The 58,464-nt window shown below is 43.1% G+C and overlaps 2 protein-coding genes across 2 annotated transcripts; one reads left to right on the forward strand and one right to left on the reverse strand.

Annotated features, from left to right (window-relative positions):
* The first annotated feature begins 11,120 nt into the window (after positions 1–11,120).
* LOC140065809 (C-X-C chemokine receptor type 3-2-like) lies at positions 11,121–16,109 on the forward strand. The gene is made up of 2 exons (XM_072113372.1): positions 11,121–11,236; positions 13,619–16,109. Exons 1-2 carry the CDS (start codon positions 11,186–11,188, stop codon positions 14,624–14,626), a joined length of 1,059 nt encoding a protein of 352 aa, XP_071969473.1. The 5' UTR covers positions 11,121–11,185; the 3' UTR covers positions 14,627–16,109.
* Positions 16,110–32,380: 16,271 nt separating this feature from the next.
* LOC140064009 (trypsin-like) lies at positions 32,381–42,599 on the reverse strand. Its single transcript, XM_072110389.1, has 5 exons — positions 42,488–42,599; positions 40,258–40,420; positions 39,093–39,352; positions 35,065–35,201; positions 32,381–32,583 (listed from the first exon to the last, which is right to left on the reverse strand). Exons 1-5 carry the CDS (start codon positions 42,525–42,527, stop codon positions 32,434–32,436), a joined length of 750 nt encoding a protein of 249 aa, XP_071966490.1. The 5' UTR covers positions 42,528–42,599; the 3' UTR covers positions 32,381–32,433.
* Between the last annotated feature and the right edge of the window lie 15,865 nt (positions 42,600–58,464).

A 58,464-nucleotide genomic window follows, 5' to 3' on the forward strand; every position in this document is an offset into this window, starting at 1 on the left:
ACAACCCAAAATTCTGCCCGACACAGCTCGTTTGATAAGGGGACCATGTATGCCTACAGTTCATGCCAGTCGCTGCACTGGCTGCCAGTCTCCTTTCGAATACAGTTTAAAATAATAACCCTCATCCATAAAGCTCTGTATAATGCTGCACCCCCCTACCTCTCCTCTCTTATCTCAGTCTATCGCCCAACCCGTGCTCTTAGATCCGCCAGTGATCTTAGATTAACCTCTACCCTAGTGCGGACCTCCCACTCGCGTCTCCAAGACTTCTCTAGAGCTGCACCAATTCTATGGAATGCTCTGCCCCGGACTATCAGACTAATACCTAACCTCCAAAGTTTCAAACGTGCTCTTAAAACCCATTTCTTTAGGCAAGCCTATAACACTCATTAACTGCATGAAGTTTTAACTCTTCTACTAACCCGTCCTGTGTCGTCCTCCCATCTGTTATCCAGCAACCAACAGGCACCAGACTTCTCTGCAGTCCCATTCACCCTGGACCTGGTATATAAGATGACGGCTGAGTGGTTCAAGCGACAGCAATTCCATTTATTATATTTTGTTCTATTCCCTAAGAAGAATGGCTTGACCATTAAATATTCTTTTACCTCGTGTTACCCCATCATCTTCATAAACCGTAAGCTCTGGCGAGCAGGGACCTCACTCCTGTTGTTCCATACAAATGTTGTGCTCTGTTACATTACATTTGTATTTGTTTCCTATGATTTGTAAAGCGCTATGGAATATGATGGCGCTATATAAATAAAGATTATTATTATTATTATGGAGGCAGTGAACTAGTAGTAGATTAAAGGTGCTGCAGTTAAAACTATGTTAGTTGGATCTTGGGATGGAGCTGGCGCTCCGCTTCCAGGCGAGCTTTCGCCAATCCAAGCCCCTGTCTCTAGGCTACTCCCCAAACAGCACTTCTAAGAACCTTTTGTATAAGATCAAGTGTAGTAGCGTTCTTATAAGTTTGGGATATGGCGGGTGAGGGGAATGTAAACAGATGCGCAAGAAGCGCTGAAATAATATCGGTTAATCATTAAAGTTTGCCAGTATATTTTGTGGATAACACAGCAGGGTGGCGACAAAGTTAACAACTTTGATGTGGAATCCATGAAAACAACCCAAATTTCTGCCTGACACACCTCGTTTGATAAGGGGACGATGTATGGAGGCAGCTATATGGACGACTTTTGGAAGTAGCAATGGAGATAACGTGTGGAGGCTGCTATGGAGACAATTTAATTTGGATAGTGCCTGTATGTGGCAGTCCAAAAAAGTTTTCAAACCAGAGGAGCAGGTAGGTGGCCCTCCAGAAAAATGAAATAGATTGAGTGCCTGTATGTGGCAGTCCAAAAAAGTTTTCAAACCAGAGGAGCAGGTAGGTGGCCCTCCAGAAAAATTGAATAGATTGAGTGCCTGTATGTGGCAGTCCAAAAAAGTTTTCAAACCAGAGGAGCAGGTAGGTGGCCCTCCAGAAAAATGAAATAGATTGAGTGCCTGTATGTGGCAGTCCAAAAAAGTTTTCAAACCAGAGGAGCAGGTAGGTGGCCCTCCAGAAAAATGAAATAGATTGAGTGCCTGTATGTGGCAGTCCAAAAAAGTTTTCAAACCAGAGGAGCAGGTAGGTGGCCCTCCAGAAAAATTGAATAGATTGAGTGCCTGTATGTGGCAGTCCAAAAAAGTTTTCAAACCAGAGGAGCAGGTAGGTGGCCCTCCAGAAAAATGAAATAGATTGAGTGCCTGTATGTGGCAGTCCAAAAAAGTTTTCAAACCAGAGGAGCAGGTAGGTGGCCCTCCAGAAAAATGAATAGATTGAGTGCCTGTATGTGGTAGTCCAAAAAAGTTTTCAAACCAGAGAAGCAGGTAGGTGGCCCTCCAGAAAAATGAAACAGATTGAGTGCCTGTATGTGGCAGTCCAAAAAAGTTTTCAAACCAGAGGAGCAGGTAGGTGGCCCTCCAGAAAAATTGAGATTAGATTGAGTGCCTGTATGTGGCACTCCCCTGACACTATAGGGGACGGCATGCAGAGGCAGCGGCAGCAGAGGCAGGCTAGAGAGTGTCTTGGCAACATACCCCAAATGGACTCAGGCTTAAAACCAATGGGTGGCAGAGAGGAACCAAAGGAGGTGAGCAAGAAGCGCTCAAATAATATCGGTAAATGATAAAAGTTTGCCAGTATATTTTGTGGATTACACAGCAGGGTGGCGACAAAGTTAACAAGTTTGATGTGGAAGCCATGAAAACAACCCAAAATTCTGCCTGACACAGCTCGTTTGATAAGGGGACCATGTATGGAGGCAGTGAACTAGTAGTAGATTAAAGGTGCTGCAGTTAAAACTATGTTAGTTGGATCTTGGGATGGAGCTGGCGCTCCGCTTCCAGGCGAGCTTTCGCCAATCCAAGCCCCTGTCTCTAGGCTACTCCCCAAACAGCACTTCTAAGAACCTTTTGTATAAGATCAAGTGTAGTAGCGTTCTTATAAGTTTAGGATATGGCGGGTGAGGGGAATGTAAACAGATGCGCAAGAAGCGCTGAAATAATATTGGTAAATGATAAAAGTTTGCCAGTATATTTTGTGGATTACACAGCAGGGTGGCGACAAAGTTATCAAGTTTGATGTGGAATGCCCTGTAATAGCTCTTGGGCGGTGTGCCTTTTATCGCCTAGGCTCAGCAGTTTGAGCACCGCCTGCTGTCGCTTAGCGACGGCACTGCTGCTGTGCCTAGAGCTACCGACTGATGGCGCCATGCCCACGGATGGTAATTCGGAGGAGGAGGAGGTGGAGGAGGGGTGGGAGGAGGAGGAGGTATAGTAGGCCTTTGAGACCTGGACCGAGGTAGGCCCCGCAATCCTCGGCGTCGGCAGTATATGACCAGTAGCGTTCTTATAAGTTTAGGATATGGCGGGTGAGGGGAATGTAAACAGATGCGCAAGAAGCGCTGAAATAATATTGGTAAATGATAAAAGTTTGCCAGTATATTTTGTGGATTACACAGCAGGGTGGCGACAAAGTTAACAAGTTTGTTGTGGAAGCCATGAAAACAACCCAAAATTCTGCCTGACACAGCTCGTTTGATAAGGGGACCATGTATGCCTACAGTTCATGCCAGTCGCTGCACTGGCTGCCAGTCTCCTTTCGAATACAGTTTAAAATAATAACCCTCAGGAGGAGCAGGTAGGTGGCCCTCCAGAAAAATGAAATAGATTGAGTGCCTGTATGTGGCAGTCCAAAAAAGTTTTCAAACCAGAGGAGCAGGTAGGTGGCCCTCCAGAAAAATGAAATAGATTGAGTGCCTGTATGTGGCAGTCCAAAAAAGTTTTCAAACCAGAGGAGCAGGTAGGTGGCCCTCCAGAAAAATTTAATAGATTGAGTGCCTGTATGTGGCAGTCCAAAAAAGTTTTCAAACCAGAGGAGCAGGTAGGTGGCCCTCCAGAAAAATTGAATAGATTGAGTGCCTGTATGTGGGACTCCCAAAAATTGTTTAAAACAGAGGACCAGGTAGGTGGCCCTCTAGAAAAATTAAATGCATAAAGTACTATAGCTAGAGCCAGTGGGCCCTGTCAAAAAATAGCCAGTTTCCTCTGCTTTAGTGTACAAAGAGGAGGAGAAGGAGGAAAATGAGGAGGAGGAGTGCATAAATTATTCAGGTTGAGCTTCCTTCACCTGGTGGAGATTGGAAATTATGAGAAATCCAGGCTTTATTCATCTTAATAAGCGTCAGCCTGTCAGCGCTGTCAGTCGACAGGCATGTACGCTTATCGGTGATGATGCCACCAGCTGCACTGAAAACCCGCTCGGACAACACGCTAGCGGCAGGGCAGGCAAGAACCTCCAAGGCGTACAGCGCCAGTTCGTGCCACATGTCCAGCTTTGAAACCCAGTAGTTGTAGGGAGCTGTGTGATCATTTAGGACGATGGTATGGTCAGCTACGTACTCCCTCACCATCTTTCTGTAAAGATCAGCCTTACTCTGCCGAGACTGGGGACAGGTGACAGTGTCTTGCTGGGGTGACATAAAGCTGGCAAAAGCCTTGTAAAGCGTACCCTTGCCAGTGCTGGACAAGCTGCCTGCTCGCCTACTCTCCCTCTCTACTTGTCCCGCAGAACTACGCACTCTGCCGCTAGCGCTGTCAGAAGGGAAATACTGTTTCAGCTTGTGCACCAGGGCCTGCTGGTATTCATGCATTCTCACACTCCTTTCCTCTCCAGGGATGAGAGTGGAAAGATTTTGCTTGTACCGTGGGTCCAGGAGAGTGAATACCCAGTAATCAGTGCTGGAATAAATTCTTTGAACGCGAGGGTCATGGGATAGGCAGCCTATCATGAAATCTGCCATATGCGCCAGAGTCCCAACGCGCAAGAATTCACTCCCCTCACTGGCCTGACTCTCCATTTCCTCCTCCTCCAACTCCTCCAACTCCTCTTCTTCTGCCCATACACGCTGAACAGTGAAGGACTGAACAATGGTCCCCTCTTGTGTCTCGCCAACATTCTCCTCCTCTTCCTCCTCATCCTCCTCCACCTCCTTCGATATGCGCTGAGAAACAGACCTGAGGGTGCTTTGGCTATCAACAAGGGAATCTTCTTCCCCCGTCTCTTGTGACGAGCGCAAAGCTTCCGACTTCATGCTGATCAGAGAGTTTTTCAACAGGCCAAGCAGCGGGATGGTGAGGCTGATGATGGCGGCATCGCCACTGACCATCCGTGTTGACTCCTCGAAGTTACTCAGCACCTGACAGATATCAGACATCCACGTCCAGTCCTCATTGTAGACTTGAGGAAGCTGACTGACCTGACTACCAGTTCTGGTGGAAGTTGACATCTGGCAGTCTACAATCGCTCTGCGCTGCTGGTAATGTTGGTTAATGGTTAATGTTGAATTCCACCTCGTGGGCACGTCGCACAACAGTCGGTGAGCGGGCAGTTGGAGGCGGCGCTGCGCTGCCCTGAGAGTGGCAGCATCTGTGCTGGACTTCCTGAAATGCGCACAGATGCGGCGCACCTTCGTGAGCAAATCAGACAGATTGGGGTATGTCTTGAGGAAACGCTGAACTATCAGATTTAACACATGGGCCAGGCATGGCACATGTGTCAGTCTGCCGAGTTGCAGAGCGGCCACCAGGTTACGGCCGTTGTCACACACAACCATGCCTGGCTTCAGGTTCAGCGGTGCCAGCCACAGATCAGTCTGCGCCGTGATGCCCTGTAATAGTTCTTGGGCGGTGTGCCTTTTATCGCCTAGGCTCAGCAGTTTCAGCACCGCCTGCTGTCGCTTAGCGACGGCACTGCTGCTGTGCCTAGAGCTAGCGACTGATGGCGCCATGCCCACGGATGGTAGTTCGGAGGAGGAGGTGGAGGAGGGGTGGGAGGAGGAGGAGGCATAGTAGGCCTGAAAGACCTGGACCGAGGTAGGCCCCGCAATCCTCGGCGTCGGCAGTATATGACCAGCCGCAGGGTCAGACTCGGTCCCAGCCTCCACCAAGTTAACCCAATGTGCCGTCAGCGATATATAGTGGCCCTGCCCGGCAGCACTCGTCCACGTGTCCGTGGTCAGGTGGACCTTGTCAGAAACGGCGTTGGTCAGGGCACGGATGATGTTGTCTGACACGTGCTGGTGCAGGGCTGGGACGGCACATCGGGAAAAGTAGTGGCGGCTGGGGACCGAATACCGAGGGGCGTCCGCCATGAGGTTGCGAAAGGCCTCGGTCTCTACTAGCCTTTAGGGCAGCATCTCCAGGCTAAGCAATCTGGAGATGTGGACATTAAGGGCTTGGGCGTGCGGGTGGGTTGCACTATATTTCCTTTTCCGCTCCAGCGTCTGGGGTATGGAGAGCTGAACGCTGGTGGATGCTGTGGAGGATCATGGAGGCGACGATGGGGTTTTTTTGCCAGGGTCCTGGGCAGGGGGCTGACTATCAGCTGACACAGGGGAAGGAGCAGTGGTGTGCACGGCCGGAGGTGAACGGGCTTGGTGCCACTGAGTGGGGTGTTTAGCATTCATATGCCTGCGCATACTGGTGGTAGTTAAGCTAGTAGTGGTGGAACCCCTGCAGATCCTGGTTTGGCAAAGGTTGCACACCACAGTCCGTCAGTCATCCGGTGTTCCTCAGAGTATGCCGGTTCAAATGCCAAATTTTCCTGGGAGGGGGCAGACTGGGGGGGAGGAGGCTGAGGTGCAGGAGCTGGAGGAGTGCCGATTTCGGTGACATGGGTGGACTGCGTGGAAGACTGACTGGTGGACAAATTGCTCGAAGCATTGTCGGCAATCCACGACATCACCTGTTCGCACTGTTCTGGCCTCAACAGTGCTCTACCACGAGTCCCAGTAACTTCAGACATGAACCTAGGGAGTGTAGCTCTGCGGCGTTCCCCTGCTCCCTCATCAGCAGGTGGTGTCTCACCCCGCCCAGGACCACGGCCTCTGACCCCTGCAGTAGTTGGACGCCCACGTCCCCGCCCTCGTCCTCTACCCCTAGCCCTCGGGTTAAACATTTTGAAAATGAAAGTTATAACTTTAATTTTTTTTTTACTTTTTTTTTGTTTTTTTGTGTTTTTTTGTGTTTTTTTGTGTTTTTTAGTTTTTAAAACCAAACGATGCTATCCTATTGCTATGGCTATTTTCTAGCCAAGTATGAAAGCACACTGCTATGCCAGATGAGATGACGCTGAGTTATTAAAAAAATAATTGTAAAATAAAAAGAAACTGGCAGACTGTGCCTAATTGAAATCTAACCCCTAATAAATTTTCCCACTTCGGTCTTTGCGATGGATATGTGCGTCACTAAGCGCTAAACACAACGGTCGCAAGTCTCACTACAGATTCCTCACAATATGGTAGTAGATGCACTACAGCAAGGACAGCCACCAGCAGATCAACCAGAAATAAAATATATAACGCTATTGTAGGCCTAAGTAAGCCGTTTGGATTCTCCTATGGCTATTTTCTAGCCAAGTATGAAAGCACACTGCTATGCCAGATGAGATGACCCTGAGTTATGAAAAAATAAACGTAAAATAAAAAGAAACTGGCAGACTGTGCCTAATTGAAATCAAACCCCTAATAAATTGTCCCACTTCGGTCTTTTCGATGGATATGTGCGTCACTAAGCGCTAAACACAACGGTCGCAAGTCTCACTACAAATTCCTCACAATATGGTAGTAGATGCACTACAGCAAGGACAGCCACCAGCAGATCAACCAGAAATAAAATATATAACGCTATTGTAGGCCTAAGTAAGCCGTTTGGATTCTCCTATGGCTATTTTCTAGCCAAGTATGAAAGCACACTGCTATGCCAGATGAGATGACGCTGAGTTATGAAAAAATAAACGTAAAATAAAAAGAAACTGGCAGACTGTGCCTAATTGAAATCCAACCCCTAATAAATTGTCCCACTTTGGTGTTTGAGGTGGATATGTGTGTCACTAAGAGCTAAACACAACGGTAGCAAGTCCCCCTGCAAATTCCTCACAATATGGTACTAGCTGCAAATAAAAAAAAAAATGTATAACGTTATTGTAGCCCTAAGAAGGGCTGTTGGGTTCTTGTAGAATCACTCCTGCCTAACACTATTCTAATAGAACAGCCTAACGCTTTCCCTGACCAGCAGCAGCTCTCTCCCTAGCGGCATCCAGACACAGAATGATCCGAGCAGCGCAGGCAGGGGCTAGTCTATTCCAGGGTCACCTGATCTGGCCAGCCAACCACTGCTATCGACGTGTAAGGGTACCACGTCATGCTGGGTGGAGTGCAGAGTCTCCTGGCTTGTGATTGGCTCTGTTTCTGGCCGCCAAAAAGCAAAACAGCGGGAGATGCCATTTTCTCGAGCGGGCGAAGTATTCGTCCGAGCAACGAGCAGTTTCGAGTACGCTAATGCTCAAACGAGCATCAAGCTCGGACGAATATGTTCGCTCATCTCTAGTTATAACACACAATTATATTGTAATGCAAATTCTTAGAAAATGCAGAAAGGCATATTTGCACTGCAGGTGTCATGGGCTTTTACAATCTGTCTTTAGTGAAAAATGAGGTCCCTGGTGACAGGTTCCCTTTAAGTCTGGAAGTCTTTCATGTAAACTGTATGTTGGCCTTTATATGTGTTGAGTTCACATAGGTTCATTGAGATCCGTTGCCACATCCCAATGTACATGTACATCTAAGCGATCACCCAGGTTCAGAAGCAGAGCCCGAGCAATCGCTGTTGGAGCTCGGCTGTGTGTGACAGCTGGCTTCCCGCACTAAAAGCTATACTCTCAATCCTGGCTGTTTAACTTTCTAGATCAGTGGTGGCGAACCTATGGCACGGGTGCCAGAGGTGGCACTCGGAGCCCTTTCTGTGGGTACTCACGCCATCACCAGAGTGGACTCCAGGTATCTTCCTGCAGTCCCAGACAGCCCAGGACTTGCTGCGCACAGAGATATTTTAAAGTGACAGGACTACCTGGGACTACTGGAGGGGTGAGAAGGTGGGAACAGATCCAGATTATCATTGTAGCTCCTGCTCCAGCCCTGACAATTCTTCCTGTTTATGGGACCCTGGAGAGAAGCTACAATGATCATCCAAATTTCTTCTATTTTCTGCTTTATTGGTGTCCTCAGGCTGCTGGTATAAATGAAAGCTGTGACAGAGCAGGGAGTATAAATCACAAATTAAATTTCTGTGTTGGCACTTTGTGATAAATAAGTGGGTCTTGGTTGTAGTCTGGGCACTCGGTCTCTAAAAGGTTCGCCATCACTGCTCTAGATGCTGCGGTGTGTATGGAGCAGTACCGGGTACTCACCAAGCAAGTCTGCATCCTCTGTGCATGGCGGGTCAAATGATCACTTGTCCAAATAAAAAAGTTACCAAAAAGTAACATTTATCCCAACACGAAATTAATAAAAAGCTTATCCTTCAATAAACAAGCCCTAAAACAGCTCTGTATACAAAAAAATAAAAATGTTATGCCTCTTAGAACATGTTGATGCAAGTGAGTTTCTCAATAAAGGAGTTCTATATTCTGCTAAACAAATCAACCGTTAAAAAGCTATAGAAAAGGGGTATTGCCGTAAACATGGTGACCCACATATTATTTTGATGGTATGGTATACGGTCAACAACAAAAAAAAAACTGAAGTAATGATTTTCTTAGCTCCACCAAGAAAAAGTTAGTAAAATCTCATCAATTAGTTATTTAAACCCCTTAAATAATGTACCTGAAAAGTGGCTTTCATGCCAGAAAAAATAAGCACTCAATGAGGCAGATTTACTTACCCGGTCCGTTTGCGATCCAGCGGTGCGTTCTCTGTGGTGGATTCGGGTCCGGCCGGGATTCATCAAGGTAGTTCCTCCACCGTCCACCAGGTGGCGCTGCTGCGCTGAAAAGCATCTGAACGCACTCAACTTCACCGAGCCGGACCAAGTGAAGGTAAGCGCGTCCCAAGCGACTCTTTTATTGTTTTAAATACAGTGGTTTTTCCGAATCCGTCGGGTTTTCGCTCGGCCACGCCCCCTGATTTCCGTCGCGTGCATGCCGGCGCCGATGCGCCACAATCCGATCGCGTGCGCCAAAATCCCGGGGCAATACAGGGAAAATCGGCGCAAATCGGAAATATTCGGGTAACACGTCGGGAAAACGTGAATCGGGCCTTTAGTAAATGACCCCCAATGTGTCCACGTTACAAAAAATATAACCATTTTATAGCCTGTAAAATGTGACATTGCAAATCTCCTCCAAATGGCGCTCCTTACATTCTATTCCCGTACGGATGCCCATACAACAGTTTACCACCACATATGGGGTGTCAGGAAAAATTGGGTTTAAAACTTTGTCGAGTTTTTCATCATTTAATCCATTGTCAATTTTAGGCCAAGGTAAATGAATTGTCCACAAAAATTACAAATTGTAAATTCCACCTCCATTTTGTTTTAACCCCTGTAAAACACCTTAAAGGGGTCATTCCATTTCAGCAAGTAATTGTTATTGTTTGAATAATGAAAAGGTATACAAATTTCCAACACAGGTGCTCGTCTCATTATATCAAAGCGAGTAATCCAAGGTGTGTGATATAACAAGCTGTGCAACTGTGTGGCCATGGTAAGATTTCTGTCCACTGGAAATAAACAATGAAGCTTCCTATATAATGACATCAAGCAGAGATCTAGAAAACTGTGGGTAATCGATACAGAGAGAATATATTGGAAAATAGTATTATTTTTCATAATTCAAACAATAACATTAATTTGTCAAATTGGAGATACCCCTTTAAGGGTTTACAAACTTCTTAAATTTGGGTTCTCGTAGATTTTATGGATTTTTAACTTCTCCAAGTCATTTGAAGCCTGAGCAGGTGCCTGTAAACATAGGTTTTGGCTATTTCCATAAAGATTTTTAAAAATGCACACACAATTCTAAGCTCCATAACATCTTAGAAATATGAGAGGATGTAAAAAAACATAAAGAAGACATTTTGGGAAATGTTAGTTCTGAAGTTGTTTGGGTGCTATGACTATCTGCCTGAAAAGCAAAGAATTTAGTACTTTTAAAATTGAGAATTTTTCAAATTTTTGACAAATTTCCATTTTTTCATAATTAAATGCAAAAGATATGATCCAAATATGTCCGCTACTTTGAAGTACATTGTGTGACGGGGTGACAATCTCAAAATTACCTGGATATGTTAAATCATTCGAAGGTTATAACCAGTTATAGTGACACAGGGCAGATTTTAAGAAATCAGGCCTGGTCTGAAAATCCTAGAGTGGCTTGGTCCTTAAAGGATTAAGCATGACTGTCCCGAATAAAGGTGTCTTTACTATGCCCTAAAATTCTTTACATAAGCCCTAAAATATAAATAAAAATGATAACAAAACAGTATAATCATTTTGTGACACAGAATGATGTGACGCTCCAATAAATATAATCTAGTGGCAATTTATAATCCTCTAGTACTAATTCAGACGTCAGTATATTCTATTGTTTAATTGAGTTAATATGTAATAATGTACTATTTACAAACAGTAAGTAGGACTGACACTCATTATATTACACATTCTATGATTTTTTTTTTCCGGCCACTTCCTTTTTCTACATAAGGCATTGTTCTCTGTTCAGATATCTCACAATCTTTTCATAAGCAAGATCTTCTGCATATGAAATTCTTTAACCCTTTGGTCAGTTTAAAAGGTTGTAGTCATGGGGATAACTGAAGACTATGAAAATACAGCAATCACAGATTTCTACCCTGTAAGTATGTCTAATTATTGAACATTAGGGATTATTTCAAAATGTACAACAACATAGATACAACATAGGTAAGAAAAGTGCCAAAAGGATGCTATAGAAGTGGAGTTTTGGCTGCTAATGCTTTGAGACAAATATTTGTCTCAAATTTATAAAAATTGAAGGCAAATTAAACTCTGATATAAGCCAATGTATTTGCTATGACAGCTTATAACCATATGCTTTCCGATTTTTGTTAAAATAGTTCCTGTTGTGATACCACCAGGCTCAAATTATTTTCATCAACTGCTACGTAACCCAACGCTTTTTGTTTACTTTATTTTTTTAGAATAGTTTTTGTGTGTGTAAATCTGTGCAGATATTTATATATAATATTTTCAAACAAAAATAATACTACCCATGTATTATCATAAATAAATTTCAATTGGTCATTGCTCACACATGACAGTACCTATGTGTCTTAGATGTTGTGTGCAAACCAAAAAGAGAAAGAATTAAGGATGTTTTTTCTTAATTCTTTTCCACCAATTTGGGAATCAACTTTTGGCTTTTGCCACAAGGAGACAGGAAGTTGCTCATGAACTGCAAGGCAATCCAACTTCAGTTTTTTTCTATGCACAAAATAAGTACGCAGAGTATAACTCAAAAATGTCTGAATGTATTGCAAAGAAGCATGAAGTTGCTTGAAATTCTCGCACAACACTCGAGAAATATGCTCATCATGGTTTCAAGTTTAGGGGCATTCCATCTGAGTTATTTTTTCTATTCTTGAATGTACATTTTTTCACAGCGTTTCTGAAGTGTATTGGACTCTCATTTATTCTGAAAAATCCACATTAAGTTGAAACCACTTTCCAAATATGTATATTAAGATACATATATGACCTTTTAAAGGAAAGCATAAAACTTGTAAAGCTTATGATAATTTATCACTGTAAAAATATTATGGTATACAAAAACAATTCCATCTATTTTTCTGGGATTTTGGGGAACTATATAAAGAGCAAACACACGATCTGAGCAATGTTTACATAAACAACATCAAGTCAGGATTTAATATATAGAAATTTGTACTTATGTTCACTTATTACACTGTATTTTCACAATGACTGACTTCCTTTAATATAGCAGAGCTGTACATGAGTCTACAACATAGCTGCAGATTACGGCTGAAAGTTTACAGATTTTGTGATTCTTTACATTATGTTGAAAACTCAACTTCATTTAAGGACCAAGATTCTGTATATAACTTATTATATTTTATATGTATATATTCTATATTTAAACGTATTAAAAATGCTATCGGTGATATAGGAGGCACACTATACTTATATATCTGGGTATGTGCACAATGTTAACCCGGGTATCAATCGGCCAAAAAACGGAAAATGCTATAATCTTAAAATCTATCACTTGCGTATAAAGCACTTTAACCACTTAGTGTTAGGCACTGTTGTGCTGATAAGGTATCATATCTGGATGAGCTCCAAAACCTTTTTTAGTTTTGCCAAAAAACATCTTTTTAAATCAGTGTCCGGCGCTCTGGGATGCATCCTATAGTCTACTCGGTGCTCTGGCCATTGCCAATTATGCATGTCTCTGGCCTGCTCTCTGCCTGCTCTACAACCCACTTCCATTCTCCTTTGCCGAGAGCCAGTGACATCACCCGGCTCTTGGGAGTTCTCGCACATTCGGACACTGTATAAGGCGGCCGACTGCTCCTCAATTCAGCTGCACTAAATAGAGGCCGTCGGGGAGGTGGTCTTCCCGGGTGGTGGAGTGTATTACACACAATAGGTAAGAACTGGTAGCCTGATCCATAGGTTCCCTGGTATATCATACCCAGATCCCAGAGGCCACCTGTCCGCTATGTACACCAGTACAGATATAGGACAGGTTTCATAGGACACCTTCCCTTTGGCCACCAGCTTACCATACCCCACACATAGATATACTAGTTCCACCTTGCCCGGAGTTAGACCGCCCTTTTCTGTCTTTGTGTCCCACCACCCAATATTTTACTGCATTTTGTGGACATCCTCCACGTAGAGGCCACTCTGTTTGTCTTCATGGTTTTTTACTGTATCATACCCTGTATCATTAATAAAGGTTATTCTCATATTTTAATCCAATTGTGTATTGCAGTAGTGTCCTTTCTTTCCCTTCTTGATTGGAGGGTATCCTTGGTTTCTATTCAGTATTTGTTGTGGCACTATCTAGGTGCGGTGATGTGAAGTAGGGGGTTTAACCACAATAGCAATGACAGATCATATATATCACATGTAGCTGTCGTCAAGGCCTCCCTTAAATACCTGATCCTATTTGTAAGATTGTATTGATACTGTGAATTACAGTAGAGCAATAACAATTTAATTATGCTTTCAGGATTACACGACCACTATTCTGGATGTTTCGCCTTGTGAACCAGCTGGGACGTTTCTTGGATATTTTCTTCCAGCAGCCTTGACAATTGTATTTCTGTTGGATCTGATAGGAAATGGATTTGTGCTGATGATACTGATGAGCAGAAGGACCTCCTGGCAACTAGCAGATCATTATTTATTCCAGCTGGCCATGTCGGATCTTCTCCTTGGTCTCACATTACCATTTTGGGCTGTCCAGTATAGCTATGGTTGGTTATTTGGACAAATTCCATGCAAGATTTTGGGAGCTCTTTTTACCATTAATATGTATAGCAGTATTTTACTCCTGGTTTGCATTAGCATGAGTCGTTATTTTTCTATTGTTCATGCAGTCGGGCTCCACAAAAAGCAACGTCCAGTTCATACTATCATGATATGTATATTTGTCTGGGGGTTATCTTTCCTTCTGTCTTGGCACGACCTTTATTTCCGAGAGGTTGATCAACTAATATCTGATAAAAAAATTTGCTTCTATAAATTTGACCCAGAAAAATCTGACTCATTAAGGATTGCATTACAATTTACAGAACTTACTATTGCTTTCATTGTCCCATTGATTCTTATGTTGTTCTTCTACATCCGAATATTTTGTACTCTTCAAGGGTCTAAGTTAAACCACTCTAGAAGATCTCAGTTAGTAATTGTTGTTCTCCTACTTGTCTTCTTTTTCTGCATGGCACCATATAAATCCTTTCAGCTCATTGATACTCTTCAAAGAATGGGCTACATTGCCCGGGACTGCCATTTCGAAAAGATGTTGGACGTTAGCCTGGCAGTTACTGAGACATTGGGCCTTTCTCACGTCTGCTTTAACCCAATCATATATGCCTTTGTTGGGGTAAAATTTAGAAAAGAAATTTTTCTGATTCTAAGAAGATTTTCTGGTAAGATTCTCAATTCAAGTGTGGTTCTATCTAGGGAAGGAACAATCTTCACAGACTCCAACCCTTCATATTCAAAAATTATGTAGTCTCAGAGGCAAGTCTTTCTTAATGAAGCATTCTCTTTTAAGGAAGTCCCGTTTTGGAAACCAACCTTAAACTACTCATAAGGTGTCAAAAGTGCAATTACTGATGTAATAAACACGTTTATTATTTTAAAGTGGAAAGTTACTTTTAATATTTAATGCAAATTAGATGGTGGTTTAATCCGGAATGTGTCCACTATAAAAAGAAACCTTGGTTTGCAGGTTGTCCCCTCCTCATGCTGACCAGCATCTCCCCCTAGCTTAAAGGTTGATAACTGCCTTTTAAGTTTGCATTGCAGTTCTCATAACAAAGTCTAATGTTGGGACAGGCACATACTCTGCATGCACTTGTGAATAATGCTTTATTGAGCACAATGAGATTGGCTCAGGAGGAAGTATTCAATAATATGTCTTGGGGCCTTCAAGTGACATGAATACACCCTTTATGCTCCAAAAACAAAAGATTAAATAAATAGATATACTGGAAACCATTTTGGGCTGTAAAGCAATAGAGGAGATGTTTAATGTATTTGTCTTTAGAACAGTACATAGCAGAACTAGACCGTTCTCTGCCTGATTAATCATTGTGTTTGATGATGAATGATTATTCTGGTGTTGTATAAGACCAGCAAGTTGTACTTTGCACCTCCAATTAAGTTTTTTAGTTTGCTGCACCACAATGTTGAATTTGCTGGCGCACAGACTCCATTTTTATGTCCTGTCATGCCCCTTTTTTGGACAATTTGGGAAAACTGCTTAAATATTGTCTAAAATAGAAATTATGAATATTTCAAATGTTGCTGAGATGGAGGTGAACTCCATTTAACATAGCTACAGTATATGAAACTCATAAGCTATATTTAGTTCAATTTAGTTAAGTCAGAGCTGCAATGCCAGACATAGCCGATTGCAAGAGTTTTAATATTTATTGAAAAAAACAGACCTTTTAAAATCATATAAGGTACTTTAATGGTAAATATTTCTTAACTGAGAGGGGTTATCCACTTTTAAAATTTTATGTATGCAAAAACCCTCCATTTGTAAACTAAACAGGTAATACGGCTTATGAAACCATCCATACTAAAAGCTGTGACATATAGGAGAACCTAAGAGAATGCATTATAATTTTCTGTACTACCCAAGTAAAAATGAATTATTACTTAATGCTTATTTAAATTGAAATTATGTTCATCTTTACAAATGCTCTCAGCTATGTGTTCATAGCCAGACTACCGCTTAGATTTTCTCTATTTTATTATATGAAAAGATGTAGAATCCAATACTGCCTGAGTCTGCAAAAAATCATTGAAATGAATATGTGTAGGACTTGTTTTTTTCAACTGTCAACTGAAAGTGATATTTGGAATTCATTTACTGCAGTGCTCCAGGGGATCAGTGAACTTGACATAGGTCATGCAAATATTTTAATAAGGTTAATGTATAATGTTCAGCAATGCCTATGTTATTTTATCTGATCAGTATCCTATTATATGGTAGCTATCCTGTGCAATACAATTATAAATGATTAAAATGTATCCCTGCTGCCTTTTGTCCTTTACTTTTTTGCACCTAACAATCAAAAAACTGAAAGCATTATAAAGTCTAAAAAATGAAATTGGAGCACTTTATTATGGATTTTAAGTCATTGACAAATGCACCCAGAAATGTCAGATTGCAGTTATGTCTCAGACAGATCTCACTGTCTAAGTGTCTAATCTTAGTGTCTAAGATTACTGATTAGACACTAGATCTTGCCACAAGAGAGCTTAGAGTGAGTCTATGAGAAGTTTTGCCATACAAAGATGTAGACAATGTTAGGGCGCATTCACATGTGGCGCAAGCCGTACATTTACAAATGTAGTGCTAGCATCCAGGGCAGGCCGAAGTCTGATCAAATATGCATTTTAAGTGAAACAAGTGCGATTGGTAATCAGCACCTGACGTCTTCTATTGTATAAATGCAAGACACCGCATGCTCATTACCGATCGCATGCATTTCACTGAAAATGCATTTACTAAGGGGCTGAGGCCCGTCCTTGGTGCTAGCGTTGCTTTTGTAAATCCAATGGGTAAAAGCCTTATGGCTATTTGGACTCCACTTGTATGGATACTCCAATAACAAGTTACAGAACCAAAATGTTAAATACTGTGGGAATACACCAATACTGTACAATTAGGACAATCAAGTACAATCAAGTTAAACCACTTGAGAAAGCCTATTGTTCTTGCCATTGTCTATTGTCCTATGACATGTACAAAATAAAGAAGCTTTTATGGTGAGTGCTACTTTCATTGTTAAAGTCAATTAGGAGGGTCAATTAGGATTACCAAAATCTAATTTACCAAGCTGAGTGCATAAATGTATGTATATATGCCTACTAAAAGAATCTACACTGTTGCATAGTTACCTCCTATGACTTGGGAATGTCATAGACAATGTTTTGAGTGGAACTTTTTACCCCAAACTTTCCAAAATATGCAGAGTAACTACCAAACCACTGGAGCCATTGCCTGTAGTCTGTCCAATCCTTTGAACCATAATCCTTCCACTGAACCAGGAATTGTATGGAATTTTGGACCCTGTGGGAATCCAAAATCTTTTCTAAAGAGTGGAGGATGTGCACTATTATAAACATATTACGCTACAAATTGTACAGCATAATATGTGTATAAAAGTGTGCATCTTCCACAGAACATGAATCAGCAGCTCAGAATTGTAGGGGGAGTTTCTGTGTGACATTTGCAATACCCATCAATAAGGCTCAGGTACAGTCCCAGCAGGAATCAATTTGATTTGCAATCTTTATGCTTTTCATGCGAAAGAAAATCAAGGAATGTTGTTCCAGAAAAAGTTCTGGAATAAGGCATTTAACAGACACTTCACATCACTTGGCTAATCATTAAGCTATTCTGTGTTGCATATAAGCTTTGAAATGCTTTATAAAATATAATATAATACCAATCTTTTTATGGTCTCTTGGGAAGAGTCATCTATTGCCCCATGTTTGGGCACGGGTCTGGTGGTCTGCAGGCGTTACATAGATGATGTTGTATTCATTTGGCGTGACAGCAGGGAAGCCTTGGATAAATTCATCAAGTCCCTTAATATAAATAAACTAAACCTACATTTCTTTTTTTTGTTTTGTTTTAAACAATCTTTATTGAAGCCAAAAAGCATACATACATCAGTATTTTGCAATATTCTGGTCTCACATAATAGATGCCTTTCGGCTTCTTTTTATATATATTTGTATACATATGATCTTTCCAAACATATGAATTTAACACTAACATAGCACAACCAACATTCTGTCAGGTCTGGTGATATAAAGTCATATTGGTTATGGTCCAGGAATATACTTCAGTTAACTCTCACATTTTAGTAGTAAGAAGGGCAGGGGCGGACTGGCCATTGTACCCACCGGGAAGTTTCCTGGTGGGCCCGTTGGTCCTGTGCCGGTCCGGAGCTGTTCCAGGGCCGGTCCGCACTCCCTCCCTACAGATTTTAACATAATCTATAGTACCTGCATCGTACGATCGTACGATGCAGGTACTATTAATTAGTACACAGACGCAGCGAAGCACCGCTGCCTCTGCGTCTGTGCACACACGCACCTACACAGGTCGCGCAAATGACGTCATTGCACGACCTGTGTAGCGTGGAGGAGGCTGACTTACCAGACGTCAGCTGTCCGGCCCTCCATGCATCTCCGCGGCTTGGTGTAAGAGGCGCGGAACAGTGACGTCACTATCCCGCGCCTCTACACCAAGCTACCGAGGACGGGAAGAAACCTGCTCCGAAGAACAAGAGGTGAGTATTATGGTTTGTTTGTTTTTTAATTATAGAATGGGGAGCATTAATTACGTCTGGGACGGGGGGGGGGGGGCATTAATTATATGGCAGGAGGGGGGGGGATTGCATTGTTCTATCTATTTGGCGCTGACAGGGGGCATTATTACATGTCTTGGGCTGGCAGGGGGCATTATTAAATGTCTTGGGCTGGCAGGGGGCATTATTATATGTCTGGGACGGGCAGGGGGGATTATTCTATATCTGTGGCAGGCAGTGGGAATTATTATATGTCTGGGGTGGGGGGGATTATTCTATATCTGGGGCTGGCAGGGGGCATTATTACATGTCTGGGGTGGGGGGGATTATTCTATATTTGGGGCAGGCAGGGGGCATTATTGTATGTCTGGGGTGGGGGGGATTATTCTATATCTGGGGCAGGCAGGGGGCATTATTATATGTCTGGGGTGGGGGGTTATTCTATATCTGGGGCTGGCAGGGGGCATTATTGTATGTCTGGGCCGGGCAGGGGGGATTATTCTATATCTGGGGCTGGCAGGGGGTATTATTATATGTCAGGGGTGGGGGGGGGGCAGTATTCTATATCTGGTGCTGACAGGGGGCATTATTGTATGTCTGGGGCGGAGGGGGGGTTATTCTATATCTGGGGCTGGCAGGGGGCATTATTATATGTCTGGGGTGGAGGGGCATTATTCTATATCTGGTGCTGACAGGGGGCATTATTATATGTCTGGGGAAGGGGGGGGGCATTATTATATGTCTGGGGGGGGGGGGCATTATTCTATATCTGGGGCTGGCAGGGGGTATTATTATATGTCTGGGGCGGGGGGGCATTATTCTATATCTGGGGCTGGCAGGGGGCATTATTATATGTCTGGGGCGGGGGGGGGGCATTATTGTATATCAGGGACTGGCAGAGGGCATTAATTCTATGTCTGGGGCAGGAAGGGGGCATGAATTCTATTTCTGGGGTAGCCTGGGGCAATTAATTCTATGTCTGGGGCAATTAATTCTATGTCTGGAGTAGGCTGGGGCAATTAATTCTATGTCTGGGGTAGGCTGGGGGCATTCATTTTATGACTGGCGAAGGCTGAGGCCATTATTATTACGCCTGGGTCATAGTAGGAGCTCTATCAATACTGGGGGGGTGTGTGTGTGTGTGTGGGGGGGGTTTGGGTCAAAGGAGAGAAAGAAGAAATAAATTATCCTTACCATTACAGTATGTTACGTTATGGGGCACTATTTGTGTGGTACTAATGTTGTAGGGGCCTCTATTACAGTATTTGGGGCACGGTGTTGGTGGTAGCAGAAGAAGGGACAATGGGAAAGTGCAGAACATAAGACGTCTGTGTGGTAAACTCTGCAGGAATGCTGTGTACCTGGAGGAAGAGACAAGGTGATGGTGGAACTAATGGAGAAGATGAGGAACGAGAACAATCCGAGGAGACGTCACCTGATGTCACTGGATGCAATAGGTGAGGATCTCATGTGTTTTCTGTAGTTGTATATGATACATACTGATTTTTTTTCTTGTTTGCTTCTGTGTATATATGTATTATTATAGTTGTTATATTCTTGTACATAGGGGGCAGTATTATAGTAGTTATATCCTTGTACATAGGAGGCAGTATTATAGTAGTTATATCCCTGTACATAGGAGGCAGTATTATAGTAGTTATATTCCTGTACATAGGGGGAAGTATTATAGTAGTTGTATTCCTGTACATAGGGGGCAGTATTATAGTAGTTATATTCTTGTGCATAGGGGGCAGTATTATAGTAGTTATATTCCTGTACATAGGGGGCAGTATTACAGGAGTTATATTCTTGTACATAGAAGGCAGTATTATAGTAGTTATATTCTTGTACATAGGGGGCAGTATTATAGTAGTTATATTCTTGTACATAGGGGGCAGTATTATAGTAGTTATATTCTTATACATAGGGGGCAGTATTATAGTAGTTATATTCTTGTACATAGGGGGCAGTATTATAGTAGTTGGCTTATATATGGGAGAAGGTATTGTAGTAGTTTTATTTTGTATATAGAAGGCAGGATTGAATGTGTTATTGTAGCATTATTCCTGTACATAGGAGGCTGTATCAATATATTCTTTCTCTAAAATGTGCATGTATGGCACAGGGGAAAGGTATTTTAGACTTACCGGGTCGTGTGTTTGCATCATTTACTGCCATTAGATTCACTTACTAGCAAAAGATGTTCTTGTTTTGCATTAAGGCCATCTACCAACAATTTGTCTGTAGTAACCCCACCCACATTATCTGACCATACCCACTTGTTTTGACTCCACCCATAAAATGGGGCCACTTTTATAGTTTTTTCCAGGGCCATTTTAAATTCCCAGTCTGTCCCTGAAGAAGGGGGTAAGAAAGAGATGATACAGAAAATCTGGAGTCTATCCCTCCAACTCAAATTGAGCCGATGCTTTATAAAATATTGAATTTAGCCACAATTCCCATTTCATATAGTATAACTCAGGCTTGCCTTTAGTATAGGCTAATAGTTTTTCTAAAATACAATTATTATTTACTCTTCTAGATAACTCAGCAAATGATGGAATATCTTCTGATTTCCACTTTGAAGCTATGAGAGTAATGGCTGTTGTGGTCACATGGTAAATTATTGTTCTTTCTTTAGGAAGTAGCTCCTCCAACCCTAATCCTTATATAGATAATGCCGGGCTAAGCTCAATTGGTATACTCAAGATCCCTGATAGCATTGATTGTATTTGATTCCAGAAGCCAAGAAGAGATGGACACGACCAGAAAACATGTAATAATGTGCCTCGATCTTTGTGACACCTCCAACATTTTGCTGATGTGTTTGGATAGATTTTTGCTAATTTCTAAGGAGTGTAATACCATGTGTAGAGAATCTTTCTTCGTGTTTCCATATGAGAGGCACATCTAGATAGTGATTTTGTAATTTTTAACCCTGCCTCCCATGAGTTTTATCGATGGTTATCTTTAAGTCAGATTCCCTAAATAGGTGTTTAGTGGATTTTCCATCATAGATATTATGGCCTTGTATGCTAGGCTTATCCCTTTAGATAACTTAGTGGAATGAAGGAAGGCCTTATTAAAAATAATTGGATTATCTGTTGATGTTTTTGGTATATTGGCTAAGAAGTGCCTTAATCTTAAATATTTGTAAAAATCATGCTTTGGAATCAAATACTTTGAGCATATCTCTGTATATGCCAGCAGGTGATCTTTAGCCCATATTTCTCCAATCTTGGAAATCCCACTGGCTATCCAGTTAGAAATATCTAAATCTTCTATTAAGTACCTCAGCCATTTGCATGGTAGGTCCTTTACTTTCATACAAAGCAGTGGGTTGTCCCTATTATAGCAACACCATTTATTTATACCTGCTTTGGTGGTTAATAAATATGGAACCTCCCATGGGATATTGAAGTTAATAGCCCATAGTCGCACCGCCATTGGGGTGTTTCCATTTGCTTCATTCTCGATTTGTATCCAGTGCTTGGATTGATCTTGCATCAACCACTGTCTAGTTTGGTCTAGAATAGCCACACTGTAATAGGTGTTTATGCATGGAAGGCCCAAACCTCCTTCTAGTTGTGAACGGTATAAAATCTTGGCTGCTACTCTGGGTCTCCCATTTAACCAAACATATTTGTTTACTAGTTTTTGTAACTTTTGAAGGAAGTTGGTAGTTTTTGGTATAGGAACATTCCTAAATATATATATTATCTTAGGTAAAACCATCATTTTTTAGCCGCTACTCTGCCTCCATGAGATATGAGCCTTAACGTATAATTTAAGTTCTTTTTCTATTTGTGTTAGAAGGGGAGCATAATTATGCTCAAAAAGCTTTTTTAAGGGAAAGGTAAGTTTTATTCCTAAATATGGAATAGATTCCAAGGTCCACTGGAAAAGGTATTTAGCTTTGATTTGTTCCGCATCGGTGTCAGGGATGGACATACCCAGAATAAGAGATTTATTTGTATTCAGTTTGTAGTAGGAAATTTCACTGATTTTGTCTAGCAAGGCTGTCACTTCACCCAAAGACTGGAGTGGATGCGTTAGTGAGATAATTACATCGTCGGCGGATAGGCCGATCTTGTGAGTCTGAGAACCTACTTTGATGCCCGAAAATCTCGTTCGAGGATCTAATAGCTTCCGCCAGGGGTTCCATGACCAATGTAAAAATCAAAGGCGGCAGTGGACACCCCTGGCGGGTGCCGTTCGCAATAGGAAAGGGTTTAGAAGTATAGCCCGCTAGAGATACATAGGCAGACGGCTCCATATAAAGTGCCAAAATTCCTCTCCTTGCTTTCTCAGAGAATTCAAACTTGCCCAACACCTCTTCAAGGTAGCCCCAGTGTACTCTGTCGAACGCCTTCTCTGCATCGAGGGAAAGAAGCAGAGAAGGTGTCCGAGTTTTTGCAACATAATCCACTAGGTCAATAAAGCGGCGTGTGCCGTCTGAGGAGACCCTTCCCCTGACGAAGCCCACCTGATCTTGGTGTATGAGCCCCGGCAGGAGAAGGGTCAACCCATTGGCTATAATTTTAGCATATCGTTTAAAATCCATACTAAGGAGAGAGATAGGGCGAAATTTAGAGGGGTTGTCGGGGGTTTTACCTGGTTTGGGCAGAGTACAGATGGATGCCACTAACATTTCCTTTGGGATAATGCCCTCAGATTGTATAGAATGAAATACATCGACTAGCAGGGGAGACAATATATGTACATATTCTTAATATTTGTTAGTAAGGCCGTCTGGACCAGGGGCCTTATTACTTTTTAATTCCCTAATTGCTTTTGAAACTTCGGTTAAGGTTATTGGGGTGGATATTGATTCAGATTGGTCATTCGATAGCTTGGGCAGATTTACCGAATCTAAAAAGGCTCTAATATTAGTCTGGGTGGGTCGGGGGGTTGATTTGTCTCCTTTAAGGTTATATAGATTGGAGTAATACTCCGCCATGGTTTCTGCCATTTGTTGGGGGTCAAATATCTTTTCATTGTCATCTTTTGTTAAAAAGGGGATTCTGCTTTGAGCCTCCTTCTTTAATTGTGCTGCTAAAACCTTACCAGCTTTATTTTCTAGGCCATAGTGAACGGCCTTCATTTTCCTAAGCGCCTTTTTGTATACATGCGCATCTAGTTCTTTTAGTTGGTGTTCTAATTCTTTAATCATATCAGCTCTGTGTGTGCAAAATGATGATTTGTTAAGAGCATAAAATACTGTAAGTCCTGACAATATATGCAGTCTTTTCTCCTCATTAAGTTTTTTGTTAGCTGCAGCTATACTCTTAAAATGTCCTCTCATACACATCTTGTGTACACACCAAAGCATCTCCGGGGCTATGTTTTCGGTGTTATTACCTTTTAGCGTTTGTTGCACAATTTTTTTATTCCCATCTTTGAATTGGGGAAGGTATAATAAATGGTTATTAAGACGCCAATGTGAAGAGCACGGTTTCTCATACTGTTCTACTATTTCCATGTGGATAGGAGCATGGTCTGACCAGCGTATTGCATCTATTTTTGTGGACTTTATTCTAGCATATAATAAGCGATCAATTAAAAACATGTCGATACGTGAATATATTTTACGTGGGTGGGAAAAGAAAGTAAAATCCCTTTCTGAAGGATGTTGTAGTCTCCATGCGTCTAAGTAGGCTTCATTATGAGTTAATGTAAAAAGATTTGAAGCCCCCGTAGATGGGTTTGGTGTGGAGGTATCCATTGATGGCCACATACTTAAGTTATAATCACCCATAAGTAGCACTGAGCCTTTTTTGCATGCGTTTATTTTTGTAAATAACATCTTAAAAAATATGGTTTGATGTTTGTTTGGACCATATACGGATACCAAAGTGTAGGTGATAGCATTAATATTGCAGACCAAAATGATAAATCGATCCTGAGGGTCAATCTGTTTGTCAATGACAGAAAATGCTAGTGACCTTTTTATAGCTATAAGTACCCCTCTCTTCTTATCCACAACTGGCGCTACAAATATAAGGGGTAATTGTGTATGATGGAGTCTAAAAATATCTGACTCATTCATATGAGTCTCCTGAGCACTAAATATATCCGCCCCCGCTTTCATAGCCTCCCTCCACATTTTCAACCGCTTGAACGGACTATTGAGCCCTTTAACGTTTATAGAGGTCACTCTAAATACCATTTTGGTGGATACCGTTTGCCCCATTCTTCCAATAATCGTTGGAGCATAGTAGGGGAGTTAGCCACGACTTTCCTCCTATCCTTATTTATTATCAATTTTACCGAAAAACACCATTTATAGGGGATATTATGAGAGCGTAAAATCTTTGCTGCACCCTGAAACTCTCTTCTCCTTGCAAGGGTTGTAGCGGACAAATCAGTGTACAGAGAGATATCTTGAAATCTAGTTGGGAGATCTTTTGTGTCCCTTGCTGCTCTCATGAGCTTGAAATGAAATAAGTGTAGCCTGGCATCTCTTGGGACGTTTGGCAGGAGGTTCTTGGCTTTGGGTAGTCTATAGACTCAATCTATAAGCAGGTCTGCCTGGGGAGTGTTAGGGAGAATTCATAACTTGCTCAACTGTGGGGTTTTTCAAAAGTGTTTCAAAAATGTCAAGGGCAGAATTAAGAAAGATTTTTTCATTTGGATCTCTGATACCAAAAGGTCTGAACAATGACATAGTAATTTGAGTTTTTCTGTAGGCTTGGCACCACTGCAGATCTGGGTCAGGCTGGTTACCCAGCACTCGGACCCACGCTGCTGTGGAATCTGTAATGACCATCATAATTTGTTGATATACTGGTATTCATTCACTTATGAATTTGTTTATTATTGCTGTAACATTTATATAAGTGTTTGCATGGGGTAACATATACAGTCATATAGACATATATGTATACTTGTACATTGTACTTTATATAGATTCATAACAATGAATTCGGTCTATATACAACAGCCATAACTGAAAAAAATCCAGACCATTTTTTATGTATCTCCTCCAGGTTTTACAACAAACACCTTACATGTATAAAAAGCAAACATAGATCTGGAAGCCAATGAAGCTACTGATGAAGGAGTACGCGAAACACGTATAGCCCAGCTGATCTCTCTACTGGATCGGCGATCTAGTCTGACTCTGACTAGAGAAGCTTCTAGCTTGACTATTTTTATATATGTATATGTATATGGTGCCCACCATTCCCACTTTGCTACACAAACTGTATGGAGACCAACTAGTAAACTGAAGAGTTCCTACAAATGAATGTACAAGGGTGGTTTAATAAGTACCTGTTTATGACGACAGAGGGCATTCCTGAGGGAAATTCCTGAGGAAAATTCATACCCCTGAGGAAGTCGCTGAACAGCGACGATACGCGTGGGGAGCCTCCCACCCCTACCATTGTTCAGTGTATGGTGTGTACTGTGGCTTGGGTCTGCTGATGGGAACACCTGGGTGTTTGGCCAGGCCCAGGTTTACCCAGCTCTGTTTATACTGTATCATTATCCAGCACTTGCACTTTATTTATATGTATTTGTGTATCATGCTTTAATGATTGGAGGTATTGATCAATTTTGGCAGGTGGCATTACATGATTTCTATTCTTATATGCAGGCTTTTATGCTTTGGATGTATATTCTTCTTGCACCTTATTGCCTACCCTAGCCACAAACACTCATTGTCATTCAGGAATCCCACACCTTGTTATCCTTACCATTTCTATTTGTCCATACACTTGTGGTTAGCGGTGGTGGATGGAGTAGGGTCATGTACCCACTCTGTCCTGTGTCTTTTTGACATTTTTTAATTTATTTTAATTGATACACAGTTGTGTATTTCATTAATGGGTTAATAAAGATTGTATTGCATCATTTTTTGGGTCCTTAGTAGTACACTTCTATTTTCTTTAGTGCATATTGTCTCTTGTTGGTGTGCGGACCAGTTTGTACTCTAGCTGTGCACGTCCCATCTGTTTTTTGTGGAGTCCTGAGGGAAATTGGTGTTATCATCGTGTTCTGCCATCTATCAAACGACGGCAAAACGAGTTGCAGACTGATTGATAGGTTAGTTTGAATTTGGCAGCCATTTCAGTAAGACATTGTTTTGTGAATTTTGCTAATATGGAATAAGAGCAGTAACGTTCGGTATTTCGCTTTTTGTTTTTGGAATGGAAAAAATGGGAGGAGATAAAAGCAAAGGTGGATGCAGGTTATGGGGACACTTCACCATCTATGGCCACAGTTAGATATTGGTTCAATGAATTTAAACATGGGCGAACATCCATTTTTGATGAGGAGGGACTGGGACACCTTGCAGACGTGGTTACCGAGGAAATCATTCAAAAAGTCCACGACATGATATTCTCTGATCGACGAACGAAAGTGCGCGAAGTAGCAGAGGCCGTAGGTGTGTCTACCGAAACGGCAATTAATATTTTACATGATAAGTTGGCGATGAAGAAATTGTCGGCCCGGTGGGTGCTGCGATTGCTCATGGTGGACAAAAAGCAGATGCGGCTGTTAACTTTGAAGCAGTGTTTGGAGCAATTTAAGCGAAATCCAAAGGAGTTTTTGCATCGAGTTGTCACTGTTGATGAAACCTGGATTCATCATTACACACCAGAAACTAAGCAACAATCAAAACAAAATGAATTTCTCCCGTTGAATCTGCTCCAAAGAAAGTGAAGACGGTCCCCTCGGCCAGAAAGGTCATGGCAATTATTTTTTGGGGTTCTGCCATCCTCATGGATTTTTTAGAAAAAGGAAGAACCATCACTGGTAAATACTATCAGTTTTGGACCGCTTCGACAAAAAATTGAAGGAGATATGGCCGCATTTGGTGAAAAAGAAGGTGCTGTTTCAACACGATACTGCACCAGCACATTCATCCGGAGTTATCGCCGCCAAACTGTATGAATTGCGTTATGAATTGCTGCCGCACCCCTCTTATTCATCCGATCTTGCTCCCTGTGACTTTTTCTTGTTCCCTAACATGAAGAAATGGCTCACAGGAAAAAAATTTAGCTCAAACGCGGAGATTGGTGTCTTCATTTCTAACACAGGTACCTATTGAACCGCCCTCATAGGTATGGCGGCTATCTGTGTATTAAAGCTGAACATTAACCATAAGATAACAAAAAGGCAATTTTTGAGACTGGAACACGATCTAAACTACAAAGAGGTGAGAATGATTGTACCTCTGTGCTAAACAAACTTGCTTATTTTATCACGTTTTTACATAGAAGTAAAATTATTCCTATGTTTGAAACTTAAAATACTTACAATTTCGAGTATCAGCATTTATTTACTTTGTAAAAACAGGAAGTGCTATATTGGCTATATATCTGGTGATGCTGATACTTCTGGCACTTGTAGTTCAATAGAAACGCTAAGCACATATGCTTGCCAGAGAACTCCTGTTCTCCATGCTCGCAGTTAAAAAGTTACATCACTGTCAACTCTGGAATGACAGAATGATTGATGTTGGTATAAACTGTACATTATTGTGAAACACCAGTTCACTCAGTTTTAGATAAAACATTTAGTACCTTAAGTTCTAAGCTTTACTTGCCTTTATTTTGTTTGTATTTTTATTTTATTTTATTATATTTTATACTATTGTCATCTGAATAAGCCTATGAATTTTTGTTGGCTTATTGCACAGTGATAGAAAATAGGATAGACCCACTTGTGCCGATATACATACATATTATTTTGCTTTTTCTGATTCTGTAGTACCCAGATATTTATCTGAGCACAGAGTGAAGCCACCCAAATTTTTTGTGCTTTTCAACTTAATAAAATTTCTGTCTTTCGCTTGTAAGAAGAATATCTTTTGTTAACCCGTTTTGTTTTGTTTTAGCTAAGAACAGTTATTAACTATGCTAGGCAATGTCAGGTACTACAGCTAGTTATTTATATTTGCATAATACCAGAAAAATTAGAAAGAGTGCATTTCAAAGGAATTTTTATTACTTTCTGCAAAGTCAAAAGTTTACATAAACTAAGATTAAAATGCCTTAAAGAAATGGGATAATGTAATGATGATGATGTAATGATGATGATTGATGATGTAATGTCTTTGGACTCTTCTGCTATGTGTGCCGAATTGTGGCCCTGCTTATGTCTGGTTCATCCTTGGGTGCAATATCCAGAAACCTGAAGCTGCCTCCTTCATCTCTACAAACAATAATATGCGAGCACAAACAAGATGGGAATGTCCAGCCTTAGAGATGAACAGAGATGTCCCAGAGATGAACATGCAGAGATGAATAAAATTATTCCTATGCTCGGATAACCCTTTTAAAGCTTCGACACAAATGGGTTTTCATGAGGACTAGAACTCTAGGAAGACAGACAGGAGATTGAGCCCTAAACTAGGCCACACAAACTGTCACCTGCATACTTGCATAATTTAGGTCACAGTGCAGACACATATCAAGACAAACAGACAGAAAAACTCAATAAGGTGTAATAGACAATTTGGTAATTTTAGGTATATAAACTTTTGACTTTCGGAAAGTAATGAAATGCTATAAAACATTCTCTCACTTCTGGCATTTGGCAAATATAAATAATTTTAGTAATCCAAATGTACCTTGAAATAGGAAAGGTTTATTCTTATTGCATGAGAAAAACATGTATGTAGCTTTTTATAAATTTTATGTAAACTTTTGGTTATATATAGATACTGGATTTTATGTATGCCCATAAAGGTTAGCACTCCAGCCTCCATTTACACTGTATGAAAATGCATGGCAAAAGAGGTATTTTTTGCATGTTGAATGGTCCCCTAATATTTCCAAAATTATCACTTAATTGCAATTAATAAAGTCTCCAATGGTATATATTGTCCCTGTCACATTGCTACACAGATTTTCCTCAAATTCAATTTCTAGGCAAAGAATATGAATGCTACCAGGATCAGTGGTAGTGGATCCTTTGTACCACCGCAGACGATTGCATAAGCCGACACCTGGGACCGAAGTCCAAGTGGTACCCTGTTTTCCCCAGAGCCCGGCGCAAAGCTTGGACTTGTTGCGGCGTCGTACCACCAGGTTGTTCCACAGGAGTGACTTTGTTCGTGGTGGTGGCCAAAGCAAAGTACAGAATCGTAAGACAACCTTGTGGTCGGGGACAGGCAGGAGGTCGAGACAGTCAGCACAGGATTAGAGGTGGGCACGTAGCAGAAGGTCAGGACGGGCAGAACAGGAGCGAAGTCAGGAACGAAATCGATGTCGCAACGGGAAATCGGGATAATCGCACAAGACATTAAACAATCTTTCTCTAAGGCTATGCGGCAAAAATACACAGCAGGAAACACAGGAAGGGGCTGGGAATTTAGCAGGGAAGACGACTGGCGAGCACAAATTAACGGCGCGCTCTTCCTTTAAATTGTAAAGAGCCGATGCGTGCGCCCTAAAAGGCGGAGACGCGTGCGACATGCCACGGGAGACACCACTGGCACCCGGTGAGTTGAGGGGCGCAGCAGGCCACATGGAGGTACACAAGTGCGCCTGCGACCCAAGATATGACAAAAATGCCTACTCTAGTATGTCAATCCTTTTTTTTTTTAACTTTATTGAAAAATAGAAAAAAACTGCATAGAATTTGCCAATATTTTGACCTTTTCGAATATACCTTTACAATTTACTTTAACCCATTAACGCATTTGGACATTCCTGAACGTCCTGTAGCAGAAGGGGGGGGGGGTATGAAGAGGGCTCACGGGCATTGATTACAGGTGTTAGCTAATATGCTAATTATCAGCAGAGTTGACTGGGGTGTGGAGTAGCCTCTAATGGAAGTGGGAGAAAAGGCTACTCCACAACCCAGTAGCCTTTGTGATCCCACCTACCTGTACATCCTCAGTGAGCACTGTCACACTTCTATAGCAGTCTGTTCTGAGCTCTGAAGGAGCTGGATTGCTACAAAAGAGTGAAGAAAGTGTTGAGCACTCAAAGATAGGTGAGACCTTAGAGCAGTGATGGCGAACCTTCTAGAGACCGGGTGCCCAAACTACAACCAACACCCATTTATTTACCATCAAGTGTCAACATGACAATTTATAAAGAAACTTATTGCTGCCTGTTCTTCCACAACAGCCAGCAAGGGGACCTCAGAAGATAATCCGGCTTTGTTCACTCTTTCTCACTCTTCCGGCAGTTCCAATAAGTCAAGGAGGTGTCACCTTAAAAAGAGTGTTGGGAGCAGCATCTCAAGTTGTTTGAGACTGCAGGAAGATTTGGGTCCTTTTTGTTGAACTTTGCCCTGGGGTGATAGCCTGGGTGCCCACAGAAAGGGCTCCGAGTGCCACCTCTGGCACCTGTGCCATAGGTTCGCCATCACTGCCTTAGAGGCTACTGGGGTGTGGAGTAACCTTTGTTCCCACTGTCTGGAAAGGCTACTCCAAGCCCAAGTAGCTTCTGCCAATAATAAGCATGTTAGCTGGATAAAGTGTAGTTTAATTTAAAAACTATTTTAGGATTAGGTTAAAATAGATTAGTGCTTAGCACGCTACTAGCCACGTTACTATGCTACCTTAATAGGTTTTCGTGGTAAAATTAGGTGCCTTGGCTTTATTTAAATATATACAGTATTTTTTTCCCTCTCACAGTGAAAAGGCCAAAGGCAAGGGACATTAAAGGTGTGTTTGGGATTCTATAGAAAAAATAATGTTCCCTTTTCTGTTAACCTCTTCTTATAAAGACAGAAAACAGAAAAAAGGGGTTTCAGAAAAAGATATACTATTTGGAGGGGGCTATGTAAAAGGGGACACCATAAAGGGGGCTACAGAAAAAGGAACAGTCTACAGAAAAGGGCACAGCTGCAGACAAGAAGGCATTTTAGTTTGTGGGCTATAGGAAATGATAGTTTATGGGTTGTGGTTAGATAGATAGAATATTTGTGGGGCACACAATTTTTTTGCAGGGACCATGGTAAGGGGGTTTCCCTGCCCAGTTCCTTGAAAAAAATGGGTACTGTCGGTCTCTGGAAAAAAATGTTGGGGACCATCCTTCTAGATGTCCATTCCTATTTATAGTTTGGTTTTGGTTGTACCATTATTAAAGTCTGTGTGCCATTTATCATTTCTATCCTGTTCCTTCCAAGAGGTAAATTGTTTTGTATCAAGATACATTCTGGAATGCTCTTTTCATGGACAAGTAATCCCCATTTTCCGAGTTGTACATGTTGATCATTTGCCTGGGCCCTAACATCTCTGTCTGCACTACAGTTCTTCCTTAGGCAATGAGATTGACCTTTAGGTCTTACCCTGTGAACGTAAAATAGATGATATATCTCCCATATCAGTAATGAGTTTGTCATTGTTGGTTTTCTTTAAATTGTTGCCGGTAATAAGAGGGCATTACTCGCTAGCACATGAGGAAATGGAAGGGAACCATCATTAATATTTATGGTGAACGTAGGCTTATGTTATTAGAGTTTAGGTTTTGCATAAATTATTTAAACAATTCCTACCCCACTCCCCCTCTACAACACACATATATCACCAATACAGTTTAAAAGCATTTAATTCACCATGGACCTTTTTTTGAGGAACTGAAATACTGCACTAATATGGCTCATGTTCACTATGTTTTTCGCTGTTTTTCTGCTACCTTGGACAGGCTGTACATACTGGCACTTACAAAGCACAAGTGTAGAGTGCTGTTGTGTACTGCTTTCTGTTAGGAATTATCCATATTTTCATAATTTTTCTACAACCCTAAGATTCCTCTATATAGCAGGTGTTCATGTGTATTTAGGTTTCCTGGTATATCACAACCAAATGGTTTCTGTTGTGGTGAATATCTAATAAAATCTTTTGACGAATGCATTTGTGTCTCAGAACTGCTTGTGTTTCAGTATTTGTTCAGCAACCACAGAGTGTCAGTAACCACAGACACTTTAGCTCAGAATAACAGTCACACATTTTGGAAAACTCTCTTGTCATAAAATTTAATGCAGTGTGATGTGTGATATGTTTTGCTTCTTGTTAATAGTTTTCAACAACATTCCTGATCCAGTCATAATAGATGCAGACTTTGGTGTAGACACCAGGATATCCAGTTTGTGCACATCCTTGCCCCCAAGATACCACTCCATATAGTTCTCCATTGCAGATCAGAGGTCCACCAGAGTCTCCCTGAAAATATATTAAAGCCATTATATATAATATGATAAACTACACCCCATAAACCCATAACTAACAATATTTAAACATTCCTTTTATTTGCTAGCAAGAAAATCCAGAAAGTCTGCTACATAAGGCAGAATGTAATAAAACTAGCCTAGAAGCAGCTAAAGAGCTACAAAGATAAAAGAGCCAATATATATGAATACCATAAGGAATCTAGAATATTATGTCCTAGTACAGTTTGACTATATGTTTTTCTTAATGGGTGGTGGAAAACATTGCAGAGACCCCACCTTCACAGACCCTACAAAGAGGAATCTGTGCAATAAATAAAATCAAGGATTACAGAAAAGCTGTGACACCAAAAGGTCCTAAATTAAGTAGTTAGCAGAGTGGCAACACCAGAAAGAACAATCACTTCAGTCATTTCTAGAGGACCCATTCACCTCCATGCACACTCAGAACATTTATTTTGGGATCCACTTGAATACTTACAAACCTTAAACTTTGTTCAATAACCAAAATTAACCAAAATCTAAATTCCAGTTTGTGGATAATGGAAAATCTTAAACGCTACACCTTTCTTGGGAATAAAGAACAAATAGAATATGCATGCATGCAACTAGTATAGATCCTGCTCTGTGGCTGGGTTCTCAGAATAATGTAAGAAAATTGATTGTTGGGTGCTATCATATTGGGATCCAATAGGATCTACACTTGGATACTCTGTATACATAAGTATTGTAGTCTGAGCTGAAAAAAGACCCAAAAGGAAGCCATATTGTGGATATGGTAAAGAATGTAGTTTTGCAAATCTTTTTACTTCGGAAATATTTGATAATCTAGCGCCTATTAGATTCAATTAGGACTTTCAACTAGGAATTTCAGGTCATCAAGGTCTGTATATTTTACTGTATGTTGATATTAGGCTATAGTTAAATCAAGTATGTACACTGGGCTTTCATTATGACTTTGCAGGGGTCATGAACTGTGAACAGAAGAGTAACCTTACCACAACCCTTCTTATACTGGTGTAGTGAGAAAAAGTAATGTGCCATATTCACAAAAGTAAATCGGAAATTCCCACACTTCAACACAGTTGATGACTGATATCAAGTTGCAGTTTGGTGTAGTATGTGTCATCACTGTCTTAAATACAGCTACTGTCAAGTCAGTTAACAGTATTTACTCCTCTAAGATAGAGATTTTTAAGGGTTGTGACATCACAACCCCTACCAACTCAAATGTAGTTTACATTGAGAGGGTAGCAGTTGATTACATTGAGAGGGCAGCAGTTGGGTGATAGCAAACATTTGTTACCTAGATATCTCTTAGATTTTGTGGTTTCTATTGACCAAACACAGCAAGGTCAGTTGTATCTTGGGTCAGGGCTGCATCGCATCGCTCAGGTGGTCAATTGTGGACCACGCGGTAAGTGCATACTGCATAAAAAATCAATTACATCAGAGCCTTTAAGCGTCAACTTAATTGATAGGCAGAGCAGTGCACCACAGCACGCCTGTGTGCACCGCGCTGCAGCACACAAGCCGGTGAGTGTGATGACGTCATAACACACACCGGCTGTGTATACTATGGGGGAGGCTGTGTATATTGGGGGGGAGGATGTGTATACTGGGGGGCAGACTGTGTATTCTGGGGGGAGGCTGTATATTATTGGGGAGGGTATGTGCTATTGGGGGGAGACTGTGTGCTACTGAGGGTGCTGTGGCTCTGTATAATGTGTGGCTGTGTGGTACTGGGGTTGGCGTAGCTCTAAATACTGTCTATGAGGGATCTGTATACAGCTGCTGGATTTTAAATAAATAGGGTGTCCTTATATGGAGTACTGTATATCATTTAATTTGGGAGTATGTATAGGGGGGCTGTTATAAATAAATTAGAGGAACTGTACATAAATATAACAGGTGTGTACATAAATTTGCAGGGGGCTATAGTTCTGGGGGCCTGGTAAATATAATACATTGTGGATGTTTAGATACTACAAATTATTCGAGGGACTATATAAAGGATGTTTTATTTGGGGAATAGTGTGTTCAGTCGTGTTGTGTATTTAGGAACATGCTTCATTATAATGTAAGTAACTGTGGGTTTTTTTAGAGGCGCCATGTGGAGTTTTGCTGCATGGAGCTGAAGACATTTTACTGTGAATTCAACAGAGATAAACTATGGCTGGGAGAAATCATAAAGAAGTCCTCTTCCTGATGGAGGTGATCATCACCTGTAAGGTACTAGATACTGGATGTCACTATTTCATTAATGTCTGTGTCATTGACTGACTACTCATGTGTGAGGTAGCATCATTAGTAGGGTAGGGCAGTGTTTTGAATTTTTGCCTCAGGAGGGAAAAACGCTACAATCATCCTTGTTTGGCTATGTTCATATCCATTTATTTGCAGTCTATGTTCATTATGAGTCTATAACTGTTTAAAATTGGCACAAATCATAATTACATAATTATTTTATACTTGCCTGACATGAGTCTTTTCCTCCTTCTAAATAACCAGCACAGAACATATTATCGGTGATCTGGGCTGGATAAGAGGATTTACAGCTTGCCTCCGAAAGAACAGGTAACTCTAAACATTGTAAGTTATCTGGATACTGAACTGAAAAGATAATACATAAAACATATCATGTACTACTATCTTATCTTTGCACTGGCATATACCATTCCATTCCATCGAGCATTTATATTAGCAACCATCGTTTTCAGCAACAATGAAATGTATAAAATAACTATAATGTCACTATATTTATACTTTAAATTTACTTTAAATTCTATGCTGAGACAGATACATGCAATGCTTCCTACCAATCTCAGGAAATAGGTCTGCTGAGCGATCCCTCTCGGGAAATAGCCATTTTAGCTGATATTGATGTATCAATTCATTTTAGTCTTCAGAAAAATCATAATAACTCCTCCAATATACTGTATACCACCTATAATATTTGTGAGGCTTTTAATGTGATACAAAATGTTAATAAAACATGCTGTTGCTCTATTCATCATTCAAACCTAAGTGATGTCAGGTCTGATGAAACACCTAACATCCTTACATAAGACAAAGTTGTGGTAGAACAGGTAGCAATGAATTACTACTTAAATTGCCGTGGTGGCACTTTGCAATAATTAAGTGTGTTTTGGTTGTAGTTTGGGCACCCGGTCTCTAAAAGGTTCGCCATCACTGCTCTAGGGAATGGATTTGTAAGAATGACGCTTTGCTACAATCACATTTCTATCTAAAAAGGTTGCAGCATCCCCCTCGCTCTTCTGCATGTGATGACATAAGAAAGCAGGGCCGGCGCCACCACTGGGCATATCTGGGCAATTGCTGGGGACCAGAGCTGCTAGGGGGGCCACTTAAGTCTGTACAGAAGGAATCCATGGGGATGAGGGAGGCTGTATCTAATGAATCCATAGGGGTGAAGGGGGCTTTATATAAAATAACCATGAGTGGTCTGTATATAAAATAACCATGAGAGTGCTATTTGGGGTGACAAACTAGGGAATATTTTAGGGGGGGAGTGTTTCTGAATTTATAATGCCGCCACAGAAGTTCACTGCAAAGGAGCCCACTGTGGCTCTGACGCCCAGAGGCCTACTGAAACCTGGAACCGGTTATATGTGAAGAAGGATATATGTATGACAATGTCCTTTTACTACTAAGTGTTATACAACATCTTCTTCCTTTTCTTGCTAGCATTCAAGAAACACTATATTATCTCATTCTATTCCATTATGATGTCCCAACCTGTATATCAAAGATAATATATTTGGAAGCAATATCAATAATTTAATTGTTCCTTTTTATTGAATTACAATTAGTTTGTCTTTCCTACAGTAACAGCAGATACCTGGACAGAGACAGAGAGGAGCAGGTGGCTCAAATATGAATAATGTTGCATATTTCTTTGGTGTGGTGTGTGTTCTTAGTTTGCGCTACATTTATTACTGAGCCTCGACACAATTGTCTCAGGCACTGTATAATGAAAGTGCTCCAAAAAGAAAAAGGTGCAACTGTTTGCACACTTTCCAGTTTGCACCAGATAATTGAACACTGCGCGCCACTGTTGAATTATGTGGCACAACTTGCACTTTAGTGAGGCAAACTGCACTAAGGAAGTTTGCAGGAGTTTTGATATATTTGCCTTGCAAGGTAGCTTAGAGGCAACATTTTTCTTATCCCATCCTGGAAAATGTATTTGCCTTTTTTTCCGACCTCACTTGGCTTGGATCACTGATAGTAATGTCAGTGGAGGGGCACCTACTTCTAATGATAAGTTAGATTATTAGTCTAGTATTCAAGTTGAGTATTAGTTAGATATCTTTATCACCACAGTCAACTCAGAAAAATGTTGTGGACATACACTATAATGAAGAAATAAAATGCTACTGGCCCTTTAATTAATCTGTTGATTTTCTCTCTGTGGACCAGACACAGCACAGAAAATGGCCGATGGTCACATGTCCACATCACATGTCATCACATATCACGATTAGGGGATGGAGCCATCACCAAGGAGCAGAGAAGCCTCAGATTTCTGTGCTAAGGGGTCAGTTCATGGAGGAGAAAAGTGAAGGTGTGTGAGGCAGGACAGGACTGGATATGCAGGGGGATTGTGCAATAGTGATGTCATTGTATTTAAATGGGGCTGCATGTTAGGGGCTGAAGGGATGTATTTACATGGCACTGCAGTTGTTAAGCTGGATGGACACATTTAAATGTGGGAAGCTGGGGAGACAGGAGGGATGCATTCACATGGGACTGCATTTTGGGAGGCTGGGGGGGAAAGAGACATGCATTCACATTGGACTGCATGTTAGAAGGCTGGAGGGACAGGAGGGATGCATGGTATTGCAGGTTAGCCACATTAAGTTTTCTACAGAACAAGCTGTAGCCAAGTATGACAACAGCTTGTAGAAGAAAGCAGCCATACCAAAAGCCAGACAGAACCTTTAAAGGGAGGAGAGTGCAGTTACAAACATATCAAAACTATGAGAGCAGGAAAGTCTGTTACATCATTAATAGAAGCAGAACATGAGAGTGAGAAGCTGTTACTGAGGGCTCATGAGAGTTGTAGTATCCTGTGGCCACCATCTTAGAGATAACTCCCTCTACTACTTCTAGAAAGCCCATAAAATTTTGTAAATCATAAAAGCAAATTATTTAAAGGGGATTTCCCACAAATAGAAGTTAGGCCCTAACCACATAATATGATCATGAAAATGAAGGGTCCGATGGGGTCCCACGTACCTCCGTCGGACCCCTCATCGCTTCTTCAGAGTAATGGAGCAGACGGCCGCACATGACCGTTCTGCTCCATTAATCTCTATGGAGCTGACGAAGATCACAGAGCGCTAACTTCTGTTCATGAGAAAACTGCTTTAAGCTCCATATTGTGATTAGTGATATTGAGTTTGTTGTATTCATTTATTTAAAGCATTAAGGGTTTTTGTATCAGACGTTCATATTCTTGGATTACCACTTTAAGGAAAAGCAGCACAATGATTTTGTCTTATCCATCAAATCTTATCCATAGAAATATGGCTGGTTACTAGAGATGAGCGAGTATACTCATCCGAGCTTGATGTTCGTTTGAGTATTAGCGTACTCGAAACGGCTCGTTGCTCGGATGAGTATTTTGCCAGCTCGATAACGAGCTTTCACTTAATGAAACACAGTGAGCAACAGTGAAGAACACAGTGAAAACAGTGAACACAGTGCACAGGATCATTTAAGTGAAGAACACACTGAAGAACACATTGCAGATGTTTCCGTACATCTGCTAACTTATCCAAAGACACGAGTGCCGAACGATGTTCTTCACAATAGTATGTGAAGAACAATATATAGTGAAGACTCTTCACACATATTGTTCTTCACATACTATTGTGAAGAACACCGTTCGGCACTCGTGTCTTCGTATAAGTTAGCAGATGTATGGAAACATCTGCAATGTGTTCTTCAGTGAAGAACACTTTGCAGATGTTTCCATACATTTGCTAACTTATCAGTAGACATGAGTACAGAAAGGTGTACTTCACAATAGCATGTGAAGAACAATATGTGTGAAGAAAACACTGCAGATGTTTAACACGGGTCATTCTCCTTTTTGAAGTTCCACGAATATTCCATTGAATAAAAAACACAAAGTAACAGGACTGACTTCCTTATTTCTCAATAAAATGACACATTTTATTTGCAGAGCCTTGGTCCCCTTGAAAAATACTTGAGTCTTCCATTGACTTCAATGGGGTTCGTTATTCAAAAGGAGCACTCGAGCATCGGGAAAAGTTCGATTTGAGTAACGAGCACTCAAGCATTTTAGTGCTCGCTCATCTCTACTGGTTACCAGTCCAATCATCTACACTACAGCAGGAGCTGCTCTGGTGAGTAGATGAGAGTCTGAGAGGATAAATAGCTTCTACTGCATCTGTATGCCCATACAAGTTAATATATAATACATAAAAGATATAAAAGTTAGAGAAAACTCACCACCACTTATTTTCAGGTTTCCCCAGCCTGAAACCAAGCATTTACTCCCCGCAGTTGGACAACTACTGGCAATGTTGATGGGTTGGACATATTGGTTAAACTGTGCTGGCTCTGCTAGTTTGACCATCATAAAATCATTATCTATGTAATATGGGCTGTAGTAGAAGTACTGATAAGCCTTTTCCACCTGAATATGCTGTTCAGTACCCTCTTCCTTTGAAGTATCATGTTCTCCAAGATGAGCAATCAGAGTCTTTGGTCTACAAAAATCCAAAAACATTTTGCATGTCATATTTTATAGTCTTATTGCAGTACATGATAGGAATGATCAGACTGTCTAGGGTTAAAGTACCCTAGAGGGTCTAAAAAATAGTAAAAAAAAAGTTTTAAAAATAATAAAAAATCAAAAAATTCTAATAATCTCCCTTTCCCTAGAACTTATGTAAAGCATAATAAACAGTAAAAATCACAAACATGTTAGGTATCACCGCATATCAAAATGCCTGATCTATCAAAAATAAGAACGATAATTGTCAACGATGAACCCCATAACGGAAAATAGTGCCCAAATGTCAAAAACACTACTTTTACATCATTTTACATCACATAAAAAATTTAATCAAAAGTAATCAAAAGGTTGCACAGTTCTCAAAATGATAGCAATGAAAATGTCAGCTTATTTAGCAAAAAATTACATCTCACACAGCTCTGTACGCCATAGTTTGAAAAAGCTATTAGTGTCAGAAGACGGTAAACATTTTTTTTTGTACACATTTGTTTATTTTTTGAAAATGTATTACAACAAAATAAAACCTATATAAATTTAATACCACCCTGATCGTCCAGAACCAAAGAAGAGGTGTTATTCGGAGAGCACAGTGAAAGTCGTAAATGCATTTTTAATTTGCCAATTAAACCACATTTGGAATTTTTTTCCAGCTTTCCAGTACATGGCATGGATTAATAAATAATGTAATTGAGAAGTAAAATTTGTTACGCAGAAAATAAGCCCTCACACATTGCGTAACTGTACACGGAAAAATTTAAAAGTTAACCATTTTTGAAGGCTTAGAGCGAAAAATGAACGAAAAAAACCTGTGTCCTTAAGTGGTTAAACTAAAGGATGATGACATAGATGTGTATAATCTAGGTCTACAAAACTTACTGCTTGTAGCAATGAGCAGCTGATATGATCCATCTTGCAGTGATTAGAGATCCACCACACCATCGGTTTCCATTGTATGTGAAATAAACTTGCCACGGTTGGGAATGCGGAGAACACTCATAGCCATTTATGATCTTATCATCATCATTCAAAGGTATGGCCACTAAAAGAAATAATAGACACTTATAGATTTGAAAAACAATATTTAATGGTATGGTAAGGAGAGAGCTCTGGCTCAAAGGTAAGTCAAACCAACATAAAATCCAGATTGAATCACACAAATGCCAACCTTCTACCTTGAATCTGAGGCAATCCCGGTTCTTCGTAGAGGTATATCAACTGTATCTTTTCAAGGAAATCTACTACCAGTATTAAGTATTGTAAACCAAGCATACTGATGTGCGCTCTTCTTTCCTGTTTTTTTTTAAAGGCTTTTAAAATTGTGCAAATGAGGGGATTCCGGCTACATACCATATGTGTAAATGGAGCCTGAAGCCCCTCAGGTTCATTTGCATAATTCTCAAAGTCTTTTTAAAAAATGAAAAAGCAAGGGCATAAGAAGCTAAAAGAAGAGCAGATCCTGATAGAGGGGGCATACACAAGTATGTAAGTGGGCTTGGCTTACAATACTTGATCCTGGTGGTAGACGTCCTATAAGTGCTTCAAATAAACAATAAAGGTTTATTTTTTTAACCTAACTCCTCTTTATTTTCCATTCATTCTGTTTGTCACTGTACACACTGTTACCTGATTTACTTACCTCTGTGATGAATCGGGATCCCTTGGAATTGAGATAGAAGCTTGGCATTCATGTGTTTTTATATGGATAGATTATGGCTTTATATCCAAAAAGGAATCCAGCATCCAGGCAAAAAGATTATGTGACTTCTGAGTATTATGTTTTAAATCCTTTTTCAATAAAGTGCCGGATTTTATACTTGCACTTTTTGCCTGGGTGCTGGATTCCTTTTTGGATTTCTCCCTGATTGTTGATCACCATTTGAAGCATTACTTCTTGTAAAAAACGAAAGTATTATATGGACTCCAAGGGACCCATTACAGCAGTAGGGAAGGAAATATTGGATGTGGTGCTACAAAAAGGTTCAGGCAGTGGAGAGGGCCACTCTAGCCCCAAGAAGCTTTCATACAGCCAATCTTCTGCTCATATCACCGGGGATTTCCCAGTGAATCATTTTTCTGTAATAAACTATGTGGAATTCTTTTTAACCCACTCTCTACCCTATATCAACACTCGTTAAACACATGTTCTATTGTTAATAGTTCAGATGCTTTATGTATGCCATAGTTGGGGCTCTCTTATTCTTTTTGGTCAGAGTAATGGGAGCAGCTGCAAAAAATGCAGCACATTGTTCATGTGCAGGAGCTGTATCCATTTGCCCCTGCAAATTGTTGTGGTGGAAATTAACTCAATAAGCAAGAGAAAATACAAACAGTAGACATCACCACCATGCCACTGACAGAATCCAATATATTATATAAAAATAATGTGTACAAATGGATTTTGTCACCAGTAGTCCTAAATAAGGGCCATTACCAGAAAAAGAAATGCAAGACCATTTGAATGGGGAATGTGAAATATAATCCGGATGTCAAGATTTCTATTTTTAATATGATAAGTTATAGAGAGTCTCTATAATAAAAAAACATTTGGAGGTCAAGCTATCCATAAGAGATAACTTGTATTGAATAGTTAGTAGTATAAAACATAACAACTTAATCACTGTATATGCATTTGTCACCCACATATCAATCCTATATCATATGTAACCCCTGCAACTGATATGACATTGTGTGTGCATATTACTGTATGTTTGCTAACTTATCACCCTATGAAAAAACACAGTGGGGGAGATTGATCACTGACTTTTTTTGGAGTCAGAAACTTGCAAGGACCTTTTCCTACCACTCAGAAATAGTGGCTTAAACATAGAACCACTGCTAGAGCAAGGCCGTTCAAAGTCAGATTTATGATTTGCAATTTTTTAAAAGTAATTCCAAAAAAGTGGCCAGGTCTCTCCACTCCCCTCCTGGTGTATGTGTTGTTGAGCCTGCATAATGATAAATCTCCCCCATTGATTGTATTATTATTCTTTACATTATTGAGAATTTTTTAGTGAAAACTTAAGCCCGTTGCATTGCCTGTAGACATTTGACATCAAGGCTGCTGGTATATAGATCATTGAAGCTGTAGAGAGAAGGAGGTTGTTACCTGCAATCCCAAGGAACATCAACACCCAGAGAGAATGCATATTGAGTTGATGTTTGCGTCTGCCCTCATATGCTGGATATGTTTAAGAGCTCTTGGGCAGGCTGGGTAAGAGATTTATAGGACCACTGAGCCTGAACATCTTGCTTAATTCACATGGATCATCTCCAAACACTTGCAAAGTTCCCATATTAACTAAAAACACCAGGCAGATTGCACTCACGAGGACACATATCTGTAACCATGAAAGCTATTTGTACTTAGTTTATTGGCACATTGCGTTTTAATTGCTATATTTAATCCTGGAAGAGACTCACAGTAAAAGAAATATTTCTAAATTGTGTGTTAATAAACAAACAGCCATAATGTAATGGAAAACAACTAAAATAGACCATATGACAATGAAAAACTGAATGAATGTTATATGACCATAGGTTTTTTATTGGCTGTTCTATGTAATGTCTGGAAATAAAAACTTAAAGACAACACAGTAACATGTTCAACCAAGGAAGGCAAATGAATGGTCAGAGGGGAAGGCATGCAAGGAAACAGAATTCTATCCTATTACATAACCATTAATGTTATTTTGCTCTCTGCTCTCCTTGCTGTGACCAGCTCCTGAGGCAGGCTGGGAGTGCCCCTTTTGTTTTGCAAGGATGTTAAATGAATTTTCAAATTTTTTTGTATGGACCAGTTATATATTTATATAGATTAATCATGTCCTCCTTAGCCTTTCCAGACTAAATAAATCAAATTCTTTTAATCACTGAGATACAACATATGTGTAATTTGTGTGGCTCTCCTTTCTACCCTCTCCAGTTCCAGGACATCCTATTTATGAAGTGATGACCAGAACTAAACGAACTAAACAGCATATTCCAGGTGAGGCCGAACCAATGGCGTGCATAGTTTTAATATTGCATCCCTGTCCTGAGAGTAGATATGATTCAATCCTCTTGACTTTAGAGGCAGCTGATTGACATTGCATTTAAGTGAAGGTTCTTCTCAACAAAGGACTCTTCCATATTTAATCCCCACGTGACATATATTGCATGTGTATTAGTAGTTCCTAGGTGCATAACCTAGTGCTTGGGATGTTAAATAGAATGGATGCATTTTGTACTGCATTTGAAGGGTTATGGACAAACAGTTTTTAAGAGCTACAGAGAAAATCAACCCTTTGCTTAGGACAAGGCTATTGAATTTTGATATAATCAATGTGCCACTGTGAACAACTTAGGCCCCTTTCACACTTGCTTTGCAGATCAGGTCAGAGTTTGATCAGGGTGCGATCAGGGTTTGGTCAGTGAAAAACGCACATTTTGCATCAGAGTGCAATCAGTTTTCAGTCAGAGTTTGTTCAGTGTCTCAGTTTTTCACGTGCATTTTCAATGCAATTTCAATGCAATTTCATTGCGTTTTTCACGCGCAGAAAATGCGTATGAAATGGACTCAGGACTGAGGTCTATCTTTTCTATGGCAATTGATGCGTGAAAAACGCATTGCACTTGCAAGTGTCTCAGAGTGCAATGCATTTTTGATGCGTCTCCATAGACTTATATGGTGCATTTTTCACCCGCGTGACTTGCAAAAGTAGAGCATGTCAAGATTTAAACGCGCGTTAAAAAAAAACGCGCGTGTGTGCGTAAAAAAAAAATGAAAAGACCCATTGATTACAATGGGTCAGAGTGCAATGCAAGTTCTGCGCGTCAAAAGCACGCGCAGAAAACGCGCGTGAAAAACTCAAGTGTGAAAGGGACCTAAGGCCCCTTCCACACTCGCGTTGCATTTCACGTCAGAGTTTGATCAGGGTGCGATCAGGGTTTGGTCAGTGAAAAACGCACATTTTGCATCAGAGTGCAATCAGTTTTCAGTCAGAGTTTGTTCAGTGTCTCAGTTTTTCACGCGCGTTTTCAATGCAATTTCGATGCAATTTCAATGTGTTTTTCACGCGCAGAAAATGCGTGTGAAATGGACTCAGGACTCAGCTCTATCTTTTCTATGGCGATTGATGCGTGAAAACCACATTGCACTTGTATTGCACTTGCAAGTGTCTCAGAGTGCAATGCGTTTTTGATGCATCTCCATAGACTTGTATGGTGCGTTTTTCACGCGCGTGACTTGCAAAAGTAGAGCATGTCGAGATTTAAACGCACGTTAAAAAAAACGCGCGTGTGTGCGTGAAAAAAAATGCAAGTCTGAAAAGACCCATTGGTTACAATGGGTCAGAGTGCAATGCGTGCTTTTGACGCGCAGAAAACGTGCATGAAAAACGCAAGTGTGAAAGGGGCCTTAGGCACAAGGGGAACTTGCTTACATGTGTAATGTTTTACTGGATGAGCCTTTACTAAATTCTGCACCCAGTTAGCTTTCTGGTTGGCGGTAAAGATTTGAACAGCTCTCCTATGGTAAAAAAAATCCCAAAGGAGGACCTTGGAACGCTATAAGATATCCAGGGGATTTTGAGAATGTTTTCTCATGACACATTATACTTCAAATAAGTTTTAAAAAATTGATGATATATAAGTTCTAAACGCTCTACTTTTGATGCAGATAGTCATAGCACCCAAATTAATTCATAACTTACATTTCCCAAATGTCTGCTTTATGTTCCCATGGTTTTTTGCACATTCCACGTATTTTACCAGAATATTACAAGGGTTAGAATTTGGGTGCCATTTTTCAAATTTTTTTTGGAAAATCACCAAAAAAAATCACTCATATTTAGATGGACCTGCTAAACTTTTAATTGACTAAGGGAAGCCTAAATAAAGCTAGACTAGTAAATTACTGCGTTATGGAAACTACACCCCTCAACCTATGAAAATACACTTTAAAAAAGTTTGATAATCCTTTAGGTGTTTTATAGGGGTTAAAATAAAATGTAGATGCTGTCTACAAATTATAAGATTTTTTGACAATACATTCATTTTGAGTGGAAGATTAAACATTTGCAATCGATTAAATGAAAAAAGGGTCCACAAAGTTTGATACCCAACTTCTCCTGAGTACACTGATACCCCATATATGGTGCTATCCTGCTGTATGGGCACACGGCTGGGCAAAGAATGGAAGGAGCGTCATCCAGAGCATTGTCAAATTGTGCAGGCTATAATTTTTTTTCTTTTTTTAATGTAGACCTATAGGGGCATATTTTTTTGCCACATGAGAAACACTTTTCTGGTAAATAATTTTATTAACTCTTTGTTGGTGGAGGAAATAAAAATCTTCAATTTTTAGGTTGAATTTGGAGAAAATCATTTTAGCATCACTGTCAGGATCGGAGATATTGGATCCAATGATGACACAAGCCAACACCTGGGACCAGAATGTAAGTGGTACCGGGTTTTCACCAGAGCTGGCCGCAAAGTGGGTTGGACTTGCTGCGGCATGGTACCACCAGGTCGTTCCACAGGCGTGACTTGTCCGCGGTGGCAGCCAAGGTCGAAGTACAGAAACGGCAGGCAATCTTGTAGCTGGGACAGGCAGGAGGTCAGGGCGGGCAGCACGATATCAGAGTCAGGACATAGCAATAGGTCTAGGCAGACAACAGAAGAGCATAGTCAGGAACGAAACCATGGTCACAACGGGAAATCACTATAATAGTGCAGAGCATCAGACAAAGCTTTCTCTTGGGCACAAGGCACGAAGCAGGAAGAGACATGCTTATATGCATTTTCTGAAAATCTTGTCTCGTCTACCTCTGCCATGCGCAGGTGTCCCCGACTCCCAGGGCGCGCGTGTGCCGACTTCTCTAGATTCTCTAGGAGCCCGGATGGGTAAGGCACGTGGGCAATGCACTAGCGGGGGCACCCCTGACAGTCTTCCCCCCCTTTGGTCTCCCCCTCTTCGAGGTCTGCAGGAATCTCTGCAGGAGATCATGGTCCAGGATATTGTCCTCAGGCTCCCAAGATCTCTCCTCCATCCCCAAACCCCTTTCCAGTCAACCGCTTACCCCTTGCCTTCTTCATATCAATGATCTCCTTTACCTCATAGATGTCAGAGGAGTCGGCCACAGGAGCAGGAGGGGGTACTTGCCTGGATAAGCGGTTCAGGATGACAGGCTTGAGCAGGGAGACATGGAAGGAGTTTGGGATGCGCATGGTGGGAGGAAGGCGCAGCTCGTGGGACACTGGATTGATGCGACTCAGCACCTTGAAGGGACCCAGGAAACGAGGACCAAGCTTGTAGCCAGGGATCTTTAGCCGGATATACTTGGAGGACAACCAGACTTTGTCACCAGGAGAGAAGACAGGAGGAGGCCTGAGCTTAGTTCGGGCAGAAGCCTGTGATAAGGAAAGGCGAGTCTGCTCCCAGATGGTCTTTAGGTTTCCTAAATTCTGTCCAATTCCTCAACAGCAGGAACATCCAATGACACAGGCAGAGGAAGAGGAGAGCGTGGATGCAGTCCACAAAAAATGGAGCAGAGCCTGCGGATGCAATGTCCAAGGAGTTATAAGAAAATCCTGCCCATGGCAACAGAGGGGACCAATCATCCTGATGGGCAGAAACAAAATGGCTGATTAAATCTTTCCACCTTCCCATTAGAATGGGGATGATAGGCAGAAGAAAAGTCCAATTTTACTTGAAGTTGGTTGCAGAGAGAACGCCAGAATTTAGAGACGAACTGAACCCCTTGACGATGTGCTAGGGAAGTCCATGGAGTTGAAAGATGTTACCGTCGGGCAAGATGTGGAGCAGATGGCAAACCTGGCACAGGAACAAAATGGGATATTTTTGAAAAACGGTCAGTTACCACCCAGATGACGGTATTGCCTGATGAAGGCAGCAGGTCCATGATGAATTCCATAGCCACATGAGTCCATGGGTATCGGCAACGGCAGAAGAAGACCAGCAGGCTTGAGACATGACAGCTTATTCTGGGCACAGGAAGCACAGGAACCCACAAAGTCTCAACATCCTTGGCCAGATCTGGCCACCTGTAGAATCGGGAAATGAGGGCGACAGAGCGCTGCACCCCAGGGTGCCTAGCCTTATGTGTGCAATGTCTCTAAATCACAATTTTCCTCCAGAGAGCAGGTCGTATGTAGGTCTTGTCAGGAGGTAGTTGTTGAAGATCCACAGGCATGGCCAGTACCAGTTGCTCTGGAGGGATGACATGCTGAGGAACTGGTTCTTCCCCAATGACATCTGAGGCATGAGAGAAGGCGTCAGCCTTGATGTTTTTCTCTGCCGGTCGGAAATGGATAAGGAAATTAAAATGGGAAAAGAAAAGTGACCAGCAGGCTTGATGTGGATTGAGTCGCTGTCTAGTCTGGAGATAGAGGAGGTTTTTATGATTTGTGTAGATGCAGACCGGAAAATGAGCTCCTTTCAGAAGGTAACACCACTCTTCTAAGGCAAGTTTTATCGCCAAAAGTTACCAATCTCCTATGGAATAATTCCTTTCTGCAGAGGAGAAGGTTTTAGAAAAGAAACCACATGTGAGATCCGACCTTTAGGGCCTTTCTGGGTAAGCACTGCTCCTGCTCCTACAGAGGAGGCGTCAACCTCTAGATGGAAGGGCTTCCCTGTATCTGGCCGAGTGAGTACTGGCGTCAAGGCAAAGGCAGTCTTTAATTTAGAGAAGGCCTCTTAAGCAGCCTGTGGCTGGGTTGGTGAGTTATGGCGCCCTTCTTGATGAGTGCCACAATGGGAGATACCATGGAGGAGAAATGTGGAATAAACTGGGGGTAGTAGTTTGCGAATCCCAGAAACCTCTGTATTGCACGTAGTCCTACCGGATGAGGCCACTGAAGAACAGCAGAAAACCTAGCAGGAGCCATCTGGAGACCTGTGTCAGAAATGATATAGCCAAGAAATGGAAGACTCCGCTGGTGGAATTGGTAATTCTCAAGTTTGGCGTAAAGGCGATTGGCCCTTAAGCGACTGAGGACTTGTCGTACGTGGAACTGGTGGGACTCAATGTCCAGAGAGAATACCAGAATAACCTCCAGATAGACCACAACACAGGCATTAAGCAAGTCTCCAAAAATGTCATCAACGAATTCCTGGAAGATGGCTGGTGCATTATAGAGTCCAAATGGCATCACCAGGTACTCGAAGTGTCACGGGTATTATTAGCGGTCTTCCACTCATCTCCCTGGCGGATATGAATGAGGATTATAGGCCCCCATTATTAGGAGATCCAATTTGGGGAAGATCTTTGCTCCACGAAGACGATCAAATAACTCCGTGATCAACGGCAATGGATAGCGGTTCTTAACTGGACCTTGTTAAGACCTTTGTTAAGACCTTGTAGTCAATGCATGGACGGAGTGACCCATCCTTTTTGGTCACAAAGGAAAAGCCTGCACCGGCCTGAGAAGAGGACTTACGTATGAACCCCCTCTACAGGTTCTCTTTGATGTAGTCCAACATTGCTGCAGTTTCTAGTACCGAGAGTGGGTACACTCGGCCCCCAGGAGAAGACGTACCTGGCAGCAGTCATAGGACAGTCATAGGGACGGTGAGGCGGCAAAGTCTCGGCCTGCTTCTACGAGAAGATGTCAACAAAGTCCTGATAGCAAGCTGGAAGACCGTCCAGGGGCTTTGGAACCACATAAGAAACCATGGAGCTGCAACCATGGTAGACCCAACAGGATGAATGACGTAGAACATGGTAGCACATAAAAAGACAGTCTCTCTTTGTGAAGCACACCAACTTGCAAGGACAGAGGCTTGTTGCAGTACTGGACCGGGTCTGAGAGGATTTGGCCACTGACAGAGGATATGACCAAAGGCATTTCGAGGCAAACCACGTGGACGTGATGCCAGAAGACCAAAGCGGCATCTACGAAGATCCATGCAGACCCGGAGTCCAAGAAAACAGTGACCTGGATCTGCGTGCAGGTGCCAATGCCTAGAAGCACAGGAATTGTCAGGTGTGGGGACACCTACACCTAGGGACGCTTCTCCCAAGAACCCTAGGTGCTGGCGTTTCTCGGACATTGGGGACAGGACAAGACCCAATGAAGTGTTTAGGACTGGCACAATAAAGGCAGAGGTTTCACTGACGTCTTCTGAGACACTCCTGGAAGGAGAGTCTGGCTCTGTCCACCTGCATAGGCTCCTCTGCAGATGGTATGGCCAGAGGCTGGAGTGGCCTTTGGAAGGCAGGAGCCAGCCGAGGTAAATGTCGTGGACGGACTTGGGGTTGCTAGTGGTGTAACTCTTCGGCGCACTCCATAAACCGCATGTCAATCCGGGTGGCTAGGGTGATGAGACCACTCAGGGTAGACTACAGGTCACAAGCAGCCAAAGCATCCTGAACGTGAAAGGAGAGTCCCTTTTTGAAGGTTGCGGACAGGGCTACATCATTCCAGGAGAGTTCTGAGGCCAGAGTACAGAACTGGATAGCATATTCTCCCACGGAAGAGTTTCCCTGGCGCAGATTCAGCAGCACAGTCTCATCAGAGGAAGCCTGTGCAGGTTCTTCGAACACGGACTGGAATTCCACCAGGAATTCCATGTGAGTAGCCTTGACCAGGTGGTCTCTGTCCCAAAGAGGGGTAGCCCAGACCAGGGCCTTCCTGGAGAGGAGACTGATGATAAATGCCACCTTTGATTGGGGATGTGTTAGGATCAGTGGATCCTCTGGACCACCGCGGGAGATGTAACTAGCCAACACCAGAGCCCGCCGCAAAGCGGGTTGGACTTGCTGCGGCAGGATACCACTAGGTCGTTCCCAGGTGTGAGTAGCCCACGGTGGCAGCCGAGGTCGAGGTACCTTAACGGATGACAAACTCGTAGTCGGGTCCAGGCACAGGGTCAGGGCAGGCGGCAGAGATGCAACGTCAGGTTCAAGTCTGGGGTCAGCAACAGGAGGTCCAGGCAGGAGGGAACGGGAACACAGGCACACAGCAACAGGGAGGAACACAGGTAACACGGCAACACAGGACTCAGGAACGGGAACACACAGGAATACACTGGAACGCAGGAATACAGGAATACGCAGGAACACAGCAATACTCGCTAGGAAGCTTTCTCTAAGGCTAAGAGGCACAAAGATCCGGCAGGGAATGATGGGAAACAAAGGGTTATATACAAAACAGGAAATGACCAATACTAATCACCTGTGCGCTGGCCCTTTAAATCTTGAGGCAGTGCCGCGCGCACGCCCTAGGGAGCGGGGCCGCGCGCGAGACCCAGTCCGGACGGGAGCGGGAGCCAGGAGAGGTGAGTGCACCGGAGCAGCACTGGGGCAGCGGAGGGAGGCACGGGTGCACCCGCGATCCGCGATATGGATCGCGGGGGTGCCCGCAACGGAGGCACGGGTGCACCCCCGATCCGTGGTATGGATCGCGGGGGTGCCCGTGACAGTACCCCCCCCCTTCGGCCTCCCCCTCTTCTTCTTGGTCCCAAGAAACCTCTGGAGGAGAGTCCGATCAAAATATTCTCTTCAGGCTCCCAGGATCTCTCCTCAGGCCCGAACCCCTTCCAATCTACAAGGAAGAACCGCTTACCCCTTACGAACTTCATGTCCAGAACCTCCTTGACTTCATATACATCTGGAGAATCAGCCTCAGGAGCCGGAGGAGGGGATTGCTGGGTGAAGCGGTTCAAGACGACTGGCTTCAGGAGGGATACATGAAAGGAGTTCGGGATGCGCATAGATGGAGGAAGGCGGAGCTTGTATGCCACTTGATTAATGCGCTTGATTACCTCAAAGGGGCCAAGGAACCGGGGCCCAAGTTTATAGCTGGGTATCTTAAGCCGGACGTATCTGGAGGATAGCCATACTTTGTCACCAGGAGAGAAGACAGGAGGAGCTCGACGTCTTTTATCAGCCTGGGTCTTGGTACGGTCTGAAGCTCGTAGAAGGGACTGGCGGGTCTGGTCCCAAACAGCCTTGAGATCCTGCACCAGATCCTCCACCGCAGGGACAACAGAGGGAGTAGATAGCGGGAGAGGTGGGCGAGGAATACGTCCATAGACCACGAAGAACGGAGCCGAACCAGTAGATCCCGAGTCCAGAGAATTGTAAGAGAACTCAGCCCAAGGTAGAAGGTCAGTCCAATTGTCTTGACGGGCTAAGACGAAGTGGCGCAAGTAGCAGCCCAAAGTCTGGTTCACCCTCTCTACTTGACCATTCGACTGAGGGTGGTAAGCAGAAGAAAAGTCAAGGATGACCTGCAGTTGGTTACATAAAGAACGCCAGAATTTAGAGACAAACCGGACTCCTCGATCGGACACAATGTGAAGCGGAAGGCCATGCAGACGGAAGATATGTTTGAAGAACAAACTGGCAAGCTGTGGAGAAGACGGAAGACCTGGAAGGGGAACAAAATGGGACATTTTGGAAAACCGGTCCGTCACCACCCAGATGACAGTATTGCCCGAGGAGACAGGCAAATCAGTAACAAAGTCCATTGCCACGTGAGACCACGGGCGACTGGGTATCGGCAACGGGAGTAACAGTCCAGCCGGTTTGAGACGAGAGGCTTTATTGCGGGCACAGGAGGAGCAGGATCCCACAAACTCCCGAACATCTTTGACCAGGTCTGGCCACCAGTAATAGCGGGAGATGAGGGCCAAGGAGCGCTGCACCCCAGGGTGCCCAGCCAGACGAGAAGAATGTCCCCAAGACAGAATCCTCTTCCTGAGAGCAGGTCTAACATACGTCTTGCCAGGAGGCAGCTGCCGAAGGTCCACCGGAGCTGCAACAACAAGCTGATCAGGAGAAATTATGTGCCGAGGAACTGGTTCATCTCCAACAACATCTGACGAACGGGACAGAGCATCAGCCTTGACATTCTTGTCTGCCGGACGAAAATGAATCAGCAAGTCAAAGCGGGAGAAGAACAAAGACCACCGGGCTTGCCTGGGATTAAGGCGCTGGGCTGTCTGGAGGTACAGAAGATTCTTGTGGTCAGTGTACACACAAACAGGATGGAGAGCTCCCTCCAGAAGATATCGCCATTCTTCAAGAGCAAGTTTGATGGCTAATAGTTCTCTGTCTCCAATGGAATAATTTCTCTCAGCTGGAGAAAAAGTCTTGGAAAAGAAACCGCAAGTCAAAGTTCGGCCCTTGGGCCCTTTCTGAGTGAGCACCGCTCCAGCTCCTATGGAGGATGCGTCCACCTCCAGAAGAAAGGGTTTGTCCGTATCTGGCCTAGAGAGTACAGGAGCCGAGGAGAAAGCAGACTTTAACTTGGAGAAGGCCATTTCAGCAGCTGGAGACCAGGCACGTGGATTGGCACCCTTCTTGGTGAGCGCCACGATGGGGGACACCAGAGTGGAGAAATGGGGAATAAACTGACGGTAATAGTTCGCAAACCCCAGGAACCTCTGTATGGCTCGGAGACCCTCTGGACGTGGCCACTGAAGAACTGCAGACAGCTTCGCGGGGTCCATCTGGAGGCCTCTGTTGGAAATTATGTAACCAAGGAAGGGAAGGCAGTGCTGGTGAAACAGGCATTTTTCTAACTTGGCATAGAGGTGATTGGCACGAAGTCGACCTAGAACTTGTCGTACGTGTGCCTGGTGGGACTCAAGGTCTGGAGAGGACACCAAGATGTCATCGAGGTAGACCACGACACAAGTATAAAGAAGGTCCCGAAAAATGTCGTTCACAAACTCCTGAAAAACAGCAGGGGCATTACACAGTCCAAAGGGCATCACTAGGTACTCAAAGTGCCCGTCACGGGTGTTAAACGCCGTCTTCCACTCATCACCTTTGCGGATCCGGATGAGATTGTAAGCACCACGGAGGTCCAGCTTGGAGAACACCTTGGAACCACGGAGGCGATCAAAGAGTTCTGTAATCAACGGCAGGGGGTAACGGTTTTTTACCGTGATCTTATTCAGCCCACGATAGTCTATACAGGGACGTAGGGAGCCGTCCTTCTTGGTAACGAAGAAAAAACCTGCGCCAGCCGGAGAGGAGGACTTGCGTATAAAACCCCTCTGCAGATTCTCCTTGATGTAGTCGGACATGGCAAGAGACTCAGGTACAGAAAGAGGGTAGACATGACCTCTGGGAGGAGTGGCGCCAGGAAGAAGATCCACAGGGCAATCATAGGGACGATGTGGTGGTAGAATCTCCGCCTGCTTCTTGGAGAAAACGTCCGAAAAGTCCCGATAACAAGCTGGCAGACCCTCCAGAGACTTGGGAGCCAGAGTCGAAGTCCTCACAGGTAGCGGACGGGGAATCTGCATACAACGTGAAGCACAGTTCGGACCCCAACGGAGGATATGCCCGGAGGACCAGTCCAGTACAAGGGCATGAAGCTGCAACCAGGGGAGACCCAGCAGTAGAGCAGATGTACTTTGGGGCAGCACAAATAACGAAAGTCTCTCTTGATGTAGGGCACCAACTTGCAGAAGCAGGGGCTCCGTGCGAAACCAGATGGGTACGGAGAGAATCTGACCATTGACCGAGGCAATAGACAATGGCTTCTCGAGACGAACCACCGGGAAGTGATGCCGAGAGACCAAGGCTGCATCCACGAAGTTCGCTGTAGAGCCCGAGTCCAGGAAGGCAGTAACCTGGATCTGGGTACCGGTGCCAACGCTGAGGAGCACGGGAAGAGTCAGACGTGGAGAAGCTGTATTTACACCTAGGGACGCTTCTCCCAAGAAGCCTAGGTGCTGGCGTTTCCCGGACGTTGAGGACGGACAGGGCAGGAACCGATGAAATGCTCAGGGCTGGCACAGTACAGACAGAGGTTCTCCTGTCGGCGTCTTGAACGCTCTCGTAGAGTGAGCCGGGTTCGGTCAACCTGCATGGGTTCCTCAGCAGAAGATTCAGGCGGACCCTGGAGCGGCCTTTGGAAGACAGGCGCCAGGCGAGGAATGCGTCTAACACGGCCTTGGGGATACTCGGAGCGTAGTTCCTCAGCTCGCTCCTTAAACCGAACATCAATTCGAGTGGCCAAGGTGATGAGGTCACTCAGAGTAGATGGAAGATCCCGAGCTGCCAGTGCGTCCTTGACCTGCACAGAGAGCCCTTTCTTAAATGTAGCGATGAGGGCTGCGTCGTTCCACGCAAGTTCAGAAGCCAGGGTGCGGAATTGAACTGCGTACTCTCCCACCGATGAGTTGCCCTGACGCAAGTTCAACAATGCAGACTCCGCAGAGGAGGCTCGTGCTGGTTCCTCGAAGACTGACCGGAACTCTGACAGAAACGCATTGAGGTTAGACACAACCGGGTCATCTCTGTCCCAAAGCGGAGTAGCCCAGGCCAGGGCTTTCCCGGAAAGAAGGCTGAGGACAAATGCCACCTTGGACCGCTCTGTGGCAAATTGCGACGGCATCAGTTCTATGTGCAAGGAGCACTGGGTTATGAAGCCCCTGCACATCTTTGGATCTCCATCATACTTGCCGGGCAAAGAGAGGCGTAGCCTGGGTTCAGCAGCAGGAAGATAAGCCGGGGCAGCAGGGGTCGCAGCGGCCGCTTCAGGAGACTGTTGCTGATGTTGGGTAGCAAGTAGTTGTTGGAGCATGGCGGTGACTTGCTCTAGCTGATTCCGCTGTGCTGCAATCTGCCGGGACTGGTGGATCACGATGGTGGCGAGATCAGGCTGACTGGGAGAAGGAGCCTCGGCGGGATCCATGGCCGGATCTTACTGTTAGGATCAGTGGATCCTCTGGACCACCGCGGGAGATGTAACTAGCCAACACCCGGAACCGGAGCCTAGCGGCACCTGGTTTTCACCAGAGCCCGCCGCAAAGCGGGTTGGACTTGCTGCGGCAGGATACCACTAGGTCGTTCCCAGGTGTGACTAGCCCACGGTGGCAGCCGAGGTCGAGGTACCTTAACGGATGACAAACTCGTAGTCGGGTCCAGGCACAGGGTCAGGGCAGGCGGCAGAGATGCAACGTCAGGTTCAAGTCTGGGGTCAGCAACAGGAGGTCCAGGCAGGAGGGAACGGGAACACAGGCACACAGCAACAGGGAGGAACACAGGTAACACGGCAACACAGGACTCAGGAACGGGAACACACAGGAATACACTGGAACGCAGGAATACGCAGGAACACAGCAATACTCGCTAGGAAGCTTTCTCTAAGGCTAAGAGGCACAAAGATCCGGCAGGGAATGATGGGAAACAAAGGGTTATATACAAAACAGGAAATGACCAATACTAATCACCTGTGCGCTGGCCCTTTAAATCTTGAGGCAGTGCCGCGCGCGCGCCCTAGGGAGCGGGGCCGCGCGCGAGACCCAGTCCGGACGGGAGCGGGAGCCAGGAGAGGTGAGTGCACCGGAGCAGCACTGGGGCAGCGGAGGGAGGCACGGGTGCACCCGCGATCCGCGATATGGATCGCGGGGGTGCCCGCAACGGAGGCACGGGTGCACCCCCGATCCGTGGTATGGATCGCGGGGGTGCCCGTGACAGGATGATTGGGGGCAATTGGAAGACGTAGAATTAGGTCAAGTCAGGAACGGAACCGGGGATCAGGAAATCACAATAATAGCACAGGGCATTAGACAAATCTTTCTCTAGGGCACAAGGCATGAAGATCTGGCAAGGTGTGCAGGAAGCGGCAGGCTTATATCTGTTTTCTGAAAATGGCCAGTGGGAAGATGGAGCCCTGGGTTTTTGAGTGGCTGGCTGAGCGTGGCCCAGCACTCAACTTCAGTCATGGTGGGTACCAGGGAATAGAAGCCTCATCCACAGCCTGGCAGGGGGAAGTACAAGAAATGGAGGGAGAGACTGAAGTTGTAGAAGGTTTCTGACTGGGGCAACCCTGAAGTAGATATGGGATCCCTGATGGTGGTGAATGGAAGGCCCATGGTGGTAACAGCCTTGTACATGGATCACTCAGAGGCAGAGCTTGTAAAGCATTCAACTTGCGGTTTGTTTATTGGAACTCGGCAACATCCACAAACAGCAGTAACTTCAACTGGGTTGAGATGGCTGGTTGGATATTGTTCCACAGGAGGTGCTTACAGCCTGGTAAAGGAAGCTTCATATTGGAGAGGAATGTTGGCTGCTTCAGCAGCAGGGTAAGACAGATTCCTGGCAGTCTGCTTGGGCCTGGTCTCCTGAAAGGCTAAGTATGTCAGGGCCGTGTGCCACAGACACATGTGCTTTCAGGAAACTCTCTCTTCTAACTTTTCCTCTTAGGATTTTGATTCCACAACACTAGATTTAATCCTGTGTTGGCAGGGCTGTTGCAGGGGTGTTGCAAGAGTACCCATTACATAATAACCCCTTAGTATGGCACCCACACCTTAAAATTTCTCCACTGTTCTCCCCACTTTATAATGTCCCCTCAATGCAGCCTCTACCCATAATGCTCCATAATTGTGGCCCTGTTCCTAATAATTCCCTCTGAAAGGAACTGTGCAGGACAAGGTCTGATGATGTCACGACATTGAGCCTCTTGTTCCAGGCTTTGGTATTGAGCTGTTCGAAGCAGGAGACACAATATTATTGGCTCCAGTTTTCTGTCTGAATTTGCACTGCAAAGAATGTCTTTAGATCTTTCACATGTATTTAAGATGTGTCCAATGGTAGACATGTTATACTAGCCAGTTGCTAAGAAACTGTTTTTATGACTTCTTTTATTATGACTCCATAAGCCTAGATTTCAGCAACTTAGGGTTATAAAAATTATGCAAATCAGTCTGGGGTGTTCTGGCCATGTGACCGGAGCCCCTCATGGTGTCTCGTCTTACTCCCCCGTTACTCTACGAGTCCCACCTGGTCCATGATGTGATGCGCTGTGGATTGGCAGAACCAAGTGGGACTTGTAGAGTAATGGGGGAGTGAATAAAATCTATGACAAGATGCTCTGAGGTACTTCATGGATGTAGCTAGAGAAACCCAGATTGACTAGCAAACGCAACATATACAGTTATTATAAAAGTAGTCTGGAGGAGCAAAGTTCCTCAGGAACTGGTTAGTAGTAGGTGTCCTTTAAAGCTCAAGTTTGGCTGTAGTCGGTTGGTTGCAGTGCAGCCAGCATGGCCAGTGTTGTGGTGATGTGCAGGGATGGCAGTTACACATCATTACTATGGTAACAGAGCAAGAAAACCTGTTACATCATCACTGGGAGCAGAGCATAAGAGGGAGGAGGAGTTACTGAGAACTAAAGGATCATGGAACTTGTAGTTTCCAGTGGCGGCCATCTTAGTGATAACTCCATCTACTTTAGAGAGGCCATAAATTTTGTAAATCATAAAATCAAACTATTTAAGCTCAGTTTTTTGATGAATGACATTAGTTTCATAGTTTCATAGTTTATACGGTTGAAAAAAGACACTTGTCCATCAAGTTCAACCGAGGAAGGGTAGGGATTGGATGAGGAAGGGATTTAGGGGAAACAATCCTATATAGCATAATAATCAATGTTATATAGGTGTAAAAAGGCATCTAGACCCTTCTTGAAGCTCTCCGCTGTCCCTGCTGTGACCAGCACCTGAGGCAGGCTATTCCACAGATTGACCGTTCTCATAGTAAAAAAGCCCTGTCGCCTCCGGTGATTAAACCTTGGTCTCTCCAAACGGAGACAGTGCCCCCTCGTCTTTTGATTTGATTTAATCTGGAACAACTTACCACCATATTTTTTGTATGGACCATTCATATATTTATATAAATTAATCATGTCCCCTCGTAGTCGTCTCTTTTCCAGACTAAATAAATCTAGTTGTTTTAATCTTTCCTCATAACTAAGACCCTCCATACCCCTTATCATTTTTGTGGCTCTACGTTGAACCCTCTCCAGCTCCAGGGCATCCTTTTTATGGACCGGTGCCCAGAACTGGACAGCATATTCCAGGTGTGGCCGAACCAGTGCCTTGTATAGTGGTAATATTACATCCCTATCACGAGAGTCCATTCCACTTTTGATACATGACATGATCCTACTAGCTTTAGAGGCAGCTGATTGACATTGCATGCTGTTATTCAATTTATGATCTACTAGTACCCCCAGGTCCTTCTCAACAAGGGACTCTCCCAGATTTACTCCCCCAAGGACATATTTTGCCTTTGGATTATTAGCCCCCAGGTGCATAACCTTACATTT

Source organism: Engystomops pustulosus, chromosome 6 (assembly GCF_040894005.1).
Source record: "Engystomops pustulosus chromosome 6, aEngPut4.maternal, whole genome shotgun sequence".
Lineage (NCBI taxonomy): Eukaryota > Metazoa > Chordata > Amphibia > Anura > Leptodactylidae > Engystomops > Engystomops pustulosus.

Bases quoted from the DNA above. Each gene is read 5' to 3' on its own strand.
- LOC140064009 (XM_072110389.1), bottom strand. From the start codon at position 42,527: ATGCATTCTCTCTGGGTGTTGATGTTCCTTGGGATTGCAG. The intron at 40,421-42,487 runs GTAACAACCTCC...TATTTCTTTTAG, and splicing joins GATGTTCCTTGGGATTGCAG to TGGCCATACCTTTGAATGAT. The intron at 35,202-39,092 runs GTGAGTTTTCTC...TTATCTTTTCAG, and splicing joins AAACCTGAAAATAAGTGGTG to TTCAGTATCCAGATAACTTA.
- LOC140065809 (XM_072113372.1), top strand. From the start codon at position 11,186: ATGGGGATAACTGAAGACTATGAAAATACAGCAATCACAGATTTCTAC. The intron at 11,237-13,618 runs GTAAGTATGTCT...TTATGCTTTCAG, and splicing joins CAATCACAGATTTCTACCCT to GATTACACGACCACTATTCT.